This window comes from Nyctereutes procyonoides, unplaced genomic scaffold (assembly GCF_905146905.1).
Source record: "Nyctereutes procyonoides isolate TBG_1078 unplaced genomic scaffold, NYPRO_anot_genome, whole genome shotgun sequence".
NCBI classification, from domain to species: Eukaryota; Metazoa; Chordata; class Mammalia; order Carnivora; family Canidae; genus Nyctereutes; species Nyctereutes procyonoides.
In genome coordinates this window covers 9,208,147-9,280,235 of record NW_026575141.1, presented here as the reverse complement: position 1 = coordinate 9,280,235, position 72,089 = coordinate 9,208,147, and the positions used below count along the sequence as shown (strand labels likewise).

General features: G+C 39.9%; 2 protein-coding genes across 2 annotated transcripts; one reads left to right on the top strand and one right to left on the bottom strand.

The window, feature by feature from the left end:
* Nucleotides 1–21,593: 21,593 nt before the first annotated feature.
* Nucleotides 21,594–22,677, bottom strand: TMEM229A (transmembrane protein 229A). Its single transcript, XM_055307365.1, is given in 3 exon segments — nt 21,594–22,234; nt 22,237–22,470; nt 22,473–22,677. Coding segments are annotated over 3 exon segments (1,080 nt in total).
* On the top strand, nt 22,676–69,321 carry LOC129498147 (uncharacterized). Its single transcript, XM_055307364.1, is given in 6 exon segments — nt 22,676–23,046; nt 64,162–64,541; nt 65,283–65,480; nt 65,483–66,417; nt 66,721–67,131; nt 68,821–69,321. Coding segments are annotated over 5 exon segments (2,247 nt in total). The 3' UTR covers nt 67,084–67,131; nt 68,821–69,321.
* The last annotated feature ends 2,768 nt before the right edge of the window (nt 69,322–72,089 follow it).

Below are 72,089 nucleotides of genomic sequence, written 5' to 3'. Positions count from 1 at the left end.
TTGTGACATATACTTCCAAGGAGTGGCCTGCTAGTCTATGAGCAGCTATAATAGGAGGTCTGGCTTATTTACACTATGCACACATAGAATAGCTTGTGCACACACACGATGGTGGCAGGGATAATACAAGAAGGGATTGTAAGAAGGCCACGGTGCTAAGGTGGAGAGAGCATCTGGAGGCACATCTGAGGAGGCACAAAATGAGAGCAGCTTTTTTAAAGAACCTTACCTTCAGTGGTAAATCTTATTCTTCAAATCTTATTCTTCAAATTTCAATTAGCATTTTAGTTGCAATGTATTATTTTAATTGTATTAATTAATTAATTAAATTGTTTTAATGGTACTTATACTTTTAAGGTCTCCTTTTTGGTACTTGCACTAGTCATTTTCCTTTTATTGTGGTAATATTATTTTTATTTTATGATCAATTTATTTAAAAATAGAGTGAGCTTTACTGATGTTATAATCATAGATGTGCATAGGCTTAGAAAATACAGTGAAGGTGGTACGGACATGACTCCAGATTGAGAAACATTACGCTAGGCCAGTGGTTGGCAAGTTATGGACCTTGGGCCAAATGCACTCCTGCTTTTGTAAACAGCATATCATTAGGGCACAGTCCTGCCCTTCACTTACTGCCTGTAGCTGCTTCCCCTACACTGGCAGACCTGAGTAGTCGAGACAGAGACAGTATAGCCCAAAAGCCTAAAATATTTACTATCTGGACTTTGACAGAAAAATAAATTGCTGACCTTCTTACCAACCGAGCTATAGTTCTACAGCATTTTTGAAAACGTAAAGATCAGCACGGTCACCGCACAGGCACATTTAACAGCCAAGCTGTCCTGTCATTATACTCCATCCTTTTCTACATTCAAGAGTTAAGTGGGGCAGGAGCATTCCAGGACACCTAAGGCTGGAGGCGCTGGGGAGCGCCGGCTACCGGCTACCGTGAGAGTTCCTTTGTTTACTGTTGGACAGGATGGATTCTATCTTCTCCTCTAATTCTGTTTGATCAGAAACACGGTGGCATAATAAAAGCGGCAGAGGAATTACCCGGCCCTGGGGCTCCACTAAAGATCAGAGTGAAACTTGCACTTCAAAGGATCCTGGTGAAGCAGGGAAGGTCAATGGCTTTGAATTCTAAATGGGGATGAGGCAAGCGGACTAGGGACAGGGAAGGAAACTGTCATTCTTCCTTTGCAGAATGGTGTGGGGATTACCTTATGTGCTGGTCAAGGCTCTGCCGCTCTCTGGTTTCATGTTCCTTTGCAGCCTGACAAAGATACTCCTGACGAGGCCTTCCACGATCAGTACTCTTGCCAAAGAACATTTCTCCCAGTTACCTGTGTGCCCTGTGAATGGGCCATAGGCATGTCTCTGCATGACAGCTAGTTAAACATGGTGAGTTTCCAGTATTCGACATCTATTATCTTACTTCATCCTCACATCGACCCCATGAAGCAAGTTCTATTATTATCCCTGTTCTACAAAGGCAGGCACTGAGGTGGAGAGGGATTTAGCCACCTGCTCTCACACAGCTGGAACTTGGCAGAGTGGGGACTGGAACCCAGGACTTGATTCCAATTTCTCTATTCGGACCTGGAGGCCCTGATGAAGGCACAGTGGAAAGCCACAGTCCTGTGCTCAGGAGGCAGAGGTCTTTTGTGAAGTGGTGATAATTAGTGTCAATTTCTGAAGAAGTGACAGGGGTTTGGGCAGGAAGCTGGGATAAGGGAGGCTGGCCTTGGAAATGCTGAAGAAGAAATCCCTGTCCCCGCATTGGGTCTTTCTCTCTTCAGACTATGAGTGTTAGAGAGGTAGAGTTTTCGACATGAGCTCCATGTGGAAACAAGTCCTCCAACAAAGACATTTTAGGTGAACCAAAGGTGAAGGTAGCTGTTAAAAATTTTTGAATAGTGAAGTAATATATGTGCTTGAAAAAGAAAAAAAAAAAAGCCCTAAAGCTTTGTTGAGGATATATCGGAGGGAGGGAGTAGGAGACTCGAGCAGAGTCGAATACACTGTTGCAAAGGTGCGCAAAGGAGGAATAGTGTTGGTGCCAAAGCCACCATTGCTGCGGGGAGGTCAGGGAAGACGAGACTGGCTGGCCTCCTATCTGGCCACTTGGAGGTCACTGGTGACCTTACAAGAGCATTTTCCATGAGTGGTGGAAATAAAACCTTGCTGGAGTGGATTCAACAGAGAATGAGCTGTGAGAAAGCAGAGACTTCAGGGTGGATATCCACTTCACAGAGCTGTGCTGTGAAGGAAAACAGGAAATGGACAATAGGTAGAGAGCTGTGAAGTCAAGGGACGTTTTAGTCTGTTTTTGATTTTTTTTTTTTTTAGAAGAGTGGGCAGAGAAGCACAGGGAGAGAGAGAGTCATAAGCCGACTCCACGCCCAGTGCAGAGCCCAACATGGGATTTGATCCCATGACCCTGAGATCATGACCTGAGCTGAAATCAAGAGTTGGACACTCATCCAACTGAGCCCCCCAGGAGCCCCTTAAATTTGTTTTTTAAAGATGGGTGCTATTAAAGTATGTCAGCTCATGAGAATGATCTAATGGAGAGAGAAAATTTGATGATACAGGAGGTAATGGGATTACCATAGGAGCAAAATGCTGGATGTTTGTAAGAAGTGGTCAGAGGCAGTGTATCAGTACAGGAGCTGGCCTTAAATTGGAATATATGGAATATGTTTACTCTTAAAAATAGGAGAAAATCCAGAATAAAAATTGTAAATGCAGGGAGGTTGGTAGTTTGGTTGATAGCAGGGATCTCAACACTGTCTTCTGCTGACTCTATTTTCTTAGTCCTAAGAAGCAAGGTCATGATCTCATGTAAAAACAGAAGGGTATCAGAAGTGTGAGGAAAAAGGAGAAGCTATGTGTGAAATTGTGATTTATAGTAAAATACATATTTGATCTCTGTCCCTTTTCTGGAACAGAGTTCCCCAAATCCTTAGAATTTCCTAAGTGAAGAGAGCAACCAAGGTGTCTTTTGTTATGTTAATGGGGCGACTTCTGGAAATCCCGAAGGATAGGGGCTGGTTGCCAGGAGAATCCACCTTTTGGTTAGGGTTGAAGCAGAGGGGCAATCGTCAATGATGAATCAGTTGTGACTATTTAATGAAGCCTCCATAAAACCCCAAAAGAACAGGATTCAGAGAGCTTCCAGGTTGGTGAACACATTGGAGATTAGGGGAGAGTGGCATGCCTGGAAAGGGCATGGACTTTTTATATACCTGGCCCTATGCATCTTTTCCATCTGGGTGCCCCTAAAGTCTGTCCTTTTATAATACACCAGTGTTCTAGTGAGTAAAATGTTTCTCTGAGCCCTGAGAGCTGCTCTAGCAAATTAATCAAACTCAAGGAGGAAGTCATTGGAACCTATGATCCTATAGCCAGTTAGTCAGAAGTACAGGTGACAGTCTGGGCTTGTGACAGGCATCTGCAGAGGAGGTGGGGTAGGGGCAATCTTGTAGGACTGAGCCTTCAAACTGTGAGATCTAATACTCTCTTTGAGTAAATAGATCAGAATTAAATTAGATTGAATTCTCAAACCCCCGGCTGGTGTCCAAGCATTCCTTCTTGCTATAGAGAAGGCCCCCCTACCCCTCACATGTTGGAATTAAAGTCCAGATACACAAAAGACTATACAATAGTAAGACAACTTCTTGTCTAGGGAAAAGTATTTATACTACCTGCCAATGTTAGGGGGCAATTGGATTTTGAGTTCTAAACTTAAGTTCTTCTAGCTCCTTTCTCTCCATTATCAGTTGCTTGAGTGAAGGCCTGCAATAGACAGAGCAGATTTTTCCAGGTTTGGAGTTTTGGAAAGATGTACCAGAGAGAGACAGGAAAGGAAGAGAAGGTCATATTCAAGTTTTATTTTATTTATTTATTTATTTTTTTTAGTAATCTCTACCCCCAACGTGAGGCTTGAACTCAGAAACCTGAGATCAAGAGTCGCATGCTCTTCCAACTGAGTCATCCAGAGGCCCCCAAACACATTTTTATATCTTAGAAGCCTCAACAGCTTTAGACATTACGTATTTCTCTCTTAATGTACACCAGGGATTTTCAACTGGGGAGTGCGCTACCAGCTTTTAGTAGGTACAGACTAGGGATGTTGTTAAACACCCTACAATGCACAGCATGGTCTCCCACAGCAAAGACTAAGGTAGCCCCAAAAGCTAAGGTTGAGAAACCTGAGGGTAAATGTAAATATAGTGCCGTGATATTCCCTTCACTCTTTCAACTCAGAAATAGCACGATAGTTATTTACATTAATATTCAGCTTTTAAATTACTATGATTTTTTTATTGTTGAGCAAAATCATGTATTATGATTGTTTCCTTTTGATATAACTTTTGCTTCTCATGAAGGTAATAATCACTGACTCATTTTTTCCCCCGTTTACATACTTTTCTTTATAACTACCATTAAATCCTCCTACATCCTCAATTAGTCTCTCAATATAATTTCCATATTGTCAAACTTGCCAATTAGTGCAAAGTTCTTTTTCTTCCAGAGAAGCTGCTTTTCTGGAGCCTTCTGTCTTTATCTTCTTAGTAGGAAAAGGCTGCAAAAGGGGCTCAGAGAGGTTAAATGTGCCAAGGTCACACAGCTAGTCTCTGGCAGAGCTGGAACTCAAACCCAGGCAGGGTATTGTCCCTTGCATTTCTTATTGGTATCTGCATTGATTATCTGTGGGGTGCTCCTACCAGGTAGAGGACAGTGGCCCAGGCAGTGAAAGAATTCACCCAAGGCAGAACAAAAAAAAAAAAAGATATGAGCATTTTAAATACACAGTAAGGGAGCAATGGGCAGGACAGTAAAACAGAGACTGTGATGAGGAAGAGGTGTACGGGGTGTGGAGGGTGTGGAGGGTGTGAAGGGTAAGGGGCCACAGTTATAGGGCGGAGTGAGGGAGGAAGGGAGGATGGGAGCATATGCAATTTTCCCACTCTTGGTAATCTTAGAAATTGTGCCTGGTTGTAATTGGTCAGTTAGGGCCTATGGCTATTTTGAGGTGGGTTGCTTAAGGAGGCTGTTTGCATTGCCTGTTTGCTTATAGCTCTGTGGTTTTACTGTGGGCTCTTTTATCTTACTCAGATTGCTGTTGTTCAAGTTGGTAGCCTAAAAGCAGCCTCTACATTACCCATGCCAAAGTAATGGTGTATAACCAATCACCCCAAAACTCAGTGCCTCAACAAGCCATCATGTATTATATCTCATGTGTCTGGGGTTGGCTAGGCCTGGCTGGGGCAGCTCATCAGAGGCAGATGGACTCCATTTACCTCCAAGCTGGCCCAGGCATGTTCTTGTGGAAACAGCAAGAATGAGGAAAACAAACTCAATTGTGCAAGTGCTTTCTGGCCTGAATTATCACACCCTCCTAATCTCCCATTGTCAAAGCAAGTCACATGGCCAAGCCCAAAGTCAAGGGTCAGATAAGTTCAGTACACCCGTGAGGGTGTGTGTGTGGGGGAAGCAAATGTTAATTAACAATAGTTGTATCCACCACATTGACTAACTAGTAATATATGTAAATGACAAGAAACTCTAACCAAAATATCTAATGATTGGGGTGCCTGGGTGGCACGGTCAGTTGGGCACTGAACTCTTGGTTTCAGCTCAGGTTGTGATCTCATGGGTCTTTCAATCAAGCCTCACGTGGGACTCTGCCTCAGTGGGGACTCTGCTTGAGTTACTCTCTCTCCCTTTCCCTCTGCTCCTTTCTACCCTCCCCGAACTAAAATAAAATAAATAAATCTTAAAAAAAATCTGATGATTAAAATACATAAATCAGGGGGCGCCTGAGTTGCTCAGGAGGTTAAGTGTTTGCCTCCAGCTCAGTCATATTCCCAGAGTCCTGAGACAGAGCCTTGCGTTGGGCTCCCTGCTCAGGGGGAGTCTACTTCTCCCTCTGCCCCTCCTCTGCTCATTCTCTCTCTCCCTCTCTCTCAAATAAATGAATAAAATCTTTAAAAAAATACATAAGTCAGTTATTTTGAGATGTCTCAATCAGTTGCTTTTTGCTAGACACAAGAAATTTCCTTAGTTTTTACCATGAATTCTTATGGAGAACATATAAGCATTAAAATCGCATTGCAATTAAATGTATCATAATACTTAAATCTGATTTGTTTCTTATTCTCTTTTGTAATTTTTGAATAAGTTTTTGAATAGTTTTCAGTTGTGTCATATAAATGTGCATACTCATTGAAAATAAAATGTTATAAACAATGAAATTGAACCTACTTGAACTTTAGAGTATTAAAGTATCTTGCTCTTAGACTACATTAATATTTGAATGATAAAAATACACAAATCAATTTTATTCCAAATTAATATTCCTTAAGTTAAACCATATCACAAATACTCAACATATTTATAAAACATGCTACTATAAAAAAAAACAAAAAAAACATGCTACTATAATGTGCTAATGTAACCATTTCTTATGGGCCACTGAATGAAAAATACATTCAAAAAAGAAAGCAAGAACACTTTAAAGATGAAAGACTTGCAAATTTCTGTTTGAAAACGTTAAGCATATTACTTTAAGATATGCTTGTCTTCTAAAACATGTAAAAGAGTTCAACTGTATAAATCACTTAATATACTATGCAAGGTAATCAAAAGAAGCCCCAGACTAATACAAGAAAGTTATTAATATATATTTATAAGTATTATGTTTACATTTATTATTTATTAGGTAATATAATAAGTTATGTTTCTATGATGCTGTATTTGTTTTAAAGTGGATATCTTTCAGCTCTGAGATAACAAGAAAAACAAGTAGAAAAACATAGTGTTTTTATACAACCATAAATCTAGTCAGAGATATTCTACTTGTAAATCTTTCTTTCTTATTTGTATTTCTATAGCCTATGGCTAAATGGATTTTTCACTTGGTTTAGACAATGTGGAAATAGGTCAGGTAACAGGACTTTCCCTTGTTAGATCTCCCATGTACATCTGTACATAGGCTCAGAGTCAGATCATACACACACTTTCTGGAATAAAAAAATATGGATCCACTGAAGGATTCATAACCATTAGACCTGGGCTTCACCCAGAACATCTGTGCCCTCCTGGGAAAGTGTCCTTAACATAGTTCTGTTCCTAGTGCTTTCTTGCAAGCTGCAATTAGGAGGGCTGTCTTACTTCTACTAAAAATGCACACTCCAAAACGTAGCCTGCGGCAGCCTGAGGAATGATAACAGAGGATGAGAAGCAGACCGTGTACCTTGCTTGGAAGTGTGGCTTCTGCTTATTTGCTGACCCCAAGTCCTGGAACTTGCCAGCACCAGTCTTTAAATTCTGTTATTTCAGGGCACCTGGGTGGCTGAGTGGTTGAGCATATATCTGCCTTTGGCTCAGGTCATGATCCCAGGGTCCAGGGATGGAGTCTCACATCAAGCTCCCCGCAGGGAGCCTATTTCTCCCTCTGCCTATGTCTCTGCCTCTCTCTCTGTAAGTTTCTTATGAATAAATAAATAAAAACCTTAAACAAAAAAATGCCACAATTTGAAGTACCAAGCTCTTCTACAAAATAGTATATGAAAACTGGAAATTGCAGAAAGTATGTTTCTGGCACTTACATGAAAGAAACTTACAGAAATGTCCTGAGGAGAAAAATATGAGGGAGAAAAAATTATCAGGGATATTAAATAATGAATAGACAAAAATGGGGATGAAACCTTGTATTCATGGCTCTACATGAAGATAAAACTGAAATGCATCTATATATTAATATAAAGCAATAACATAACAATAAACTGTTTAATATGATGGATGATGTTGCTTTGCTAAAAGTCAACTACAGGTATTAGGTATACAGTAGAAGATGTAGCTCCTGATACTGTCCTCTAAGATTAGTTTAGACATTGAACTGTACAGAAATTGGGGTGAGGGAGGTAATGTATGAGACCCTTACAGTTGATTTCTGTTTGCTCTGGAGGCTGAGGGAATGGAAAGAAATTAACGTAAATGATAATTTCAGAGGAGATTCTGGGTTCCTGGCTGCATGTAAGGTATGTAAAAAGGAGGAATCTCAACGACTCTTAAATTTTGAGAAACTTTTTTAATACATTTAAATCCTGGGCAAAAGGAGTGCTTTTGTTGTAGAGAATCAGAGTGAGTCATGGCATAGGCTGAATGTTAGTTGATCCATTTAGGGCAACCTTTCCCAACTGTGTTTTATAAAAGGCCAAAGCACAAAACAAAACAAGTGTTCTATTGGTTCATCCTGGTGTAAAGTTGACTATCCAATTATTTATCAACATTTATCTGATTTAGTGAATGAGCCTATTCAAGAAAGTCTAGTATTGGAAAAGAAAGTATTTTTGTAGAAAGGCCATTCACTGACCTTTACCATTTTGAGAAGTTTCCATTGACCTACTTAAACTATTTGGGGGCAGCAAGTTGACCCTCGACAGATTTCTTACCATGAAATTAAACATATTATCCCCCAAAATGTGATTTGTGTGGTGAAGTTTAAAATCTGGAATTTATTTATGCTCCAGGATTTCACCCAGTTGCTCCAACAAAAAGTTTCACTCAGACTACTAGTGTTTTGGGAAGGCTGATGACTTCTAATACATGGGGTGACTCAAGGGATATATCCCTTTGCTGTACTCTGCTTTAATTGAAGAAGGAAACTACCAAACATTTAAACTGCCAAGAGTTTCCTAGGAGACCACCTTTCCTTCTGATATTGCGTCTAAATGTCTGATTTGCATACAGCTTCCAAAATAATATACAATTTTCTGGATTTAAAAAAGATATTCTTTCCTTTGGCTAAGAAAACAGAATACTTTGTTATTTATGTTTTCCATTTTATGCCATCAAAAGCAAAGCAACACACTGGCAAGCATGTCTACAGTTATTTATAGATCATCTAGAAATATTAGGAATTCATGTTTCTGAAATGAAAATAAATACCCTATAAACTTAATGGAAATGTGATTACCCAGTAAAAGTTATAATACATCGAAAATTGATTTTGTTCTCTTGAATACCACTGGGCAACTATATTAAACACTAATCTCAAGATATATTGTATGAAATGAAGTGAATTGGCTCTGAGTGTAGTTGCCCTTCAAAACCTCTGTGTCAGCCTGCAGAAAGTCCTGGAGACATAGTGTCTGTGATCAGATATTTCCAGAGAGCTAATTTTCTGGGTAACAAATAGACTCTGGAGAAAAAATAAAATAAAAATGGGGAGGGGCTCACTTAGAAATCTGTGTATAAATACTAAGAAAGGTTAAAATTAGGCATGGACAAAATAGAACTTATCTCTAGAGAGAATAAAAACCAATGATGATTGGTTTATGTAACTAGAGGATTAAGACTAACAGGATGCTCCTTCTTTTTTAGTCTTTCCCTCTTGACTAATAATACCACCCTGGACTTTCTAAGAGACTGATGTGTTGCCTAAAAAGAACGCTGAAATGGAGTCTCATTCCTGTCCCTTACTAGCTGTGTGGGAGATAGGTTTCAATCACTTCATCTGTGAACAGTAAATTAATAATGATAATAAAAAAATAACAACCACCACCACCATACAGGGTCATTGGGGGAATTAAGAAAGAATATATACTATGGACTGAATTTTATCTCCCCTCCTCCCCACCCTAATGAATATGTTGAAGCCCTAACCCCCAATGTCACTATATCTGGAGACAGGGCCTTTATGGAGGTAATGTTTAAATGTGATCATAAGGGTAAGACTCTGATCTTGATAGGATTAGTCCTTATAGGAAGAGACACCAGAGACCTTGCTCTCTCTCTGCCATATGACGACAAGTGAAAAGACAGCCATCAGCAAGCCGGGAAGAGCACTCTCACGTGAAACCCATCCTGCTGGCCTTGATCCTGGACTTCCAGCCTCCAGAACAGAGAAAATAAGTTTCTGCTGCTCACAGCACCAGTCTGCAGCCTGAGCTGAGTAATACAATAAGTTAGGGTATCAAGGGTAGGGTCCATGTTAGACTTGCTCATATTTTTTACAAGATTTTTTCCTATCCATTCATTTGAGAGAGAGCAAAGAAGAGCACAAGAAAGGGGGGAGGGTCAGAGGGAGAGGGAGACACAGACCCTGCTGAGCAGGAGTCCAATGGACTCAGGGCTCGATCCCAGGACCCAGAGATCGTGTCTGAACCAGAGGGAGATGTTTAACTGACCGAGTCACCCAGGCATTTCTAGATTTGCTCATTTTTTAATCCCAGAGCATTTTCGGTGCCTATTACATAGTAGGTGCTCAAAAAGTCTTTACTGAATAAACGAATCTATAATTGAATCCAAAATACAAAAGTTAGTCAACAGATAAGCATCTAAATTCTCTTTGAGTAGAACTGGTTTCAGACGCATTCTCTGGCTTGTTTATTAGATTGTATATGGGCAGCATGGACATTCAGTGTAGAGCCAATCCCAGGTTCTTCTTCCCTTTCTATCTGCCCCTTTACCTTTTTCCTCCATTTGACTATGTAGGTGTTCAGAGAATGCAGCTTGGGATCCAGACTGCCTGGGCCCAAGTCCTGGCTCTACCTCTTGTGGCCTTAGGCAAGATGGTTCACTACCCCATGTGCTAATAACAGCATGTGTAAAAATGGAGATAATTATAGTACCTATGAGGAGGTTGCTGTGGGAATTAAACTGATACATGTCATACTTAGAAAACAAATAGTGAGCTCTCATCACTCATAGTTATCAATTATTCTTAAACATACTTTAACCAGAGATCTAATATCTCCTTCCTTTTGTACCTTCAACCTCTATACTGGCTCCTTCCCAGCAACATTTATATATGAACAAATCTCCCAATTTAGAAGATAAAAAATTCTCCCTTGACCCTTTACCTCTCTTTGCCTACAGGCCAGTCCTTTCCCTCTATGTTTACATTTTTTTAAAGATTTATTTATTTGAGAGAGAGAGAAAGACATGTGGATGGGGTGGGGGAGGGAAGAAGGGGCAGAGGACAGGGGAGTGGGATAGACTTCCGCTCAGCAGAGTCCTATGTGATGCTCCACATGGGACTCAATCTCCCCACCCTCCCCTACCAGGAGATCATGACTTGAGCCGAAACCAGGAGCCAGAGGCTTAGTGGAAAGAGCCACCCAGGTGCCCCCACAGCCACTTTTCAGACAAGTCACATATGCCACCATCATCATTTTCCCAAGTTGCAACCCTCAGTATCTTTCAGTTTCACATCTCAGATCCCTGCCTACGCTTCCTCTTCCTGAATATCTTGGAATACAATGGTCATTGATTCTGTTCTTAATTTGCTTTAATTTCAAGCTGAATTTAATGATATTGAACACATCCTCCTTCTCTCTCTTCTGTTGTCTGCCAAACCACATTCTCTGGACCACCTGCTTATCTGACCATTTATCCCTGCATCTCTTGCAGACTTCCTCTTATCACTTGCTTTGGGAGGTCCTCAAGGCTCTGAGTCTACAGTCACTCCTCAGCCAACTGCATCTGCTTCTCTCCTTCTCCTTGCACAACCATCTAATCACACACACGCTGTCTGCTGGGTCTCTTACGTGTCTCTCAGATGTATTATGCCAGTCCATCTCCACCATCAATCCTGGCCCAGTCCAGCATCCATCTCTCACTTTTTTTATTTATAGATTTATTTATTCATTCATTCATTCATTCATTCACTCATGAGAGACATACAGAAAGAGGCAGAGACACAGGCAGAGGGTGAAACAGGCTCCCTGCAGCAAACCCAATGTGGGACTTGATCCAGGGACCCGGGATCACAACCTGAGCCAAAGGCAGATGCTCAACACGACCACCAGGTGCCCCTCTCACTTTTTTGTATAATAGCCCCGTAGCTGGCTTTTTCTATTTCTCATCTTGTCCTCTCTCAGTTTCCTTTCAAAAATGCAAAGAGGATCAGTCCTTTGTCTGTTCGAACTCTCTAAGTAACTTGTCAACACCCTTAGGAAATGGTTCTCCTACTCTAATGTGCCAGGAAGGCTTCAGGACCTGCCTTTTGCCTACCTTTCTTTCTTTTTTTTTTTTTTAAAGGAAGATCTTTATTTTTTCTTTTAATTTTTATTTATTTATGATAGTCACAGAGAGAGAGAGAGAGAGAGAGGCGCAGAGACACAGGCAGAGGGAGAAGCAGGCTCCATGCACCGGGAGCCCGACGTGGGATTCGATCCCGGGTCTCCAGGATCGCACCCTGGGCCAAAGGCAGGCGCCAAACCGCTGCGCCACCCAGGGATCCCTTGCCTACCTTTCTAGCTCAGCTCTCATTCACCCTTCTATACTACTCTCTCTTAATCTACACTCCATGGGTTTGGAGTTACTCAGTGTCTGATACTCACTCTTGCCAGGACCTTTAGCATCCTGGACCCTCTTTGTAGAATTTTGCCACCATGTTCTTCAGTCTAGGTGGCAGCCTGTTATTTCTCCTCCAATAACATCTTTCTCTGACATAAAATTTTGTTTTAAAATCTGTATCTTTGCTCCATGAGAAGAAGAATTATCTATGTCTCCTTTGGCTTTTAACACACAATACACATTTAAGTATTTGTTGAACAGGTGAGTGAATAAACCCTCCTCAATTTTCCTTATGCTCATTTTTAATCCTTTGGTTCAAATGCTTTGCTCCGTATGATGGTAAATTTTATGTCTTAACTGGACGGAGCCAAGGATGCCTGAATATTTCATCAAATATTCTGAATATTTCAGTGAAGATATTTCTGGCTGACTTTAATATATATATATATGTATATATATATGTAGTATATTTAGTATATAAACATATATATTTAAAGATTTTATTTTATTCATGAGAGACTCACAGAGAGACAAAGACATAGGCAGAGGGAGAAGCTCCCCACTGCAGGGAGCCTGATGCAGAACTCGACTCCAGGATCCCGGGATCATGAACTGAGCAGATGCTCAGCGACTGAGCCACCCAAGTGCCCCAAGTTTAATATTTAAATCAATAGATGAGGTAAAACAGATTGTCCTTCCTAATGTGGGTGGGCCTCATCCAATCGCTGAAGTCCTGAATAGAACAAAAAGACTGACCATCTCTGAATAAAAGGAAATTCTTCCTGCCTTATTGCCTTCTAGCTGGGACATTGGTATTTTCTTGCCTTCAGACTCCAATTGAAGCATCAGCTCTTCCTGTCTTGAGACTGCCAGTCTTGAATTGAAGGTACACTATTGTTTCTCATGGTTCTTAGGTCTTTGGGCTCAGACTAGAACTTGCAGCATTGGCCCTCCTGGGTCTCCAGCTTGTAGACTCACCCCACAGGTCTCAGGACTTGTCAGCTTCCATAATTGTGTGAGCCAATTCCTTATAATGAGGCTCTCTCTTTGCATATCTCTATCTATCTCTGTATCTATCTATCTATCTATCTATCTATCTATCTATCTATCTATCTATCACAATATCTGTCTACCTATACATATATATCTCCTATTGGTTCTGTTTCTCTGAAGAATACTGACTAATACAATCTGTCAATAATATTTGGAGTTGGAAATATAGCAAGAAGTTATCAGATACATAGATAATAAACATAAATGTTTACCACCTGTCACTAGCAGCAATTTTCTAAATATAACTAATTTTGAATTTTGTTTTTCTTTTTTATTCAAAAATTGCCAAAATCCAGAAGGTCATCAGCAAAAAAACCAACAAAAATCAAGACAGGCATCAGTAAGCTGCAAACTAAACAAGACAGTCTTTAAGGAAGTGTCATGTAGTAATACCTATACCACCACTAGTTCATGTACATGTCAGTTTTTTAAAATTCATATTTCCAAAATAACATTTCAAAGGGTACTTAGGTTCTATAAATAGCTTACAAATTTTAATCTATAATGCAGCTAAGATCTCTTATAGAGTTCTGCACCTGACAAAAGAAGTTGCTGAACAGATGAGGGAAGGAGAAGAGAGATTAAGCAAATTCCACCTTTATTCTAGGCACGTGGTGAGTCTCGTGTATGTTCCATAAATTAATGTCCTGTGTGGCCATGTGGCCATGTGGCTATGTGGCACATTCCTAATTCCTGCTTCCACCATTGAATTGTCTGACATGAAAGCTCAGATAAGTTCATCATCAACAACAAAATTTGAGTACCTGCTCTGTGCTAGGTTCTTTCCTAACTGTGGAGAAAACATAAAGAATGACAAATGCTCATTCTCAAAATGAGAGTAGGAAAATCAGAGGAAAGAAGGAAATGAAGAGTGAATTCAATGGTAGATTCTCTGTTCTTCACTCAATTTGTCTTCATTTCTCTATCATTCACCTTCAAGCTAACTCATGGAGTATGGGAATAGCACAGATCCATGCCAATTATTTTTATACTAATGTGCATATACACAAATTGATCATGGGCTTAACAGCAGTTTACAAGAAACTTGGAGTATTTGGAGAAATAAAAATTCAATTGAAACCACTGAAGTGGGGGAACCTGGGTTGCACAGTCAGTTGAACATCAGTCAGGCTCTTGGTTTCAGTTTAGGTGGTGATCTCAGAATCTTGAGATCACAAGCCTGGCTCCATGCTCAGTGCAGAGTCTGCTTAGGACTCTCTCTTCCTCTCCCTCTGCCCCTCTCCTACCCCCAAGCTTGCTCCCTCTCTCAAATAAATAAATCTCCTTAAAAAAGAAAAGAAAAGAAAAGAAAAGAAACAATCAAGTGGTCAAAGCTGCTAAAAAAGCTAATAGTGCTTAATGTTGTTCCCATTTGCAGAAATAAAGTGCCCTGATTGAAGTAGATAACAATTTTCTAATTATACACTTTATTATCTATTGCTGAAAGATCTTGGATATTTCACCTGAAGTAAGACAATTAAGACACACTTGGAAACTTTCTTCAAACCTTTGGTCCTCTTTCTATGGGTGAAAACTTGGAAAAATGTGTGAAAATTACAGATATCCCTTACTGTTAAGAACTTTCTAGCAACTAAAACAATAGAACAAAGAAATGGCTTGGCCTGCGAGAGCTGAGTAAGTATCATAATCTCATTGGATGTGATCAAGAAGAGAGTGGACGACACCTGTAAAAGATGATCTAGAAGGAATTATTCTACTATCTGGAAGTTAAATTAGATGACCTTTAGTTCTCTCCTCAAATTCTGAAGCTCCATGGCTTTATTTATTTTTATTTCCCTAAGATTTTAATATTTTTTAAGTAATCTCTACACCCAATGTGGGGTTCGAACTTACAACCCCAGATCAAGAGTCACATGCCCTACCAACTAAGCCAGCCAGGTGCCCCCGAAATACCATAATTTTAGATTTTAGTAAGTCGTGGACTGTTTACTTGTACATTTGTAGACACTTCAAAAGCACATTATTAAAACTTTTATAGTATGTCCAATCACATCATTACACATGCAAAAGAAAAAACCTCTCAGAAAATTTGCTGAATAAATATTAACATAATAAAGTACACATTTTGATAACTCACCAAACTAAGGGTATACAGTATTTCATGAACTCAACATCTTCTTTTAATTCAAAACTTACATGATATAAAGACTTAGAAAAACATTCATAATCTGAATTATATTTTACATAGAAAGATAATCCATGGGCTCTCTAAAGCCACTGAATACTATCCTTTTCATTATATCTCCTACTAATGCCTTTATTATTCTTTTGTTTCTGTTTTGTTTGTTGAAAATGTCCTCATTACAAGTAAGAACAATGATAAATTTTGTTAAATATTTGCTTTTGAGTACTTAGGATCTGAGTACTTGCTCTGATGTACTCCAGGGAATTTTCTTATTTATTTTATCTTCCTGTCCATTCATTGTTTCTAATAAAAGGTTAAGACTAAAATGGTTCTCCTTCAGAAATGTACAAGAGCATATTTAATTTTACTTTGGTATCTTAAAGTTAGTGGGTAATCAAAATGAGATGATGTAAACTTTCTGCATATTCTTCTCAATACCATTTTTCTCCAACAACAACTACCTTTCAAATATTTAAAGTTCTGAATCTGATATCCTGTGAAACAAGTCTTATTTTCATCATGGATGTTAATAATACGTTAATAAAGTATCTCAGATATAACATAAATGTCTGTTGGAATCCCATCAAAAGTGGAGCTAGCTTTCCTATAATATATAATTCTCTTTTTCCGATTGGCATCTTTCATCCTTCCTGGCTAGCTACTTGCTTCTGTGACACCTGTGGCCTCTCAATTCCTTTCTTAATGCAGCTGTTGAGGTCTGCCAGAGGAAACTATCAGGAAAGTCCCCCAGTTGACATTCTGTAGGTAGCCCTAAGCAGCAACCAAAGGCTTTTCCTGGGTCCAGCCACATTGAGACTCCAGCAACCCAAGCAGGGTCCCTACTATTTAACCTTCAACTCCTACATCTACAGCCAATGTTTCTTTTTTCCTCTTTCTCTGAAGTCATGTCAATTACTCTCAAAGTTCTCAAAGCCTTGCTGCTTACACTCAGTGAATAAAGGCATAGTTTGGAAAGATGTAAGACCATGCTTATCATGATAAAAGAATGAAACACTGATTTTTTTAATGACAAGAAAAGAGTGTCTTATAAAACGTTTCATTGCGATACACAAGCAACGTATTAAGCAATACATTAGCAATGTGCAATACACGAGATCTGTTAGCTCCTGAAAGCCTTGAAAAGCCTTTTCCTTCACTGATAGAGAGTGGGTTTTATCAGCTCAGCTGTTGACAGCTTTCCCCTCATTCAGTCTTTGCATGAAAAACATAATTAATACTGCCTTGAATAGTCCAAGCTGAGTTGAGAAACCATCTGTCAGAGATGTCATGTCAGTAATTCCTGCCTGGGATGGAACTGGATGTTAACCAGTTTAACCAGCTTTCTTTCAAACCTTGACTCTCCTTAATCATGGTAAAAATTCATTTTTTCCAAATGGGAAAGTTGGTCCATGTGATGTTTGGATTCTAATGGAATCATTAAAAGATGAAAATCAAGTCTTTCTGTATGTCAAAGACCAGTCCTCATCCCACCTTTCTTCTTCTTTCATTCTTTCTTTCTTCTTTCTTTCTTCTTTCTTCTTCTTCCTTCTTTCTTCTCTTCTCAAGGGCTACCTAAAAATAGACCATTTCTGCAAAGAGAATTTAAAAATTAAGGGGAAAAGTCTCTCAATTTATGTTCTCTTTATATTAAGAGAAAAAGTCTCTAGGGAAAAATTCGCTACATTCATCCCAGTTTAATTTACAATTGGGTTGCTAGTGTCTAGAAGCCACTGCCTCTGTGATGGTTTCATACCTCAATGTTAAAAATCAGAATGAGGCCAATTCTAGTGAATAGAAGTCCACACAAACAATTGCTGTTTTTGTTGGTTCCTCTGGTACCAAGTCTAAGAATAGAAAGAAAAAAAAAAAACCTGGCAACACAACAACATCATCTTTTACAGCCATCTTTCTCTTCAGCATAAACTGAGGCATGTGTTTGATGGAGGGAGGGAAAGAGTGTTTCTTTTATTTCCCCTCAGTAAAGGAGCTTAGTTCCATTAAACAATGTTGGAAAACATATTGGAGATAGTATATTTAAAATTAATTTAAAATGTAAAGTGTTTTTAATGCCTTTTAATATAAATAAAAATTGATTTTATTAAAATGCTTTCAGATATTACAATACAATGATTTATTTATCACTCCAAGTCTGTAGCATGACTATAACTTCCTTTCCAAGTATATTGATTTTTAAATGTATTATGGAAGTGGAAAAAGAACCAAAACAGTCTACCAAAATTCTTCACCATCCCTCTTAAATAGAACCAGGTCCATTATGTCAATGGAGTCTATTTCAAAACAGTATGGGAAAATTATTTTTTCAAAAGGATAGGATTAACCAGTTAGAAACATTTCTTAAATAACAAAGGACATGTCATACTTTTCTAAGTTGTGTTTTGCTGAGTCGAAACATGAAATGTCAAATATTGATAAAATATTCAAAGTTAAGTACACTGAAATGTCTGAAATATTGATATGGATTATAAACCTTTTGGAGTCTTTGCAGAACCTAAAAATGTCATGTTAACATGAGAAACTTAAAAGATCATATTTCTCTGTAGATACAGTGCCCAGATAGAATTGATTTAAAATTTAAAGCACCTTTAGAAGAAAATTTCAGTGTTGCTGAAGTTAAACATGGAGCAAAAATCATACTTGTTACTTTTCTTCCATGTTTTCTGTTCAGGACTCCTTAGACTTTAAGGTATTTAATCCAACTCAGAATAAATATTGGTGCAAAAAATTTAATTTTAACTTTTGGGGCATTTAGCTCTCACAATGATGATCCTTCCAAATGCTATGTTAAATATGTAGCAATAATTATGTATTTTTCCTAGCTTGTGATATAAGGTATCATGCCTCTTGGTGTATTATTCTTCGATCAAGATTGCCTGACTTCAGATGAAGAACTCCACTTCAGAGATCTGCTTAAATATAAGACTATAACCTGAGGAATTAGTACTAGGCTGATTTTCAGTTATGTATCCTGGTATTAATAAATCCTTGCTATTTCCCATGGAATAGAGTGTTTTTGTTACTAGTGCCTGGTTTTTAGACATCTACACTTGCATTTGTGATAGTGAAAGGGAAGAGCAATACAAACTGTAAGGTGAAATCCGTAGAAGATCCGTAAAGAAATCATTGTGGTCAGTAGACAGAGGCATGACAGTGTTGCTGTTAAGAACAGACCCTGGAGTACAAAGTACTTGGATTCAAGTGTAAATATTCAATAGCTGTATGACTTGAGCAGTTACTTAACCTCTTCCGGCTTCAGTTTCATTGTCTTGGTTGTAAAAGGAGGGTTGCTAGAGGTTTAAGTAAAATCTGTGGGTTTGTATCTGTATGTATATGCATACATATGTATATATATCCACAATTAAGAGATATAGATCATATTTTATATGCATTACTTTGTATATGGATATATATTAAGATTATATATATCTACTTAAGATGTATAAATGATACTCATTTAAAATATATACATGGATATATACATATATTCACTTCAGCCTTCAAATAGAGGCTCATTTTTTGGCAGGTGGTGTTCCTTAAATATTAACTATTATATTGGCTTGTCACTTCTATATCTGAACATATAATGAACATCTGAACATCAAATGAATGAGTTAACAAAATTGATTGATCTGATGATTCTTGTTTTTTCTTTCAAGTTTCAGTTATAGCAAAATGTCAATCAAGAAATTGAGTAAACACATAACAAGAAGTCTTATAGCAAGGTGCTGAGTTCATAGACAGGATAATCACTTCCGGAATACATACGAATGAAGTCTTTGTAGAACTAGAAGAGGCGCTGTTAATGGACTTCTGTTTTAGAGATGATGGATTGATGTTCATTCTGATGAATATCCAGCCTGATGAGGACCCTCCTAGCAACTGCCTCTCATTGCCTAGTACTAAAAAAGTAGCTTTCCGAGGTAAGTATAACTTCCTATAAACCAAAACACTAATACCTGAGCTTCATAAGGACAGATTTTGTTTGTGTTGGGTCATTGCTGTATCTGCAGAATTTAGGCAAACGCCTTGCAAATAATGGGTGCACAGTAATTATTTCTTGAATGAACTGAATGGATGGAAAACTTGGTCTTTTCTTTAAAATAGGATTAACATTAAAAGCAAAACAAACAAACAAAAAGTAACAGGCTTTCCTACTTCCTGACAGATTTCTGAACCTAGGAACGCTGGTAAGCAGGTAAGCAGGGATGAGGAGCAGCACATGAAGGATGTAAGTGCAAACATGTACATTTAGCAAGTATCCTAGAAGTCAAGGATTTGGTTAAGCATTCACAGGAATGTGTGGTGTGGTGCCACACTTAACTCAGATTCCTGTGCAATGGGTCACATTCATATTACAAATATTTGCTTAGCATCTGACTAACTTTAGTGCCTATACTTATACTTTTCTCTGGCCAGGGTTTTCAGAAATCCTTTACCTATGACCAAGTTTCATGAAGTGACACTTTAACTTTCTGCAAACATTTGGTTTGCTACTCAGCTTTGACTAGCTAAAATAATCAGTTTGACATGATCCATTCCACAGGTGGGGTTGATTATATTGCATTATTTATAATTTAGCTCACAACCTCAGATAGTGGATTCAAATAACATTCTCAAAATTATTCCCAACAATCATCTAAATACATATTCGTTTTTACTGCCATAGCAAATATTTTTTGAAACCAGAAAGAAGTCCCCTTTCATAGCATAGACAAGCTAATAATTTGAAGCGGAAACTATTCATTTGTACAAACTGTAAGTTTTCCTCATAATTTTCGTAAGGAAAACTGAGAAAGCGTTAGTCATCCTTGGCTGAGCTGTACTCAATTCTACATCTTTTCTAAATATAATAAAACAACAAACAACCTTAAAGTACATTATTATTGATTAGACATGATTTCTTAAAGCGGTTTTTATCATCTCATTTAACTTTGGAGCTTCCAGATAATAATGAGTCACCAAAAAGCTATCATTGATTTATACTGCACATTAGCACATCAGGTTTGGCCCAAGAACTCTGTGGGTCCAGAAGGAAAAAGAAAGACGATTACGAGTGAGCCGTGGCAGAAATACTCTGAAAACGCCTATCTGTATTCACGGTAAGCAATTAGGTCTAATGCGAGTATAATGAACATTCAGGTTCATTTTATTCCAAGGAACTGTTTCTGTTCTTGAAGCTGCGTGTAGAAAGAGTCCTTAGGGTTAGAATACTATTGTGGGTGATAAAACTTTGCTTGGCCTTTGGGCATATAAGGTAAACATTTCACAGCAAAAATTTACAGCTATAGATAACACAGCATGTGATCAACGTTAACATACTTGGCGTTTAAGGCTAATCCACATTGGAAAAACAATCATCTCCAGGATGAAGATCAAATATCTTAACACAGTGTCACCTGTCTGAGTTGCTAGAAAATATTTATTTAAAAATCGATCCATAGGATGTGTTTTCACATTTGTCAGTTTCTTTCCACTTGCGTGCTAGAGGGAGGCACTTTAAGAGTCATTAACTGTCATTCTAGGAGTAAAAGACACCGAGTTTCAGCAGTGATTGGTAAATACGGCAGGGAATTAAAATGAAATTGGATTAAAAAGAAAGTAAAAAAAAAATGACTGAATTAGAAAATTTCACCAAATCTTGTAAAGATCACTAATTTCTGATTTGAATAACTTCATTCTTAAAAAAAAAAAAAAAAAAAAGAAGACTAGTAGTTATCACCCACCCATGCCCAAATAAGTGAATATACTACAGCTTCTGATGTTAAGGTATCATGGTTCTGCTGTTTGGGCTTGTAAGGGTTTTAAATATTGACAAGTACTCTGAGTTATGTTTTGAGTAAAATTTCAACATGTTGTATTATGCATAGGTTCCAAAGTGTCAGAAAAACCGAAAAGTCGAATAAAACATATTAGAAGAGCTTAGGAAAACGTATAAAAATTAAAAGGCCAAAAAAAAAAAACCACTCTGTTTTAAACGTGTAAAAAAAATAAATCGAATTGGTTCGTGGGACTCGAATGACTTTTACTTTTTCTTTTTCTTTTTTTTTTTCTTTTCTTTCTTTTAGATAGTCGGTATGTACTGAACCCGCCACAACACGTTGAAAAGTAGGTCCTGGTACACACTAAGGAATATCCAACCAGGTAAATACATGAGGGTGATGAGGCCCATGAAATTGAGCGGGTAGTGAGAATAGTCCCAGGAGCAAGCGCCGCACGTGCGGAGGCCCAGGCCCCAGCTCAGCTCCCACGCGTAGATGAAGGTCACGTACACGCGCACCCGCCTCCAGGCGCTCCAGCCGCGGCTCCGGCGCAGGTGGAAGTAGAGTCTCTCCACCGCGAGGCTGCAGCTGCCGTACATAAAGAAGGACCAGAGCGACGTGTGGCCGCTGGCCGGCCCGTGCGCCTGCCCCAGCAAGTTGAAGAAGAAGGTGAAGAAGATCTCATCCAGGAAGCCGTGCATCCCGAAGAAGAGGAGAGCGGAGCGGGTCCGGCAGCCCGCGAGCGGGGGCCCCGCCGACGCCCCCGTGCCTCGCGGCGGCCGTCGCCGGCCACCTGCGCCCGGGGCGGCGGGGGGCGCGCGCGGCCAGGGCTGGGGCCGCAGCTCGGGCGGCCGCCGGTACCGCAGGCGCAGGAAGCGCGTCAGGAACACTTGGCCGTGGTAGAGCGCCAGCACGTACTGCAGCGCCCAGCGCAGCGGCCCGGCACCGCCGCGCCCGGCCCCGCCGCGCCCGCGCGCCGCGCAGGCGCCAGGGTCTGCAGCGCCACGTGGGCCGACGGGTAGACCAGGAAGTTGAAGACGAAGGCGCTGGGGCAGCGCGGCCGCTGCAGGTAGACCTTCTCCAGGGCGAAGTGGGTGAGCGAGTGCAGCAGGCAGCGGTAGGGCGAGGAGAACCCCAGCATCCGGAGGTCCGGGCTGCGAGCGAAGCGCCGGGCCGAGACGCCAGCACGTCCAGGGTGATCCCGTGCATCCCGTAGAAGTAGAGCCGCATCCAGGCCGGCAGCGCGGCGCCGGCGGCCGAAGCTTCAGCAGTGGACAGCGGCTCCGGGCGGCTGGCGGCAGCCTCGCGCCCCGCCCGCCCGGCCCCCGGGCGCCGCGCCGCGCCGCTCCTCGCGCCCGCCCTCCGCGCCCGCATCGCTGCCGCCATGGGCTCAGCAGCTGCCGGGCGTGGAGCTGCGGGCCGGGCCGCCGAGGCCCCCGGGGGCGCGCAGGGAGCTCCGTCCCGCCGCGGCCCGATGGCAGCCGGAGCCCTAGTGTCCGGGAGGCGCGCGGCCGCCCAGCTCGCGGAGCCCCCCCCCGCGGAGCCCCCCCCCCCCCCCCGCGCAGCGCCCCCCGGCCCGGGTGGGTGCAGCCGGCCGGCGCCCGCGCTCCCTCCGCGCGGCCTAAGGAGGAGCGGAGGCGAGGACCGCTGCGAGCCCCGTCGCCGCCGCCGCGGGCTCCCGAAGCGGAAAGCGAGCAGTGACGCCCTTCCCCGCCTCCCGTGCTCCCCTCCGCTCGCCCTCTCCCGCCTTCGCCGGCCCCTCCCGCTCCCGCTCCCGCTCCCGCTCCCCTCCCGCTCCCCCTCCCGCTCCCGCTCCGCCCTCCGCGCCGAGGCCCGCGGGGTCCCGGCCTCGAAGCCCGGCCGCGCCTCTCGCCCTCCTCCTGGGACGGCGCTGGCGGGGGCGGCGGGAGCGGAGAAACCCCCACCCGGGGTGACCCCACCCGGGTGGCCCTCCCGGGGGCGCGGAACCAGGGCCGGCCGCTGGCGAGGCGCAGGGCCTCGTGCCGCACACCGGAGGCCGGGCCTGGGCGCAGGCTGCGGGGCGAGTGTTCAATGTTCTGCTTCGAAGCCGGCTGTGTCCCGGGCACAAAGAATAAACCCGAGACTCGGTGCCCGCACGCCCCAGCATCCGAAACGTCGCCTGGTTCACTTTGTCACTCTCTCTCCCCGACAAGCCTGTTTTCCTGTTAGTCTGCTGGGGGCCAAGACAGAGATTCAAAGCTCCCCAACCCCCCCCCCCCCCCCCGAATTATGAAATGATCTGAGGCCAGTTGGGTTGGACGTTGCTCTGGCTGCCGCGGAGGCTCTTGTCAACAATAGCACCCCTGAGGGATCCCCGGGTGGCTCAGCGGTCTGGCGCCTGCCTTCAGCCCAGGGCGTGATCCCGGGGTCCCGGGATCGAGTCCTGCGTCGGGCTCCCCGCAGGGAGCCTGCTTCTCCTCTGTCTGTCTCTGCCTCTTACACCCCAGTGCTGCTTTTTCTCCTTGCAGAACTAGATCATCCCAGAGATGAAGACTGAGAGTGAGATTTTTTAATTAATTAATTATATTAATTAAGGTAGAATTATGGAATCTAGAACTTTGGTGTGTTGAGGGCTGCGCTTTTTTTTTTTTAAGATTTTATTTATTCATGAGAGACAGGGGGCAGAGACATAGGCAGAGGGAGAAGCAGGCTCCCCACAGGAAGCCCGACGGGGACTCGATCACCAGTCTCAGGACCCTGGGATCACAACCTGAGCCAAAGGCGGATGCTCAACCACTGAGCCGCCCAGGCGGCCCTGGGGGCTGTGCTTTATAATCCAATTTTGAATCAGGCCTTAAAATTGAAAAAAAAAACTTGGAGGTAGATGATACCTTAAGGTATATTTTACCTTAAGGGATTTATACTCCCCTACCCGCTTCATCTGTAGGCAGAAACTAGATAGATAAAAGTTCTAATCTGAAAGGAGATGGGATGTTTCTTGGATGGAAGGTTTTCTGGGGATTCTTTTTTTCCTCCCGGAGAAATAAATATTCTGAGGCCAATGCCCCTATTTTTAAAAGCAATCTCCACCACACTCCCTCCCTTTACTTATTTCAACCCCCTATGTTAAAGTCTATAGTTGCTAAATTGTCTGTGACTTAGGTATGAGACAAAAGTATGATGAGAAGAAAAATAGTTAAAGTAATATCACTTGTGTAAGGGCAAAGTAATGACTTATTCTTTTTAGTTTTGTTAGCTTGTGGTTTATTGGCAGACTTCCTTTGGTAACTGTTAGTGGGTGGAAATGGTCGTGCCAGGGACAAAAGCCTCAGGTAACAGGCCTGTCAGACCAGCTGCAAAAGAGGAGAGGGTTAGTTGCCCAAATGCCTGAGCAAGTACAATGAAGAGAAATAATAATGTTAAAAAAAAAAAACTAAGTTCAACTGAGTAAATGTGAAGATCTAATCGACTTTAATCAATGATTCATGAATTGGGCTGCATCCCATTTAACAAACAGAAATGAGCTCCAAGGAGCTATACAAAATGAAGACTTCTATAGGCAGAAACAAGGCAAGACATGGAAAGTTATTAGTAAAAGCAAAGAAAGAATTGTTTCAGGCAAGGTCATCTTCCTTTGGGTTGGGGGGTCTGTTGTGCAGACCACCACACTAGTACTGATCAGGAAATTCCAGACGGTGATTAAAAGTCACATTTCTGTAACTAAGTCCTGGTTTGCTCTCTTAGGGCAACCGACTCCATAGTGAGTCTGTTATTATTATTTTTTAAAACACTGTAAACATTTTCATGAGCACTTACTATATACAAGATGCTAAATACACTGGGAAAATAAAGAGTTTTAAGATGCACTGTTTAAGAAGTGAATACTCTAGTTGATGGGATAATAACCTACCATATCTGTGTAAAGCCTACCTATGATTATTACTGGTAATAATTATGACCAGCTAGCTCCCCTTGATCAATAATTTTGCTTTCCACAGTCCAAAAGCAGATGATCTTCCTTCTGGTGTATCATCAGAAGGTCAGTAGCAGCCTAACACTATGCCGTTCACCTCACTTTGTCTCATCATGTGGGCATTTTATCATCTCACATCATCATAAGAAGGATGAGTATAGTACAATAAGATACTTTGAGGGAGAGAAATCACATTCACATTACTTTTATTGAAGTCTAATGTTATAATTGTTTAATTTTATTATTGTTGCTGTTAATCTCCCACTGTGCCTAATTTAGAAATTGAACTTTGATATTGGTAAGTACGTACAGGAAAAAAACACAATACGTATAGTATATATACTCAACACTGGTGGTTTCAGGCATCCGCTGGGGGTCTTGGAACATATCCCCTGTGGCTAAGGAGGGGAACTACTATACATACCAATGAACATATTTGAGTTATTATTTTACTAAATAAACTCAACCCCGGACCCAATTTATCGATACCAAAAAACAAATGCGCTTGTTCTCCAAAATTGCTATCCAAGCAAGGGAAAGCACTTCATGGTAGTATAAATATAGCCATTCAAACATGCATATATTAATTCACTATATTAAACCTGAATTGTTTTCTAACAGTATACTAAACTTCCAGGGTCTAAGTCTCTTCTAAGTCTCTATTATTATGAACTTTCTTTTTTTAAAAAAAGATTTTATTTATTTATTCATGACAGACACACAGAGAGAGAGAGAGAGGCAGAGACACAGGCAGAGGGAGAAGCAGGCTCCATGCAGGGAGCCTGACGTGGGATTCGATCCCAGGTCTCCAGTATCAGGCCCTGGGCTGAAGGCGGCGCTAAACAGCTGAGCCACTGGAGCGGCCCTATTATAAACTTTCTTAAAGATGCAAGGAAAACCTTGAAAGGTCTAATTTGATAGTTCAGACTAGTTCATCTCAGGGAATGTAGGAAAATCTTTTGGATTAAACACAAAAACTAGTATCTTCTATTTCTGTATTTTTAGCCTCCACACTTAACAAAATTTCAATTTTGTGTACCATACATGTCATATGAATTATATGGTATAATAAGACATGTATAAAATTTATGCATGTATAGTACATGCATGTTCTAAACACGCTAATTTTTTTAAAATTAGGGAATATATAATAAAAGGCTTGTGTCTCACCACTGTTGTCAATGTATTGCTCTGCTAAGTGGGGAGTGGGTTAGATTACTAAAAATCTCAATGTTCTAGGTCCTTTTTTTGAATCTGTTTCTCATTTCTTCCGGGAGAAATAATGCAAAATAGCAATTAACAGTTATAAGTCCATAGCAGAAAAAGCAGCTATTACCTGTTATTCTATATTTCTTTTTATATTTTTGTTGTGGCCTCGCCTTAGTTACGCCACTTCAAAATGTATGAAACGCTAACCTTTTTAAAAAGTAGACCAAAAGGATAAAAGGAAAAGTTTTTAAAAAAGACATGAAACAAAGGGCAAGGAAACTATTCATTATATAACTTGCTATTATTAATTATTTTCACTCATTGCCTCATTTTAAAAAAAGTGAGTATCTTCTACCATTCTGAAAAGTTAGCCCACCAATGATACCAATCTTTGTTTCTGCTTTATCTTCACATTGTTCTTTTGTTTTAAACACTTCATTGCTGGGTTTCCAAATGGAAAACTGCAGCACGGCTTTGCTGATCCATGATGATTTTATAATTTACAATGGTTGCATCAGAATCTCCATGATCATAAAATGCTTAAAAGCATTTCTGTGTTGGTCTTGACTACTACAAACATTAGGTTGCAAAGATCCACCTGTAGCGGCAGCAACTTGTTGGGAGTTGGTGGGCATAAGGGTGAGGGAAATTTAAAAATAGGAAACAGGAATCTGCAATAAAATAACATGAGTTGAGACTCCTTAGGTTAGAAAGTAGCCATTCAAAGGATGTTTTGAAGCATTGTTCTTCCATGGAAAACACAGTCTTCTTTGTCCTCCGAAGCTGTGAAGCTGTCTCAGTAACCACCTGTAGAGATGTAACAATTCTGGACTGGCCAGGTTGAGCTGTGTAGTTAGTGTGAGCAGGGAGAGATCTGCTAATTAGGAGGAGGGTCCTCTGGAGGATTATGATAATCTTCAGTGAATTGTTGTCTAGTGAATATGGGGTCATGGTTGTAGTCTTTTAGATGTGCGGAATGCCCGAGACCTTTCATTGCACACCAGAAGAACAAAGGAAAGTGAGGGGAGAGTACAGCATTTAGAAGAAAGCTTAAGGGAATTTCACTAGGGTAAAGCATGAACGTAATGACAGAAGAAAACGGTAAAAGGCAGCAGCCACATTAACACTAGATATAAAAGCCTTTCTTATTATAGATCAAATTATACCCATACACACCCCTCCTATATACTATAATCATCAAACTAAGGAGAACACCCGCTCCAAGAAGGCTTGCATTGCTGAATGCTAGCTCCCTACAAATACCACCAAAATAACCTGTTGCTAAGGCAAAACTGAGTTTGTTGCTTATCATGGTTAAGTAAGCTTTCTTCCTTGACAAAGTTTTAATAGCATCTTGGAGCGGGAAGGACAATGTTGGACTATTTAAGTGGTTTTTGGGTTTGAGTTTAAAATGGGTCTTTCAATACTAGGGCTTGATTAGAATTAGCTAATGATTATGATAAAATAGTTTTGGCTTGGTGGACATAAGATGAGTGTTTTGAGGTGAGTGTTTCAAAAAGTATTGAGAATCAATAAACTTTTATCTCTCTGCTCCAGAGCTTCCTAGAATAAAAAAGTTGTGTTGATGAAGACAGTAGAAGTCATGTTAATGAAGACAGCCAAACAATAATGTCATGGCCATGTAGACAATAAGCTTTAGAGATGTCTGATCTTGGGTTCACACAATCGAATAGTGAGGACCAGTTTGGAATCTGAGGAGAATAATTTGAGTAAGGACAGGTAAAGGTAACAAAGAAGCAAGGCTGACATGAGCATTGAGTTTAGCTAAAATGATGCTCATCCTTTGTGTGGAGGGCAGGGGAAGGGAGAGAGAGATTGATTGACAGTTCCATAAAAACAGCCATGTAAAATATTTGTCTGCATATGTCTACAGTTTCATTTACTTTACCTATACTTTTCTTTTTTCTTTTTTTAAAAATATTTTATTTATTTATTTGACAGAGAATAAAAGAGACAGTGAGAGCACAAGCGGGGGTTGGGAATGGTGGGTAGCAGGAGAGAGAGAGAGAAGCAGGGTCCGCATGGAGCAGGGAGCCTGATGTGGAGCTCCATCCCAGGGTCCCTGAGCTGGAGGCAGACACTTAACTGACTGAGCCACCGAGGTGCCCTAAGGAACAGACTTTGAATAAATTCTTTAAATTCACAACACTTAAAGAAAAGCCAAGAGAGCAACAAGCTGTTTTGGAAAATCTTGCTTAAAAATTTCACTTTGAGCAATATTCAAATCAGAAACTCTCCCTTTGTGTAATTTCTGTCTGCCTGCCTGCCAGTGACTCACCTTCAATGAGCAAGGAGAGGATTTCCCCTCCGTAGTTAATTCCATTATGTTTTCAGAGGAAGGAGTTTATTTTGAATAAAACTACTTGGGTACATTGGTTGAGGTTTATGGGTGAGAGAGGTCATCACTGTCAATGGATACTACTTAATGAGCACCTACGTGTCCGCTGTGCACTTCACATAGATTATCAGTAATTCCTACAACTGCTCTATTATTTTTTTTGAACAGATATTGAAACTGGGGCTCAGAAAAGTTACTTGCTCAAGGTCTTAGCTAATAAGTCCAATGCCAACAATGAAGTCATTTCCACCTGACATCGCAGCTCATTTGTCACACACTGTGTTCTCTCTTATGTTCTTGTATTAAAGCCACCTTGAATGAGTTGAAGTTGCAGAGTTAATAAAAAAGATCAATTCTGTTTATAGTTCTAATGGGCATTCCTTTAAGAATCCCTAACCCCTCCCCAACTACTCCATCCCTTTGGCTATCATTTTAATCATTAACCTATGCAATCTTTCACATCCTTTTGTTGTTACTGTTCAGTACACTTATTTATTGTGCCCCACTTTCCCCCTTCTGGGTTTCATGACAAATTAGTAATGGCTCTTTATTTGTACAAATGGGGCTGTCTGGAAGGGGTTGCTGTTTGGTGTGGAATAGAAGATAGAGCTCAGATAATAGGAAAATAAGTATGGAGTGCAAATGTATTCCTGTGCGCTGTTGGGACATGTCTCTAGATATTGAAGTTCAGCAAAATCATACCCTGCTATTCCAGTTAACACATCTATTTGTGGCTGCCATAACCTAAAAACCTAGGCATGCTTCCGTGCAGAGACTTAACCGATAGATTTGCATGTGTTCATCTAGTTACCCAAGTCCACTCGCTTTTTTTTTTAAGATTTTATTTATTCATGAGAGACACACAGAGAGAGACAGAGACAGAGACACAGGGAGAGGGAAAAGCAGGCTCCACGGAGGGAGCCCGACGTGGGACTCGATCCCGGGTCCCCAGGATCACACCCCAGGCGGAAGGTGGCGCTAAACCTCTGAGCCCCCCGGGCTGCCACCCAAGTCCACTTGTATCTGGTCTCCAAAACCTAAGTGCATATTATATTTCAGCATCTTCTGTATGAATCATACATGGCATTTTCATTCTAGAATGTACATGGGGCATTTCTCTCTTTCTGGGGTAGTAAAGGTAATATATTTTATAGTTTAACACCTAGTTATGGTACTTCTTAATTTTTTTCAGTCATTATCTCATTTTGTCCTCAATCTTGTGACAAACAGAGCTATTTTTCTAATTCATACTTAACAGGTAAAACGAAAATGCAACTTGCCAAAACTCACACGCTGTTAATGACAGAGTTGTTTCTCATTTAAAATCCAAAAATTCCTTCTTCCAGACTACACTCCCTATCTTACAAAATGTCTCCAGCCCACTGGAGGGTTCTAAGCGCCCACCCTGGCTGTGTGAAACAAGCTCACTGATCAGGGCTCAGAAGAGAGGAGTTATTTTCACTTGAATTCCAGAAGGAAGTGAAGGAGGCCTGAGTCAGTCCTGTTGGCCAATAGCCTGGATTTCTTAGGCCCTCTGTGGAGGATGCAGTTTCTAGAACTCACTATACTCATTGGCTTCCTTAGCTAAGTTGCTGGTTCTATTTCCTGCCACCTGGTGATTACCTAGTGGTTTTCTTCCTTTAACTGTAGTTATTTGGCCTGACCTGTGTGACTGTTTCTTCTGAGAATGGTCGTGTTGGTGACATTGCTTTCCTCTGAGATTACGACTGCCACAACTCTTGCTTTAGAGAATACATATTTCTTATATTTATATCCTATATAAATTTTATTTATAATAACTAAATATAAATGTATGTTTAAATATATTTTTCTTCAACACACAGTTACGGAACACTTATGTGCAATATTTTGTGCTATATCTTAGACATAAAAAATGAATATAACAAAGTCTACTCCTCTTGAAGTTTCAAGTATAGCTTACTACAAAAGATATGCTTGTCTATTGAATGAATTGGAAATAAATATATGTAGAAAGTAAAAGAAGTACACATCCCCCGTGATACCGCCACCCATAGTTAACCACTGTTAATATTTTGGTATGTAGGCTTTCAACAATATTATAGTATCACCAAAAAGAAGATTATATTATGCATTCCTTTTATAATTTATAATTGCTCTTGTCACTTATTGGTGATTAGGGAGCATCATTTCATTTGATAATCTGCTACATCATGGGTATGACGACAATAGATTCCTTTGTAGAGATATCTACTATGAACTACTATGAACTACTATGAACTAGTCATGATAATAACCAGAGCGAAAAACTAACTGAGCTCCAAACAAGTTTTTCTTCCATCTCTTCATCCTTTCCTCTTGCTAAGGAAGTCTAGGGAGGAGAACACTTCTTTCTTTCTTACTACCAGTCTGCCTAAATCCTATCCTGAACCTCTTTCCTAGCAATCTTTTTGTAGAAAATTATGGTGCTGAAGGGCAGAAAGGAAGAAGAAAGGGGAAACATATGCGAATGCAGAGAGCAGTTGTGACTGTGTCTGGCCTTCCAACTATTCCTTACTCTCACATACATGGCAGACATAATTATTGCTGCATGTTTTCCCATTAAGTCCAGAGTTTGCCTTGGAATCTCATTCAACAGAGTGATACAAGAAGATATCATCAATCAACAGAAGTTGGCAAGAAAATGAATCATACATGGCATTCTCATTCTAGAATGTACATGGGGCATTTATCTCTTTCTGGGGTAAATTAGATATATGATAATTTGCATTTATATACATATGTTCTCATGTTTGGGGTAATTGTTTATTCTTTAAAAGTTCTCTTCCTGGTAAGCAAATCCTCACAGTAGGATTTTTTGAGATCACAAGCTTTCCTAGAACATTTAAAAAACTATTTAATTTATTTATTTCAGACAGAGAGAGTATGAACAGGAAGGGAGTGCAGAGGGAGAAGGTAGAGGGAGAAGCAGGCTCCCTGCTCAGCAGAGATCCCAGTGTAGGGCTCCATCTCAGGACCCTGGGATCATGACCTGAGCTGAAAGCAGACTCTTACTGGACTGAGTCACCCGGGTGTTCCCTTTCCTAGTACATTAAATGTGTTATTGTTTGAGTTACACATGACTATTTTTAAATATTACATGACATGAGGTGAGTTCTTTTTTGTGTTTAAGGCTAAAAAAAACAAACAAACAAACAAAAAAAAAAAACATTGTTTGGAGCCAGAATAAACAATTTGCAAATAAATGGGTTAGAATTTGTATGATACTCTTAAACTGAGTTTCAACAAAACTATTAGAATATTAGGTATTTATTTTATAGTAAGGATCTAGGCTCAGTCAATACTGTTATATATACACACTTTTTTTTTTTTTTTGCCTTTGCATAGTACTTATAGTCTACAAAGTGCTCTCATGCTTGTTTTCTCATTGGTTCCCTGAAATAATGTGTGATAGGCAAGAAGTACCATTTATTGCTAGGGAAATTCCAAAATAATAAATTGTATTTCAAAATAGGTTAAAATAACTCTTGGAGAGGCAGAGCCCAAGCCTAGATGATTTTTTAATCTAGCTTTTATTTAATTTAAAAACAATTCACATTGTATGTGAACTATTCTTAGATAAAAAAGAACTACTACTTTCCTATGGTCAATATCTATAAGATACAGAAAGTTATGCAGAGAAAATTTCCCTCTGACATTTGTCCTCCACCCACCCATTTTCCTTTTGGGGCAATATCATTAGGTTAGTATTAGTTAGTTGGCTGTCTATGCAGAGATATTCTATGCATATACTAGTGAATAGAAGCCTCCTCTACCATTTTTTTATGCTGATGCTAATATACTATACATTTTATTCTGTACCTTATTTTTTTCACCTATTAACTCTGCACATAAATCATTCCAGATCTATGCATAAAGAATTCATCTTCAATTTTTATTTGAAACAACTAAGTAGTGCATTGATTGAGTGATTCACTATTGATCAAACCAGGCCCTTACCAGTGAGCATTTAAATAGTTTAAAATCTTTCATCATGGTAAAAATGTTACAATATATACAAACATACATGGCCAACAGACTTCATGAAAGTTGCTCAACATCATTCATCTGGGAAATGCAAATCAAAACCATAATGAGATATCACCTTACACGTATCAGAATGGCTAAAATAAAAAAGGCAAGAAAACAAGTGTTGACAAGGATGTGGATAAAAAGGAACACTTGTATATTGTTGGTGGGAATATAAACTAGGACAGCCACTGTGGAAAATAGTACAGAGCTTCCTCAAAAAATTAAGATGGAAATATCATATGATCCAATAATTCCACTATTAGATATTTACCCCAAAGAAAATGTAAACACTAATTTGAAAAGATATATATGCATCGCTACGTTTCCTGCAGCAATATTTACAATAGTCAAGATATGGAAGCAACCCAAGTGTCCATCAATAGGACACTTGTCAAAAGATAAGAAAGAAGGAATATATGAGACACACACACACACATACACAGAGGAATATTATGCAGCCATAAAAAGGATGAGATCATGCCTTCAGAGACAAGAGGGATGGACCTAGCAGGTATTATGCTGAGTGAAATAAGGTAGACTGATAAAGACAAATACCATGATTTCACTCACATGTGGAATCTAAAAGAAAACTACAAAAAAGAATAAACAAACAAAAAAATGCAGAATCGGGACTATAAATACAAAGAACAAACTGATGGTTGACAGAGAGGAGGCAGGGGCGAGGTGCAGGGAGTGGGAGATACAGGTTTGCAGTTAGGGAATGAATAAGTCATAGAAATAAAAGGCACAGCATAAGGAATATAGTCCATGATACTGCAATAGCCTTGTGTGGTGACAGATGGTAGCTGTACTTGTGGTGAACATAGCATAATGTATAAACATTTTTAATCACTATGTTGTACACTTGAAACTAATGTGACAATGTGTGTCAGCTATACTCAGGTTTTTAAAATGCTACATTATAAAGGCCTTGAACACAAGTCATTTCAAGATGTGGGAGTAGATGACTTAAGGATGTAGGCGCAAAGCTTTTGGGTGAGAGGATGTATACCTTTGTAATTCTGATAGATATTGCCAAATTGATCTCCTAAGAAATTGGATCAATTTTCACTCCTGCCAGCAATTATGAAACGGGTCTATTTCACACAGTCTTGTGAATAATGTTTTATTACATTTTTTGATGCTTCAATTTGAGAGATGAAAAGTATTTCATTGGTAGTTTTAATTTCTAATTGTCATATTTTGAGTACAGTGGAGCATTATGTCAAATATAGAAGAACTATTTGTCTTTCTTCTGTAAACTATCTTTTCATGTCCCTTTTCATTGGGGTGATAGGTCTTCTTTTAAATTTATTAGCAGCAGTTTTCATATATTAGAGAAATCCGTTCTTTGTGTGATGCACATGACTTTTGGATCTAAATTTCATGTTCTTATCATTATACTAAAATAATAAAAAATCATACTAAAATAATAAAAAATCATTTTTAATGATAGTATCTCCAGAAGTTGCAAATCTTTCACATTATCTATCTATTTGCATGTAATGATACTCCTTTTGTTTCTTTCCTGTAAGACTATTTCATCTCTGTAATTAATTTACAGTGTTGATGAATTTCAACTTCCAATTTTCCATATTTCTGAGCATCTTTAGACAACCTTCTGAGATTCTAATCTTACCTCGGAGTACTCCTTCTTAGCAAAAGGAATGTTTCTTTTCTGAATTTTTTTACCCAAATATCTGGAAACAAATTAACTTCTAGACTTTTAAATTTTAGAATTTCACAGTGGCATAGATCTTTCTTTTGAATCTAAGCTATTTGGGCACCTGGATTTTTCTGGGGGTGTGTGACAGCAAGTTGTATTTCTTGAGCTTATTCCTCCTCATGACAATGTCCTAACCCATGGAAATTGTCCTGCTCTAAATTTACCTCTCGAGCATGGCATACCTCTCCCTATTTGCTGACCCCCGGGTCTGTCCCAGAAAGAAACTATTGCTCCACTTTTTCCCATGCCTTCCTGTCTACAGATGACTTTTAGTGGATTATGGTTAGCCAAATACAAATCCTGAAAACATAAAGAACAGATTGTAATTGACAAACTCTTTGTTTTCAAGTTATTTATGTGGCTTTTCAGCAATGACACAAAGCTCTCTTTGTCTCCAAAAAACAGAAAGAACTTCTTAACTCACCAAGTATTTAAATCTACTCAATATGGTGGGTGGGCTAATGCATGAATCCTGGCCTGGCACAAAGGAAGTGCTGTGAAAAACCCATTCTCAAGCCATATATGCTGCTCAGTTTGCCACCATGAAGGGTACTTAGGTAAAAGATTGAGAAGGATTAAAGAATGCTTAAAGATTTACAGTGGGAATAATTCAAGTAGTTAGAAAATTAAATCTATAAATAAAAGCATAAGGACCTGTGGTTTTCTAGCCTACAAAAGAGAAGTCTCCAGAGTCCTTTAATAATGTGTTTCTGGGTCATAAAATAAACATGGAAAGAATGGTGCTTACATAGTCATCTGGGGACAAGGGAAAATGAGCACATGAATGAGGAGGAAGAGTATAAGTTAGAAACCAGATAACACTTTGAAAATGCTCCTCATTTAAAAAATAAGGATGTGTTCTTTTCTCTACATATACTATAGTTTAATAAAAAGTTAAAAAATGAAACGACTGATTTTTATCTGGGTGGGATGCCTTTGGATAGATCAAAGAGTAGATGGTTTCCTAAAGCTTAGTGATAATGAGTATGGCCTCTGCCATTGGATTTCTTGGATTAAATTCTAGCTCTACTTTCTCCTGTTTGGATGACCTTGGACAAATCTCTCTCTTCATTTCTCTTAGGCTCATCCCTCCCTTCTTTTTTTTTTTTTTTAAGATTTTATTCATCTATTTATGAGACACACACACACACACACAGAGAGAGAGAGAGAGAGGCAGAGACATAGGCAAAGGGAGAACCAGGTTCCCTGCTGGGAGCCCCATCTAGGACTCAATCCCAGGACCCCAGGATCATGACCTGAGCCAAAGGCAGATGCCTAACCACTGAGCCACCCAGTCACCCCTCATTCCTCACTTCTAAATTAGGTATAATGATAGTGTTGTTATGAGGATTATATGAGATGATCTACATGACCTAGTTATGATTTGCTTTTGTTTTAAAAAGCAGAACATCCAAATATTAGTAGTCTAAACAAGAGACAAATTACTTTTGCCTTACGAATAATTCTCACTAGGTGCCTAGGGCTCTGATGTGGTGCTCCTGGTATGCAGGTACTAGTTTGTGTGGTTGCTGTACTATGGATGACTTCCATATCTAAGTATCTGTCTATCCTAGCCATGTCATTGTCTGCATTCTTGCATTAAGAAGGATAAGGAAAGGCTTTTTTGAGAACGCTTCCACTTCAGGCCATTGGTCAGAATTTAGTTGCATAATGACACCTAGCCAAGGAAGATTAGGACACACGGTCTCTTTCCAAGTAGCTATGTACTTAGCCACAAATCATGGGTTCTCTTAATATCGATAAAGGGGAATATAGTTATTGAGGGAGCACATATATTTAGAAATAGCAGCTTCTGCTACAGAGTACAAAATGCTTAGTGTAGAGTCTAGCAATAAATAAAAACTCTTATGGTTGTAATCTTTGCAAACTCAGATTCATATACCCAGTATCACATCAGCTATTTACACCTGTGTATTAAGCACCATCTCAACATTTCTAAAACTGAAGTTGTTTTATCGCTTGTTATTCCCTCTCTTCCACTGTTTCTCCTCTCAGAGGATATGGGATGCCTTGCCTAGTCCTGGCTAATGGCTTCACCACTTATCTACCTTGGAGTCTTTCTCTACTCCCCTTTTGCTTCACTCATTAAATCTAATCAGTTTTGGGGACCTATCCACTCTCCTTGGAGATGTCCCTCAGATACAGTTTCTTTTTTCTACCCTCATTATTCACTACTTTACCTTCACAACTCTTTAGAATGGCTTTGAGGGCCCTTCCTAGTCTGACTCTAATTTATTATTCAACCCAACACGCTTTGTACACTTTGTGTTAAAAAAAAAGCAAATATTTGTATTTTTCTTGTTTTAGGCAAATTTTAAACACAATGTTTCTTTAATATAGGATTTATTTTTTAACAAAGATTGTGATAAAAAAATTTGCATAAGCATTTAGTTTTAAATACTGCAGTCAATGTAACATCAGAAGGACTTTTCCTAATGGGGCATCTCTAATGTGTGTCTCAACAAGTAAAACAGTTACCCAGAAAAAAAACAAAAAGCAAAAAACCCAAAACCATGTATATTCTTTTCATTTATTTTCACTTCATGTACATCTTCTCTCTAAAACCTATAGACTCTCAGGAAAGTGAGAACATTTCAGAGATACCTGCTTCTGCTCCAACTTCTCCCATACTTTGTAAAAGATTTGCACATGATCCAGAAATGAATTAACCTCTTATAATAAAAATAAACTTGCTTTGTAAGCAATTAATCCCTAGCTATTTGGTCATTGTAAGTCTTTAATCACTTTCCTTTCTGGTCTGTTAAATGTTCAGGCTCTTATCCTTCACTGTGATCCAAATTTATACAAGACTTTGAATCCAGAGTTTGAAATCTGAATTATCATGTCTATTTTCTTTATTAACCCAAAATTCTTTAAAACAAAGTGAAAAGGCATTTCCATCAACCTAAGTAAGGGAACTTATGCAGACTCCAGCTATATATATATCTAACTAGGCGAGGATAAGAGTTAGGAAATGTTACTTGTTATAAGTTTAGACTCTGGAGTTGGAAGGTTGTGATTCTAGCTCCATCACCCCAGTCATGTGACCTTTGGCAAGTTCCTTAGCACCTTGGTGCCTTTCTTAAAAAAGGGTTAGATTAGTGCTGTCCTGCTCTTGGAGTTTTTGTCTTTGTTTTAAAGAGTAAGTGAGTTAATATATGCCAAGCTCTTCGACCAATGCCTGGTTCATAGGAGATACCAATAAATGGTAGGGTCTCAGGTGCTTAATCCTTGAGTTCTATTGTAGGTTGCCAGATGAAATACAGAATATTCACAAAACACTATCAAGTAATAATATTATTGCTCCTTATATTGCAGATAGGGAAATAGGCTTGGAATGGTTAGACATTTTCCTGCCTGTTTCTCAATGCTGAACTCTTTCTACATTATCAGACAGTTGGAAATAAGGCTTGAATTTAATTTGAAATTCCAATGGCTATGTTTTTCTCAGGGGACTAAAAGAAAAAAAAATGTCAGCTAGTGTTGAAATTTGTATCTGTCAAATTCACAAATGCTTCAACTTACTCAGGTTCCCTCCTTTCCTTCCCTCAGAATAGGCACAACCAAACTCCTATAATCCTAATCGAACTAATACTGAATTATTTCCTTTCTGAATTATAGCCAATCTTCTCCCTGATAATAATAACTTAAAAAGTTTCATTCTCTGATTTCTCATTCTTTATTTTTATGCAATACAATGTGGTTGTCATTATTGAGAATCCAGGTCTACCAATAATACAAAAATTACATTTATTGTGTACCTATTATGTGTCAAAATGTGCTAAATGACTCACATAATTTCATTTAACCCACTCAACAAACAAGTAATCATTGCCCCAGGGGGGGCATTTGACAATGTCTGGAAAAATTTTGATTGTTACAAGGGGTGGAGGATGTACTCACATCTAACGAATAGAGAGACCAGGGCTGCTGAAAAACATGAGGACAGCTCCTTACAACAAAGAGCTTTCTGATTCAAAATGTCAGTAGTGCAGAGGTGAGGTAGGCAGTATAAAGCATTACAACCTCTGTATTTATAGTTGGAGAAAGCTCAGAGAGGTTAAATAACTTGCTCAAGGTTATGTAGACTGTAAATGAGAGAGCCAGGTCTGGAATTTAGATATATTTAGCTCAAAGTCCATGTTTTCCCCATAAAGAGGCAAAGAGAATTTCTGTTTAGAGAAAGTGAAGATTAGTACATGTATAATGACAACCATAAAATTACTTTAAGGTATAATTAAATGAAAATACATGATTGTTAAGTGGAGTGTTTAGCAAAAGCTTCTGACCTTGCTGTGACACCTGAAGTTATGTCTAGAAGACTCGATACAGAGAAATAAAACTAATCGTGTCAGAAAAAACAGAATCATTTTTTCTTTCACTTAATCACTTTCTTTTTGTTTCTGAAAATGTGGTTTCTGGATGTTGAAGCTCTTGAAAAAAGACATGGGCAATCAGATGAAATTATTCAGGTTTCTAGGAAAGAAGATCATCAAAAAATGTTCCATCATGGCTTCACTGAAAATAGACACATTATAATGGATCCAAAATTGATACCAAGGAAGATTTGATACTATGGTGGTAAACTGCCTGAAATACTAAACAAAAAAGCCAGTATCTATAAAATAGGAAAAGCAAAGGGTCTGCTTTGCTGCCCTTTAAAATGGAAAACCTGATCATAATAGCTGAAAGGAAAATAATAGTCTAAGATGGGAAAACATCAAAAGGAGTTTATTCTGGTCAGATGTAAGTCCATGTATTAGTCTTCTATTGTTGCTGTAACAAATGACCACAAACATGGTAAAATAAAATAAAAATCTTTGGCAGGTTAGAAGCATGACATGGATCTTGCTGAAATAAAATTGAGGGGTCAACAGGACTGTATTCCTTTCTGGAGTCTCCGGGGGTGAATCAATGTCTTTGCCTTTACAGTTTCCAGAGACTGCCTACATTTTTGGCATCTTCTTCCATTTCTAAAGCCAGCAAAATTACACCTCTCCACCTACTCTCCTCACATCTAGTCACATCTCCTCTGACTCCCTTCTGCTTTCCTCTTCTACTTTTTTTAAAATTGTATTTATTTATTCATGAGAGAGAGAAAGAGAGAGAGAGAGAGACAAGCAGAAGGAGAAGCAGGCTCTGTGCAGGGAGCCCAACGTGGGACTCGATCCTGGGTCTCCAGGATCACACCCCAGGCTGAAGACAGTACTAAACAGCTGAGCCACCGGGGCTGCCCTCCTCTTCTACTTTTAAGGACCTTGTGATTATGTCAGGCCCACCTAGATGAGTTATGATAATCTCCCCATCTCAGGATCCTGAACCTTAATCATATCTGCAAAGTCCCTTCCTGCCACATAAGATAACATATTCACAAGATGTGGTCCTCATTGTGGGCATCATTCTGCTGACCACAGTCCATGTAGTTAATATTATAAAACATTAGACAAAGAATTTTAATTGGAGCTCTGGTAGTACATTTAAACATTACTTCAGATTAATATATGTACATGGTTAAAGTTGTACTAAGGGTTTACCCTGCCACCTAAGTCCTTCTTTAGAAGTCGCTACTTTTACAACTTCATTTTTTTTTGTTATTCTGGTGGTTAACTCCATGTCTCCAATAAATCATGTATAATGCGATTTCTTGACTTATCAACTTTGACACTTCCTAGTGTCATCCTGCTATGAGTCATGAGGGTTTACCTCACACAACTCTCACACCTGTCACCACTCCTCATGGAACTTCCCAAGGAAGGGGGTATGGAGATAAATCTATCAGTGCTTTCAGACCAAAAAGTTCTTTTTCATTCTCTCTCACTTGATTAATGGTTTGGCTGGGTAGAGAATGCTAAGTTGGAGAAAAGCTTCCCACAGAACCTTAAAAATATTGCTGTACTATGTGGTGTCGCTAATAAAACAAAAAGGAATTAAAGCTTTTTTTTTTTAAGATTTTATTTATTTATTCATGATAGCCCACAGAGAGAGGCAGAGACACAGGCAGAGGGAGAAGCAGGCTCCCTGAGGGGAGCCCGATGTGGGACTTGATCCCAGGACCTCAGAATGAGCCAAAGGCAGACACTCAACCACCGAGCGACCCAGGCATCCCAGGAATCAATGCTTCTGATTCTAATTTCTGTGTACACAAATGTCTTTCCCAGCCCTCTGTGGAAGCTTTTTAATAACTTTTGACTTTTGGAGTTTTGAAGTTTTATAATAATGTGCCCAAGTGTGGTTCTTTTTAAATTCATACCATTGATTGCAAGTAGACCCTACCAGATTGGAGACAGGTCCTCCTTTTATCTCTGGAGAATTATCTTATTTTAATTCTTTGATAAATTGCTCTCATCTCTTTAGAATTATTAATAATTAGACTTTATATTGATTCTCAATTTTGTTGATCTTTTCTTTAGTATTTTCTGTGTAAGGACACTAAAGTTTTACTTAAGGCTCTCTTCTGCTGTTTCCTGGATATTCTTTTTGTTTAGGGGAAATTTTTGCTATTTATCTTGGTCTTTCTGTTACACTGAAACCTTCCCTCAGTTTTCTGGTGGTCATTTGTTGCCCATTTCTATTTAAAACTGAGGGAATTAAAAGGTTATGGTGTGTTCTGTATGTGAAGAGGTTTGGTGGCTAGAAGCTTTGCATTATAGTTAGAGGGAAGTGAGCCAGCTGCCTTTTCTTTTAGCTAATATTAGAAGGAGAGGGGCTTTGGCGGTGAAATGCCGAACTACAAAGTCATTCTGTGTGAGAAGACAGGTGTCTAGGTCTTATACAGGTCTTCATTTAATCTCATTTTCATGTCCACTTTCTCCTGACCTTTCTTCTACCTATAGTCTCTATTCTGAAGCATCTTGATTTCTGCTGGACAAGGTGTTTCCCATATCTGCTGAAGCCTCCTTCTCTCTTATTTTGGGCTAGAGCTTTAGCACAAGAGGTAATTCTTTCTCAATTTCCATATACCAAAAATATTTTAAAGTACTTGTTTTTGGATACTCCCATTATTTTCTGTTAGTTATTGTGTTTTTATAATTTTAGATACTCCTTATTATAATCTTATGGGGTATACAGAAGAAGAAAAGTTGAAAATAGGCTGAATCTACCATTTTGTACCGAAATGTAACATAAAATGTTTGGTTGAGGTTGGTGGGGAAAAGCATAGGTCCAGTTAGTAAAAAATTGTTAATGATTCTTGATTTTATGTGGAATGGAAAAAAGGGATGAGGTTACATAGAAATAGCATCCTAAGTGATTTGAGACATAAAATTTATGAGTGTTTTTCAGTCCTGCTATTCCTCTCATTTCCATTCATAGAGAACTTTTCAAACACATCTAAAAATATAAATTCTCCTTTGATGTGAATTCTTTTGCTTCTTAAGGACTTTTATTTTTCTATAGATACTTCTCAGAGTGTTGTGCAATAATCTCCAATCAGGTGTCTCAGTTACAGCTTGATTAGGGAAGGAGTACCTCTATGAGTGATATGAAATAGATTTATTGTAGGGATTAGATCGTACAAAGTGTACAAGAACCTGGAGGCACAGAAATCTTAAAAGTGATGTTGGAAGATCAGAGAAAAGTTGCTAATCATCATGAAGGGAAACTGGAGAAATAATATCTTTAAGTCTCATCTGCATATGATGGTGGGCTTGCAGTTAGTGTAGGTTAGCAGGACACATAGGAAAGGAAAATGCAAGCTGAGATCCATAGGGACAGAGTGGAACCTGAGGAAACAAACTGGAACTCATGTGGCCAGAGGGAACTTGTTTGATGCTCACAACATCTGGATGACCTGAGATTAAAGCTGGTGCCTTTTACATGTTATTGCATGTACACCTAGACTAGGACTCAGAAAATCCAAAGGAGGAGATCTGGTCAGAGCTGGAATCGCTGTTGATAGGCAGCTGCTCTTTGTCAGGTGGGCAAGCAGGTCAGAGACAAGGTGTATGAACTATAGCAGTGCCTGGGGCACAATCTTAATACAGTCTACCATGATTTATCAATTAGACATATCAGGCTTGATGTTTCTGTTGGATGTCTGTGTGGACATGTTGGGAGAAAGTCAGAGTTTGTGGTCAGAGAGATTAACACTAGAATCTTAAGGTTTTTTAAAAAGAAGATTTCCATGGTTGATAAGATTTAGAAAAAAGAAAATTAAGATGACTAGATTTTAGGGGACCAAGGAACTATGAACTTAAGACTTTAGGCTATTGGAGAAGTCATCCAAAAGGACATGGAAGTAGTACACTATGATGATAAATATTTCGAAAAACTTGTGCCAAACCCATCTAAGTTAAATATTGACCAATGGCAATAGATGGCTGAGAATAGGAGCTGGCTAACATGTCTCAAAGGAGGAGAGGTTTGTTAGCTTTTATTAGAGGAAGATAAAGAAGAAATGATTTAAAACTAACATGAGGTGCTAAAGAATGCCACTTCTTCTCTAGTAGATAGCCTATTATGTTTTTCTTTGATGATATGAACTTCATGTGATATTGGAGGAGCTATCTATTTTGGTGTTCAGCTTCACAAATTAGCGGACTTATGTCCCAGGCTGAACCAATAGAAAGTTATGGAAAGTGTTTCCATAGAAAGTAACTGGATCAAAGAATAGCTTTATTACCCAAGCTATTCAACTACAGTACTCCTGAATTGTAGATGTACTCTTCAAGAAGAGGGTAAAGATGATGTGACCTTGTTATCAGCAGCCATCTTGCCCACTGCCTAGAAGATGGCCATAGAATCTTGAGAAAACTATTTTGAGCAGAGACAAGTAGACATAATGGCTGAAAGTTGGAATAATATTTCTGATATTTGTTTGCAACTTTGAGAATACCTCTCTTCAGTTATATAGGTCCATAATTTTTTAAGCTTATGCTAGACATTAGTCTGAGTCTCTATTACTACTAACCAAAAGACTATTAACTATTAACTAATATACTCCTTCCTATACCCCATCACCATGACCTTGGACTGTGTGAGTTATAAGGGAACAAAGAGCCTTCATTATAGGTTTGGAGAGAGGAAAGATTCTCCAGGGAAAGTGAGGTTTCAGTTAAGACTAAGAGTACAGAATGCTTGTTTACAGTGGGATTGAATTTTGAAGGCCATGATGAAAAGGGTTCGAAGAGTGGGAAGTCTGAGAAAGAGGGTGACAGGAGAGAAAGTACTGAAGAAAGGGGGACTTAATATCAATGGAAGCTCTTTGAAACAATTAACATGCTAATATACTAACACATAAAATCATATTGCCATGGCTTTTGTGACTGTATATGTAGTAAAAATATAGATCAGATTTTGTTTAAAATGCCATTTATACGAGCTATCTAAAGTAGTCAAATTCATAGGAATAGAAAGTAGGAAGGTGGCTGCCAGAACCTTAGGGAGAAAGAGATGGGGAGCTGCTATTTAATGGGTTACAGAATTTCAGTTTTGCAAGATGAAAAGGTTGTGGAGATCTGTTGTACAACACTGTAAATATACTTAATACTGCAAACTGCACACTTTAAAACAACGAAGATGGTAAATTTTATGTTACTTTAAAAAAAAACCCACAAGTTAAAAAAGAATTAATTAATTAGTTCAGCTAATATAACTTACAAGACACTGTGAAAAGTTATGAAACTGAAGTGGACCTGGAAATAAATAAAGGAATCAATCTTATATTTTAAAAAATGTCAGAGGAAGCTACATTTTCAGAGCAAGCATAGTGTTGACTAAATACTGAGCTGTAGGTAGAGTTTCTGCCTCAGAAAACTAAAATTTAAATTTGAGATGGAGACAGATCAAAGGTCAGGAAGGATATTGGAAAGAAAATATCACAGATAATAGCTAACCGATACCTTAGTGACATAATATGGAACAGACAATTGGAAACAAAGAAGTTGGATTCACTCTGGAATGTCAATGAAGAAAAAAGGAATGAATGGTCGAGTGGAAAAACAAATAAACAAACAAAACTCAACTCCTGGCAAGAAAATACTACATAGTGTAATTGTTTTTAGGAGAGAGGCCCATAGGAACTCTGAAATTTGGGGGTTGATACGCTGGGTATGACGAGGATCTGATTGCTAATCTTCCTCAGAGTCAGAGAATATATGTATTTTGCTTAAGCCATTAAAACAAAGTTCAAGGTATTTCCAAGTTGTTTGAGCTGGATCTTATCTTAGAGGTCTAGCTCTGTTTTACAAATAAAATTGTAGAAAACCTCAGTTTGCTATGATCTGATTTTGATTTTGTTCAGGTTCACAAAACTAACAAATGGCATAGTTTAATTCCGAGTCTCTGGAGGTTATTCCTGGTACTTTCCCCAAATGTGAGTCTGGCTATCTGCCCCGCTGTATGACTGGAAATCAGTCTTAATGGGACCACTGGACTCGTCAGCAGTGGCAGCAGCCGCTAAGGCTTGGCCCTTGCATGGTCCTTGTTATCAAAAATTGCCAGTAAAAGTACATGTAGGTTATTAAAGCTTTAAGAACCCCAGGACAAAATTAAGTAATTATCTTTTTTATTTTCATATATCCATGGATTAGAAGGTGGCATATTATAAAGGAAATGGCACTATCCAAAATGATGAGTGTGGAATATCACTTCAAGAATTTAACTCAGAGGGCAGCCCAGGTGGCTCAGCAGTTTAGCGCCACCTTCCACCCAGGACGTGATCCTGGAGACCCAGGATCGAATCCCACGTTGGGCTCCCTGCATGGAGCCTGCTTCTCCCTCTGCCTGTGTCTCTGCCTCTCTCTCTCTCTCTCTTTCTGTGTGTGTGTGTCTCTAATGAATGAATAAATAAAATCTTGAAAAAAAAAAGAATTTAACTCAGAGATCCTCAAAAATGTGTGTCCCAAATTCACCTAGCTCTAAATATCTTCTTACCCTATATGTTGTTTCAACTTTTGGAAAATACACCAGATATTACTGAACTGCCAGATTAGAAGCAGGCATAAGACAAGTTGAATGACAGTAGAGTCTTCCAACTTGATGTTCACTTTCTTTTTACAAATGGGAAACCAAAGAATCTTCCCCAACATCTTGTCTTCTCTTGTCTTTCTTGACTCCTCTACCTTCTCCTAAGAATCCAAGGTGCTCAAGTTTTAGTTGAAGAAGCAAAACCATTCCATTGTCTCTGAATTAACCTAATAGATAGGATGACCTTGTAATTTATTGCTTAAACTGGGACATTTTGAGGGACATGGGGGCCCTATTGAAATTAGATTGTGATGACTAGCATAAATAGGGGTTGTCCAGGACAAATGGAATATACGGTCACTGTATTTATGCAACAAGATGAGGTTTTAGTCTATTCCTGAGAGCATCTTTTCAGATCAAACTTAACCATCTGTAAGCATATGAAACAAAATATAATGATGTTCAGAATTCTCAAAGCTAGAATACTCAAATATTTGGCACTGGGTCTGTGAACTGAGTTGTGAATTTTTCAGTACCACCATTGCTTCAAAGAGAGCTAGATGAAATTAAAATGAAGATGATTAGTTAAGGTTTTTCAATGTTTGTTTCTGATAAGCATTCACATGTTTGCTTATTAAATATTGTTACTATAGTTTTTTAAAGATGTATTTATTTGAGAGAGAGCATGGTTGAGGTGGGAAGGGTAGAGGCAGAGGGAGACTTAGACAGACTCTGTGCTGAGTGCAGAGCCTGAAGCAGGGCTAGATCTCATGACCTTGAGACCATGATCTGAACTGAAACCAAGAGTCAGATGCTCAACTAACTATGCCACCCAGGCACCCTTGTTACTGTATTTCTGTACAGCAAATAGGGAAATAATATTTAGAAACATGGTTAAGCATAAGTAAGCAAGTAATATTTCTGATTAGATATGGATTCATATCAGAAAAACTACAAATGATTACTGAAACTGATGCTTATTATATTTACCTAAAAATTCAGATATTCAAGTATATTAAAAATAAGATTATTCAAATATTATTCAAAATTAGACTACATCAGAATTATCCTTGGGAGTGATAATTTAGAATTTATCTTTTACTTATGAACCTACAGATGGAATAATATAGGTTCTGTTGATAATTCCTAAATTTAAATCTTGTTGAACAGGGAACCAAATATTTTCAAGTTTCTGTAGTATATTTTCAGTCCACTACGGAGCAAGGAATATTATAATTTAACCTTCAGTGCTTCATGTGACATTTTCATTTAAAGCATCTTTGATTGGTATGTGGAGAAGGAAGCCTTACCAAGTTAAGAAAAAATGCCATTTACTTTTGATTTTATTTTATTTTGTAGGTGTACCAAAAAATTTTTAAAGTCTTTTATATTTAGTATAAAATTACAGCAACACCTTGCCAGTAACCAAAACCTTCTGAGCCAGAGCTCTGAATTGTAATTAGGTGAAAAACTCTTTTAAGTTCTCTAGACAATTTTTACAAAATCTCTGCACCAAATCCATGTCCTTTACAGTTACTGATTCTACAAAACTGAGCTTATCGACTTTTCATCTTATGTGTGTGTATAAGAGAGTATTAAAAACTTTGTCTATTTTCTCTGTGAATAGAATATTGAGAACAAAAAACTCAAAGGAAGGCAAGAAGAGTTGATAAAAAAGGAGACAGATTTAATATGCATACATTCTTAATGAGATCTAGAGTTAATTAAGACTCCAAATCAGCAAGAAAAATTTAAATGATATCCATGAACTACTGCTTAATAAGGATAAGATGTAATTTCTTTTAGAAAGAATTCCGTTAAAAAAATCAGTATACATGCTTTAACAAGTTGTTGGTATGTAAAGTGGAAGGCTTTATTTTTTTGGTAAAATTCACTGTCTTCATTCTTCTATACAGCTATCTATATAAATGAAATGGTTTTATAATATAGTATAAAATTACACATATTATATGATATATGAATATATAAAAATCTATCTTGGTATAATTTCCCCCCAGAACAAATCCTTTGGACTTGAATACCTGAGACTGTGAATCTGATGAGTGAGAATATGGGGGAAAAAAAAACAATAATCCTGGTTCTCTTAGCCCCCGGTTATAGGACTGTTTTCAGCTACTGCTTATTTGAAGTGATATGTCATATCATTCTCTACTATAGGACTTTAGAAATGCTGATTCAATGTCATGTCCAAGTACATTTCCTTGGGAAGTTGATGAGGGTGAGCTGGGGAACAGGTGTAGTCATGTAGACAGAGTGGTAGACTAGCTTACAAGGTATTTAGGAGACTGATGATTCATCTAGGTTTCAGTTATTAAGAAATACAATACATTCTCCAGAAACAAAGAAAATAAGGAAACTGTTTCATGAGAAGTAACATATTCCTATACTATCCTTCCTGCTTGCCCTTCTCATCAGTGTATTATTAAAATTAAGTTGTTAAATACATTCATCTTTGGGACCATGAAGAGAAGAAGACAATACTATAATAACTTCATCCTGGGGCTAACATTGCCAGGATTCTTTACTCCACACCAAACACATTCCTATTGACAAATTTCTTTTCCCATTCAAATTATGAATGAATCATTGAGTTGTTGGTATAACCTCTGAATCATTTTGCTAGTGTGAAAATATGCTGTTCAGAGTTGTTTACATTCTTTCCTTCCATTTCTTTTGGAGATATAAGCAAGTTGGATCAGGCTAGGGGAATCTGTGGCCAGAAATCCCTTTCTCTGTGCTGAAGCTAAGTGCCTTTTACCAGGATCACTCCTTGACAATACTGCTATTGAGATTTTATCAACAGATCCACTTGGCCAGGTGCTTGTGGCTAATGAATACCATTTGCATATAAGATGGGATATTTTACCTTCTTTCTGGTATGTCAAGCCCTGGGGATCTGTGTGTAACGTAAGCACCAGGCTTTAGTCTCTGGTGAGGAGATCATGGTAATTCATTGACCTACCAAAGTTCTTAGCACTTCTTTTAGATCTTAAGTCACAGTGTTAATGTTACCTGGTGAAAAACAGGGAGATTCTTACCATCACTTTCCTTGTATCTTCAGGACACATAAAAAGAGAGGAGTAGGAGGGGAGAGGTGGGGGTGGAAAGAGGTTGAAATGACACAAAACAACACATTCTTCTCTCATCTGAATCTTAATATGGTGGAGGTGGAGTGATCTTAGAGACTGGTTGGAAGTGTTTTCAAATACCAAAGTCACAACTTAAGTCTTTCAAAAAATAAAGTACTGCTTTGCAGATTTATTTGTTTGTTTTTGGTAAGGCAGAGGGTATTACTGCTAATAATAACTTCTCACTTTCATTTCATTACCAGTCTTCAGTGGGGAAAGAAAGGCACATATAGTTAGTCTGTTGGGAATTTCATATGCCTGGTCTTACCCATGCCACAGCCCATAAGTGACTTACTGTTTCATAATTCTGTCTGAGATGCTCTTCACCCCTTGCCTGCCTGGAAAAAGAAAGCTGCTTATTCTTCAAAGCAAAGCTCCAACATCACTTCCTTTCTACCAGCAGCTCACCTCCCCCAGCCTAGCAGAACTTCGCTCTCCCTTCTCAGCTCTTTATGGCACCAGATGCTGCCAGTATGATGCTTATCACCTTATGCTTCAGTTGGTTATATGCAAATCTCTCCCTCCTACAAGAGAATGAGCTCTTCAAAGGCAAAAACTGTTTTCTTTGCTGATGTATCTCCAGAGCCTCACAAACTATTATCTAGTGCCTGGTAATGCCCAATAGATGCTAGTGTGACAACCAGTACTGGTGCCTGGTCTGATATTCTTAACTCTACACCAGGTTATTTCTGAAATAGAAACCAACTAACCAATCCACAAAACAAAAACATAATTGCTGGCTTTATTACTTTTCTAATCTGTATTCTTTACTTGAGCATGGTTTTGTGAGTGGGTTTATAGAAAGGGGTTGGGGCAAGACAGGGTAGAACATGTTTCTGAATTTATTTTCTGAGTGACTGCTTCTTAGACTTCGGTATGAGTCACTTAAGCCACAGAAATCTACATCGTGAATACATTATGAAACTTTTAAAAGCTAAAAAATATAGGAGTTTCAGATGAAAGGTGTGAACTGTTGGGAAGTTAACAAGTGGAATGAATAATAAACATTGAAGATATTGTACTTTTTTCAAAACCCTGACTAAAAGGATCCAAAGGAACTTCTCTCTGTCCTTGTATAAAGCCATCTTTCTGTTTCTTCTCCTTTTCCTCCCACCTTCCTTCTCCTTCTGCTTTTCTTTTTCCCCATCCTTCATCTTGTCTCTGTTTTATATGCTCTCTTTCTCTCCTTTTTTTGTTCCTAGAAGTTTATTTTTAAGAAGCTGGCAATGGTGATTGCAAGTTGGCAAATCAAATGAGAGGAAGATTATGGAGAAATCAGTGCAATCTAAACTATGACTATATGAGGAAAATATTTCTTACTTGGTTTTATTTTCTGTGTTTCAAAATGCATTTCTTTGTTTTTGTCTAGGTGATATTGTCACATAGACCCAAATCCAAAACCAGAGAAGGGAATATAGAGAAAAATCTTCCTCCCACATCTACCCTTTAGCTATTCAGTTTCCTCTGGTCAGAAAGGCAAGATCAAGTTTCCTCTGTGTCTTTCCAAAAATATTTTCTGCCTATACATATAAACACTCACTCATACACTAACACACATATATTCTTTTTCTCTTATTTTACATGCATGGAAGCACATATTTTGCACCTTAATTTTTCTGCATGTTAGTTATTTTTCTTTGATGGCTGTAAGGCATTCCATCATGTGAATATATTCTAATACATTTAGCTAGTTACTTATTTTAAGATTTTATTTATTTATTTATTTGAGAGAGAGAGAGAGAGAGCACGAGTGTGGAGCCCAATGTAGGGCTTGATCCCATGACCCCCAGATTATGACCTGAGCCGAAACCAAGAGTTGGACACTTAACACACTGAGCCACCTAGGTGCCCCCAGCTAATTACTTATTGATGGACATTTAGGTTATTTCTAATACCATGTTGTTACAAGTTATGCTAAATAAATTACCTTGTCCATATGCTATTTCACACATGTTCAGGTATTTCCATATTCAAAGATAAAGAACTTTTGATCAAAAGGAACATATGTTAATAATTTTCATAGATGCCAAAGTGCCCTCTGTTCTCCCTATCTTACAGTAGATTTTTAGACTTTTTGATAACTCCTACTCTGACTCATGGGGCTTCTATAAAGCATATTTTTTTTATTAAATATTCCATTACCTAATTCTTAAGATAAAAAGCACTTGCTTTTAATGCTTTTATAATGTTTAAATTTTAATAAAGTAATCAAATGAAAGAACTGAATCTGTATTGGAGACCGTGTCCAAAGAACTCGTTGAAAAGTAAAAAAGATAGGATTCAACCAGTTATTTTGTTTACATAATCTTGAACCATTAATGTGAGGCTTTTGTTTTACTGACTTGGCAAACTTAACTGATCATTTAGGCTTAGACTGAAGTTCTTAATTTCACAGCAGTCAAATAAAATATATCATTTTATATCTATTTATTTTCACAGTTAATTTCTATTTAATTCAATAAACATTATCTAAAATGTGTTAGACAAGATTGGGAGATTCAAGACAAATATGACGGTCTGACAATTCAGGGGTTCACAGTCTAACAAGTGACATTGAAATAAATTTCTAAAACTTACTGTAGTCAGAAAATACTGAAAGCACTTGCTTGTAATTTTAAAAATGGCTATTAAGGAAACCACTGTTATAAGGAGGTGAAAAAAGACCTCAACCAGAAAATCATCTCCATTTCAATTGACCAATTGATAATTATTCATGATTCTCTTCCTGGTGCTGAGGCAAATTGCATCACCTCTTGCCACAGAGCAACATGAAATAAAAGCTATAAAATGCTTCACCCCTTTTGACCTGGTAATTGCTATAATTAGGCAATTTTCTTATAGTTTGGAAATAGTTGGTCAATCTAGCCTGGTCAATGCAATTATCTACTTTTAAAGGACAAAACAACCAATTGAAAGATCAATGTTTTCAATTTTCATGGGGTAGCCTTGCACTGACCCTGCACCATCCTATCCTTGAGTTAATATTTATTGTATGATTAGATTATAAACAGAATCATGAACACTTGAAATTTACATATTGCACAACAGAAATTGTATGATGTTGGTCTACTTAATGAAGTTTTTTTTTTTTTTTTTTTTTTTACTTAATGAAGTTTTTGTGAAATTCCCGTTTCTTGATTAAGCAACATTAGATCTTATGCAATGAACAATTTGTTCCATCTTGCTTGGTAACAGTTTTGTCCCATGATTATGTTTTAAGTAGAAATTACAATCAGTTTAATTATTGTTGTCTGCCATTGTTAATGTTGTGCAACTTTGATCTTAGTACTGTGATCTAATAGGGCCAGTTCAGCCTTATTTCAAAACTCATGCATTGAACAAATACTAATTAGCACTTATTATATACCAAAATGATACCTGGATATTAAGATAATAGCTGGGTTTTAGGATGTAGAATTTTTGGCATGAGTGAGAAGACAAAATAAACAGCTGGATGAATAAGATAATTATTTTTTTTAATTTTTTTTAAATTTTTATTTATTTATGATAGTTACACACACACACACACACACACAAACACACACACACACACACAGAGGCAGAGACACAGGCAGAGGGAGAAGCAGGCTCCATGCACCGGGAGCCCGATGTGGGATTCGATCCTGGATCTCCAGGATCGCGCCCTGGGCCAAAGGCAGGCGCCAAACCGCCGCGCCACCCAGGGATCCCTGAATAAGATAATTATAAATTTGGATAACTATTTTGAAGCCAACAGCTAAGAGATGAGAGAGAAAGTACCCGAAGTAACCAGTAACAGTCAGAGAAGGCCTCTGAGGAGTTCACAGTTGACCATGGACCACGAGTTCGAGAATGAATGGGTTCTACAATTATTGGGAAAAGTAGTGAAGGCAGAGATAATAAATGTTAAGCCAAGAAAAAGAGCTTGACCTTTTCTGGGAGAAAGATGACAGTACATGACTTTTCTGCAAACACTCAACTAGTTAGTGCTAGAAGTCATAGGGCTCACTTTGTGTAACATCATCAAACATATCTGATAGAAGGTAGAAGAGATTCATCATTCACCCCTTCATTTATTTAATATGTTCCACTGGAAATACAAAAATCAAAACAGCAAAACCACTGCCTTGACATCCGATATTTTCAGGAGTTAAATTACCTTTTAATAAGTTTATATTCTTACCGTTTTCTTCATATTGAAATATTCACTTTTTGAAGTATAGAGCACAAGATGAAATCTTTAAGTTTTGCATAATATTACTCCTGGGTACAAAGAAGATTCCAATTGCCAATAGCTCATAAACTCTGACTTTTTAAAAGATTAATATGAAAAAAATTTAAAGATTAATAGGTAAATTGGACATCACTCTACAAATTATGCTTTTCTTAGCCCCAGCTGAACCAGAGGTGGACATCTCATTCATCCATGATGAATGGAGCCTAAACTGAAAGATTCAGTAGAGGGGGTGACAGCCTTTGCATGCCAAAGCCACAAACCACGTAAAATTTAGGTAGAACCGTATAAAGCACAAAAAGCCAGTTTGAAGAAAGTGGCAAGAAAATATGGCAAAAATGCAAAGACACAGCACTAAGACCATGTGCCTCATTGAGAAATAGAGTTGTGTGCTTCCAGATTTTCCAAACTTCATGTGTAGGATTGCTGTAAGATTGACAGAAGAGGGACTCCTGCCATGGACCCTTTAAAGCATGTGGGGTCCACATATTACAAACTCACACAAGGAAAATTACTTCACTAGAGAACTCAAGGGCACTTCTAAAATTCAGTAGCCAATACTCCACATTGGCACAGCAAGACCCTAAATTCTGAACATTCATTTTTGTGACTAACACAACTAATGCTTCAGTCCTAATAGAAATGCTTCTCTATCTTCTGCCCTATGGCTTTGAAAACAAAAGCAGTGGTACCAGTTGTTGTGTCTCTTTGATGTCAGAGACAGGCATTTCTTCAAAATGCAGGGCATCCTGGGGCAGGTAGAGGCTTTTGAGTAAGAGAAAAGACTGGCTTACTTGTCAAATGTTTGTCTAAACCAGCATGAGTGCAATAGGATTGTCGCACAAGAAACTGTCATTTACAATACTGCAGGATGTATATTTTTTTGGTTTTTTCAAATGTTCCAATTTGTGACTCCAGAGGAATTCACAAATTAGCATAGAATTTAGAATAGTTGTACATGGTGGAAAAGGATCATTTAATAATATTAAACAATTCATATCATTTATAAATGTATATAAATGTGAGTTGTAACATACATAATACTAATTTTTTCATATAACTGAGATGTTCTAGATACTGTAAAAAGAGTTGATGAAATATAAATTTCACGGATAGATATGAAATTAGTATATTTTGTAGTATTTTTTGTGGAGTAATAATTTTCATATGCAATCTTAAATTTTAAGTTATGGGATATAGAATCCTTGATTCACTTCTGAGTTATTGACACTTCCTGTTGCCACTGCCTCATAAGAACAATGGTTGTCCAAGTTGAAACAAACAAATATATTATTTAAGAACTACAGTGACTCAAGAGTGGTTTGTTAAGCATTACCATCGATAAAACATATATTAAGTGAATATTTAATAATAATAAAAAACAAAACTGCTGATTATGTTGTCATAATTGTCAACATTATGACAATATAATCAGCAATTTTGCTGGAACAAAAGCAAGAATTAATTTTTTAGAATAAATGTTATTTATTGCTTATATACATTTTAGTAGTCATCCAAACATCTGCTGACTAGCAATAAACCCAGATATGTATAATAATAATTAAATTCATTTATAAGTGATATCTTGCTAACTTTCAGTCATAATAGACCATAGGTTTACATTTAAAAAGTTATCAGGCTTGTCGAGTAGAAAGAGCAAATATATCTTACTTAACAAATATATTAGTATTTTGACTTACCACTTTTAAATATTTGCTCATATGGTGTATAAGTCTTCATTGTACTCTTGTGCCATGTGCTACAGATATCAGGGGCGGGCCTGCTTCTGATCAACTTTTACTTTTTTCTGGTTGAGATTCCTGTTGTGTCATTTCTATGAGACTCTTTTGTATCCTTTTAACAACACTGCAAGTTTTTGACTTGGGCTAGTTTGAGTAGGTTTCAGTTTTTTGCACGAGAGTTCTATCTAAGGCAATCACAGAGGCCCATTTCATTTCTCATGGAGGTTAAAAATAAATTGGTTCTCATATGAATAAAAATCATAATCTGATCTCTATTTAATTGGATCTTATCAAATTATGATCTTTATCTTGAGCCTTTTTAAGAAATCAGGACTTTTGAAAAAGACCAATGATCCTGCCAAATTCATTAGTACATGTACTTCAGTTTCTCTAGATATTTGGATTGATTTTAAGTGTACTATAGAAATGAAACAGGCAAAAAAAATAACAATTTTATTTTTAATTAAGCTCCATTATTTTATTTTTTATTTTCTTAAAGATTTTATTTATTTATTCATGAGAGACAGACAGAGAGAGAGGCAGAGACATAGGCAGAGGGAGAAGCAGGCTCCATGCAGGGAGCCCGATGTGGGACCTGATCCTGGAACTCCAGGATCCTGACCTGAGCCCAAGGCAGATGCTCAACCGCTGAGCTACCCAGGCACCCCAAGTTTAATAGAGAAAACAGCTTGATGCATTATAAAATATATTAAAGACCAAAGTGACATTAATGGTATTTGACTTCAGACAGAAAACTAAACAATAATAGAGAAGAACTTTGTGTAAAATATAAACACTATTCAAAAAGAAACCTAAAAAAAAAAAAAGAAATCTAACTCTGTTTTATTTTGTTTTGTTTGTTTGTTTTAATTTAAGCACAAATTTCAAAGTGAAAATCCAAGAGAAACATTTCCTCTATTTATTTTCCTGGTTAAAACCAAATTGTTCACTGTTTGAAAAATGTTCTCTAATTTAGAGTCAGAGAATTCTTAGATCTGAAAAGATCTTTATACAGTTCTCTAAGTCCACCCTGAGCTTAGAGTGCTATACTGATTTGACCAATGTTACCCAGACCATAAAGGGAAACTTAAAATATGTTTGTATTTGGATTATTGAGTATACTCTTTGTACTTTGGTTAAATTAAAAAAAAGTGATTATTAGAGAGAAGAAAGAGGGTTAATGACCAATTTTAGAATCCATTTCTGATCTTGTTACTCATGAGGGCACTGCTGTGATATTGAGAAGGTAAAGTTTAAAGAAAGGAAAGATACCTGGCATTAAATTTAGGTTTAAATATATTTTGATTCCACCTAGTTCTGTGCATTCATTCAGATGTGATGCTGATATTCAGATCCTGTCATTTGGTGCCTGAATGCATGGAGAGCTAACCTTGGTATGAAAAGGGGTAGAATTGTTGACGTTCTATGAAGCTTTATTTTTTGTAGAGTCACTATTTCAACTCCTTTCTTTTCCCTTCCTCCTCAATGGAGTTAACCATTTTAATGAACTATTTTATTACTTCCTTCCTTCTAAGGTGAATCCTTGCTCTTATATTTTGAAACCCCTCCATGTGTAACTTTTCAGGGACCTCTCTTTTTACACACTTTCTGCTTATCTCTCTCTAGAAGGTCTTTCCCATCAATATTTAAATGTCTTTATATTTCTCCCATCATTAAACGTAAGCAAGCAATCAACCTCCTCTATCTCACCAAATGGATATTCCTTTCCCTCCAATTCCCTTCCCTTCTTCTCAGGGCCATGCTAACCACTTTACTCATGCCCCATTCATTCCTTAATGAATTTCATCTCAGCTTGACACTCCCTGACTCACCTAACTCTTACTCCTTATTCCAAATTCCTTCACAGAAATTGCTCTCTAATGAATTACCACTGGCTGCCTACCTGCTAAATGCCAAGGATATTTTTCAGTCCTTACCTGTCTTTGGTCTCTAGTGTTTCCTAGAGTGTTACATCTAGGAAAAATCTTCTATGTCATCTCCTCTAGCCCCCTCCAATCAATCATACAAAAACTGGAGATGTGAGTCAAGGCATCCTCCTTCCCCATCACTCTCAGCAGTGCTTCTATAGTGAAGGGAAAGAAATGAAATGTCATGTTGCCAAAAGACTTCACTATTCATCTGCCCATCTCTCTACCAGGAGAAATAAGTGAAAATTCATGATAGTGAAAGTGAAATGCTTTCAACAGGAGGTCAGGGAGAAAATGGCTTTGGTCTGCCTGTCTAATGAGTCTCATTTATGAACTTTATAGGAGCTAGTTTTTTTTTAAAAGTGTGTAATTCTGTAATTTTGAAATTAATTTATTTTTACAAAGAAGAATAGATATTAAAGAACCAAGAAAGATTTGACATGAGTAAAATCCGTTTCTTAGTACCAATGAATGTCTAAAGTTGGCAATGCTGATATGTCTGCATGTATGAATTGTAATTACTTACACAGTCAAGAAGTAAAAAATGCCTCTTGTTGCAGATGTGATCTATCAGCCAGCTAGATAGCTTTCTGCTGGAAGAAGGAGCTGTCTTGTCTGCTTCCTTCCTCTCTCCTCACAAAGATGCTATTTTTAAACTTTTACTCTGGCCAGCCTGGATCTCCTCCTGTTCCAACTCAAGTACTTTTAATTTTCACTCATCTGGTGTTTCTCAGCTTCAGGAATTAGGTCAGCATTTAAATATAGAGCAACTCCTTATTTAAAAAGTTGGGAAGCTTTGGAATCATGTCAAGCCTTATCTCCATGAAGCATTCTGACTAGTTGTTACTAGCACTATTTGATTAATGTTATTTGAAATGTCCTTAGCACTTGTGTAATCGTTTTGTACCACAGGTCAGATGTCTGTTCGTATGTTGTCTTGGAGCTCTTTTGTAGTTTTTTTTTTTTTTTTCTCTTTTTTTCATATGTTTCCTTGCCCACTCAGCTGGTCATTCCCAGAATGAATTTGGAGTCTATCCAAATAGATGAACTAATACGGGCAATTTACTTATCTTTCCTAAATCTTATCTCCTCATATCTCCAATGGGAGTACTATTACCTGCTTCACAGAATTGTTGTGAAGATTGCATGTTCCTAGTGTGCTTGGCACATGGCAGGAATCTAACACATATTGATTTATTATCATCCTCATTTTTTTCTCTTCTCTCTCTTTCTTCTTTGCAACACCTCTTGCCAAATCACCTGTTAAAAGATGCTTTTTTTTACATTCTCATTAAGCAAATGGGTATTACCATGGGCAAATGAAAGTGGGGACTTATTTTGCATGGTTAACACCGAACACTATATGTGTAACTTGGGATGCCTTATTCTTTATTGTTCAGCTGACTAGGTATATTATGAAACCTTTTCAAATAATACAATAAATTATTAATCCAAATTATAGAGTGGTAGACTGGAGCCCTGGATTCATGCCCAGAGAATGGCTCTGCCACATTATAGGCATATGGTCACCTGGCTGGGACGATGACTTTTTGTACATGTGCCAACTAAAATTTTACAATGTCTGTTGACATTCTGTCCTTCCTTTGTTTCTCTATTATTGGATGACTTTACTGCTCTTTCTTTGTGTGTGTGTGTGTGTGTGTGTGTGTGTGTGTATGTATATATTCTATCCTAGCCAAGTAAAACATTGCTGAGAAAATAAGCAAGATAAAGGAGCAGGTGTACTTTGTTAGATGATTTTGTTAATGTTAAAGCTGAATCCCTCTATGTGCTGTCCATGAATAGAGATTCACAACCTTTTAGTGAGGGCCAGTTTTGTTTCCACTGATGTTTACAGAATATCAAATAATCATCAAGGCAGAATCTGTGCATATGTGGAATGTGTGGATTCTCAGGGGTTCAGGAAGATACTGTCTGTCCTCCCATGCAATAAATATCTGCCACTCAGCTGCCAGAAGGCTGCCTTCCTTATATATCTGGTTTAGAATCCCTGGTACTGAAATCCTCTGTAGATTGCTAGTGATAAGTAATATGTATTTATAATAATGTGTATTTATCAGCCCTATAAATATATCACATGGCTAGTGATCTAATTTCTGGACAAAAGATTAGAAGGATGAATGAATCTTCTCAAATATGCCCATACATTAAAATTTTTGGTTAAAATCGATGCTACTGGGCAGCCCGGGTGGCTCAGCAGTTTAGCGCCGCCTTCTGCCAGGGCCTGATCTTGGAGATCCGGGATCGAGTCCCACATCAGGCTCCCTGCATGGAGCCTGCTTCCCCTCTGCCTGTGTCTCTGCCTCTCTCTCTCTCTCTCTGTCTCTCATGAATAAATAAATAAAATCTTTTTTAAAAAAATGATGCTACTTTCTTAAAAATACTTTTCTACTTAATAAAGTATATAATGTGGTCTAAATTATAAGAGCATATATTTTGACTACTGAAGTTAATTCAGTCATTTTCAGACGAACTGGAAAAATAAAAGGAGTCTATAAACATTTTTTTGTTTTCTCAAATAAACCCTAATGCCAGTTGCTTACCATGTAGTTCACCACTTTATGAAGGCCACACTGAAGCAGATACATGGGGGGAATTTTATTTTTTAAGTCTCTTTCTGGACACATTTACCTGGTTAATGGAACAGACAAGTGAGCTGCTACTTTGGACTCCTTAGGGGGATCAGATAAAAGGAATGATGAGCTTCAGCAGAGAAGGAATGAGCAGGGTCACAGCAGGAAAGGTTTTGTGAGGGCCTGGAAGAGGCAACTGAAACAAGGAATGACAAACAAGATTGGCTTTGCTCAGGCACAGTTATATGAGGGGACTGGTCCCTGCATCCGAGGAGCCCATCTCCTGGAAACTGGCATATGGTGGTGTAATAGTAGAATGGAAAGGAAACTTATCCAAAAAGCAGGAATTATGGCTTGATCTGGGCTTTGCTTTAATCAGCTCTGATTTTGGGTAAGCCATTATTTTGGATAAGGACTCTATCCTCAGTTACAGCATAATGGACTCAGACCACTTAGGCCAACCTTTGTACTCTTAACATTCTGTGATTCTAAGATTAGCTAATTCTTATACCTATCCTTTATATAATACAATCATTTCCCAAATCCCTATGTAGAGCTGAGGAAATATCCACAGTTATTTTTTGAAGATTGATGAACTTTGCTTTCAATTTCTGATTTTGTATTTCCAAGCTGACTAGTAGCTGTCAACTAACTTGTATATATTTCTGCACTGATGAGACATGATATGAGGGCATTAAATATGATTTATAAATATTTTCAGAAACATACTACAGAACCCTAAAATACCTCTAGTCTGATAAATAGAAAATGCATATAGGTCACTGTTAACAATGATAAATTCTGACCTCAATTCTTGAAAAAAAAAAAGATTGCTAAGTCATTCTTACTATATACTATATTATACTTTCTTTTAACCTTTTAACTCTTGTTTTGCCAAAGTGCTGATAGAATAATATGGTTATACTATAACAAAATTTTGAAACAAACTTTTTTTCTTGTCTTATGGTTATTATGCTGCTTGTTTCTTCTGTTTCTTTGGTTTTATTAAATAACTATTGCTCATCTTAAGAATTCATATGCAAATGGAAGATCCTTAAAGCATCAAGAGATAAGAAATCCATAACTTTTATGGGGAGAAGTATCAGAATAACAGCAGACCTCTCCACAGAGACCTGGCAGGCCAGAAAGGGTTGGCAGGATATATTCAGGGTCCTAAATGAGAAGAACATGCAGCCAAGAATACTTTATCCAGCAAGGATCTCATTCAGAATAGAAGGAGAGATAAAGAGCTTCCAAAATAGGCAGAAACTGAAAGAGTATGTGACCACCAAACTGGCTCTGCAAGAAATATTAAGGGAGACCCTGTAAAAGAAAGAGGAAGTCCAAGGAAACAATCCACAAAAACAGGGACTGAATAGGTATTATGATGACATTAAATTCATATCTTTCAATAGTAACTCTGAACATGAATGGGCTTAATGACCCCATCAAAAGGCGCAGGGTTTCAGACTGGATAAAAAAGCATGACCCATCTATTTGCTGTTTACAAGAGACACATTTTAGACATAAGGACACATACAGTCTGAAAATAAAAGGTTGGAGAACCATTTACCATTCAAATGGTCCTAAAAGAAAGCAGGGGTAGCCATCCTCTTATCAGATAAACTAAAGTTTATCCCAAAGACTGTAGTAAGAGATGAAGAGGGACACTATATCATACTTAAAGCATCTATCCAACAAGAGGACATAACAATCATGAATATTTATGCCCCGAATGTGAGAGCCACCAAGTATATCAATCAATTAATAAACAAAGTTAAGACATACTTAGATAAAAATACACTTAATATTGGTGACTTGAATATAGTGCTTTCTACAATTGATAGGTCTTCTAAGCACAACATCTCCAAAGAAACAAGAGCTTTAAATGACACACTGGGCCAGATGGATTTCATAGATATTTACAGAACTTTACAACAAAACACAACTAAATACACATTCTTCTCAAGTGCACATGGAACTTTCTCCAGAATAGACCACAAACTGAGTCACAAATCAGGTCTAAACTGATACCAAAAGATTGGGATTGTCCCCTGCATATTTTCAGACCATAATGCTTTGAAACTAGAACTAAATCACAAGAAGAAGTTTGGAAGGATTTCAAACACGTGGAGGTTAAGGACCATCCTGCTAAAAGATGAAAGGGTCAACCAGGAAATTAGGGAAGAATTAAAAAGATTCATGGAAACTAATGAGAATGAAGATACAACTGTTCAAAATCTTTGGGATACAGAAAGCAGTCCTGAGGGGGAAATACATTGCAATACAAGCACCCATCCCAAAACTGGAAAGAACCCAAATACAAAAGCTAACCTTGCACCTAAAGGAGCTGGAGAAAAAACAGCAAATAGATCCTACACCCAGCAGAAGAAGAGAATTAATAAAGATTCGAGCAGAACTCAATGAAATAGAGACCAGAAAAACTGTGGAACAGATCAACAAAACCAGGAGTTGGTTCTTTGAAAGAATTAATAAGATAGATAAACCATTAGCCAGCCTTATTAAAAAGAAGAGAGAAAAGACTCAAATTAATAAAATCATGAATGAGAAAGGAGAGATCACCACCAATACCAAGGAAATACAAACGATTTTAAAAACATTATGAGCAGCTTTACGCCAATAAATTAGGCAATCTAGAAGAAATGGACACATTTCTGAAAAACCACAAACTACCAAAACTGGAACAGGAAGAAATAGAAAACCTGAACAGGCCAATAACTGAAGAAACCTCCCCCCTTGTAAGTAGGGCCAGCCCTAACCCAGAGGCAGCCCATCCAGGCGCCTTCCTGAAATTTTAGCAACTAAAAGCATTCTGTTCACAGTAAGAAAACCATTTCCCCGCACACCCTGATTGGAATGTCCCTGAATAGGTTCATGTTGACCCTCTGTGAAATCAACCTGGATGCCATGCGACTCCCGCGGTTCTTTGTCTTTAGGCGGTTTCTTTCCTTTTGCCTTTAAAAGATCCCTGTAATTGCTAATCGGGGCTCTTTTCCTCCTCGGAGGCGGAGAGCCCGTTTGCGCAAATGTTCAATAAACCCTCTTGCTAATTGCATCTGCCTGTCTGGGGTCTGAGTCTCTGGGGCGTCCACCGGGCCACGTTGGCACATGTGAGCCAGGGTCCAACATTTGGGGGCTCGTCCGGGATCTGAGACGCCCCAGACTCAATCCTAAGACCGGTAGGAGGTAAGACCGAGCTCGCTAAATGTCATATCTGTCTCGTCCGTTTGTCTGACTGGCCGGGTCTGTTTTGTGCCGGGTCTGTATTGTGCCTGCAGGACGCTGTACTCTGTATTCTGTGTTTGGACCAGCGGGGGAGGCAGACGTGCCCGAGACCCCTGGTCCCCCTCCGGAGTCGGACTCCGGAGTGGTCTGGAAGAGGAACGGAGCCCCGGCACTCCCTCCTCTTCGGGGAAGGTCGTTGTTCGCGACCGCTCCCATCTGAATCTGCCGCGCCAGTCCTGTCGTTCGTGTGCGTCTGTTCGTTCCGTGTTTCTCTTCCTTTCCTGTCCTCCTCCTCACCGCTCACCCCTTCTCTACACCCATGGGGCAGACTGTAACCACCCCTTTAAGCCTCACTCTAGATCACTGGAAAGAAGTCGCCGGCCGGGCACACAATCTTTCGGTCGAAGTCAGAAGACGAAGATGGGTCACCTTCTGCTCCTCAGAGTGGCCGGCTTTCAACGCCGGGGGGCCCAGGAACGGAGCTTTTAATATTGACATTATCTTGCAGGTGAAGGCCCTGGTCTTCCAGCCAGGACCCAATGGACACCTCGATCAGCCGACCTGGGATGACCGCCAACAGCTCCTGCAGACTCCCCTCACCACGGAGGAGAGACAGCGCGTCTACCTCGAAGCTCGGAAAAACGTCCCGGGGGCGGATGGGAGGCCGACCCAGCTGCCTAATGAGATTGAGGATGTTTTCCCCTTGGTTCGCCCGACCTGGGACTACGACACTGTTGCTGGTAGGGAGCGGCTCTGTCTCTATCGCCAGGTACTCCTAGCGGGTCTCAAAGGGGCAGGGCGTCGCCCCACCAATTTGGCAAGGGTACGTGCTATAGTGCAGGGAAAAGAGGAGACACCGGCAGGTTTTCTGCAGAGGTTAATAGAAGGCTATACTGGCCACCGTAGTACAGGGCTCAGGGCAGAGTAAGTCAGGACAGAGTAGGGACCTGGGAGACAAAAGAGGACCACGGGTTAAACGAGACCAGTGTGCCTACTGCAAGGAAAAAGGACATTGGGTTAAAGATTGCCCAAGGAAGGGCCAAACGCAGGGACCTAAAAAGAAGCCCATTCCTGTTTTGTCCCTAGAAGATAAAGATTAGGGGTGTCAGGGCCAGGACCCCCCCCCAGCCTCGGATAACCCTTAAAGTGGGGGGGCAGACGGTGACCTTCCTGGTCGATACGGGGGCTCAACATTCAGTTTTAACTGAGGCAAAAGGACCCTTGAGCTCTAAAACGTCTTGGGTTCAAGGGGAAACTGGAAGCAAGTTATATCGATGGACAACCGATCGGAAGGTCCACCTGAGCACTGGGCAAGTAACGCATTCCTTCTTACTGGTCCCAGACTGCCCTTACCCTCTCCTAGGCAGAGACCTTCTTTCAAAAGTAGGGGCCCAGATACATTTTCAGCAAAATGGGGCCACTATTACTGGCTCGGGAGGGCAGCCCCTCCAGGTACTGACCTTGCGCCTAGAGGATGAACACCGGCTGCACGAGGACTCTCCACCGTCCGTGCAGCCCCTAGATTCTGAATGGCTCACTAACTACCCTCAGGCCTGGGTGGAAACGGCCAGAATGGGACTAGCTGTAAACCAGCCACCCATAATTGTAAACTTAAAACCCTCGGCCACCCCCATATCGATCCGGCAATATTCAATGAGCAAAGAGGCCAAAGAAGGCATTCGGCCCCATATACAGAGACTATTACAATTGGGCATTTTAATACCTTGCCAGTCGCCCTGGAATACTCCTCTATTACCCGTAAAAAAAACCCGGCACAGGAGATTACCGGCCGGTACAAGATTTACGAGAGGTTAACTGGAGGACAGAGGACATACATCCCACGGTGCCAAATCCCTACAACTTGCTCAGCACCTTACCCCCAAGCCATGTCTGGTATACGGTGTTAGATCTAAAAGATGCATTCTTCTGCCTGAGGTTAAGCTCTCAAAGCCAGCCTATTTTTGCTTTTGAATGGAAAGATCCTGAGACGGGATTCTCAGGACAACTCACTTGGACAAGGCTGCCGCAGGGATTCAAAAACTCCCCCACTTTGTTGGATGAGGCCTTGCATCAGGATTTGGCAGATTTCAGAGTTGGCCATCCGGACCTCGTCCTTCTGCAGTACGTGGATGATTTGCTCCTGGCGGCTAGGACAGAACAGGATTGTGTAAAAGGTACGGGGGCCCTGCTTGAGAGACTGGGAGAACTGGGGTATAGGGCCTCCGCCAAAAAGGCCCAAATAGGCCAGAGACAAGTGACCTATCTGGGATATCTCCTGGAAGGAGGCCAGAGGTGGCTGACGGAGAGCCGCAAAAAGGCTGTAGCCCTGATCCCAGCACCCACTAATGCCAAAGGACTACGAGAGTTCCTCGGCAGTGCTGGGTTCTGCCGCCTCTGGATACCCGGGTTTGCGGAGATGGCGGCTCCCCTATATCCTCTCACGAAATCCAACACCCCCTACCACTGGGGAAAGGAGCAGCAATTGGCTTTTGACAAAATAAAAAGGGCCTTATTGACCACCCCTGCCCTGAGCCTCCCAGATGTAACCAAGCCTTTTACACTATATGTTGATGAACATAATGGAATAGCCAAAGGGGTCCTAACTCAAAAACTGGGACCCTGGAAAAGGCCCATGGCATACTTTTCAAAAAAATTAGACAGCGTGGCTGCAGGATGGCCCCCATGTCTCCGAATAATAGCGGCTGTGGCAGTCCTGGTAAAAGACTCAGACAAGTTGACTTTCGGCCAACCCCTCACTGTGGTGGCCCCCCACGCCATAGAGACAGTCATCCGCCAGCCCCCTGATCGATGGCTCTCAAACGCCCGGGTCACCCATTATCAGGCCATGTTACTGAATTCTGAGCGGATACGGTTTGGAATGGCTACATCTCTAAACCCGGTCACCTTGCTTCCAGAAACCGAGTCCCCCTCCCTAGTAATGCATGATTGCCACCAGATCCTAGCTGAAGTCCATGGCACCAGAGGGGACTTGACGGACCAGCCTTTGCCGGATGCTGAAGCAACCTGGTACACCGATGGGAGTAGCTTTCTACGAAATGGTGAGCGTAAAGCCGGGGCAGCCGTGGTAGATGGGAAAGCTGTCATTTGGGCCAGTGCCTTAGACCTGGGACTTCAGCTCAAAGGGCAGAGCTTATAGCCCTAACTCAGGCCCTAAGAAAGGCTAAGGACAAAAAGGTCAACATTTATACTGACAGCAGATATGCTTTTGCAACTGCCCATGTTCATGGAGAAATATACCGTAGAAGGGGTCTCCTAACCTCAGCAGGTAAAAACATCAAAAACAGAGAAGAAATACAAGATCTTCTCCATTCCCTCTTTCTGCCGAGAAAACTGAGTATAATTCACTGTCCTGGGCATCAGCGAGGCAATGACCCAGTAGCAGAGGGGAACAGGATGGCCGATGAGACAGCACGGGCCGCTGCACTAGGCCCACAGGCCCTCTCCCTACAAGTACCAGAGGCTGTCCGGACACCGGGGCAACTCTCTCTCGAGTACTCAGACAGCGACCTAGATATCCTCCAGCAAATAGGGGCAAAATATGACGAGCAAATGAAGGTCTGGAAACACCAAGGGAAGACGGTCCTGCCCCAGAAAAGGGCCAAAGAACTGGTGACTCACCTCCACCGATGGACTCACCTCGGACACAAAAAATTAAAAGCACTCCTCCGGAGAGAAGGTCAGACCTATTACATTCCCAAACTCCCCTCCCTGATCCAACAGGTAACCGACGCTTGTGTACCTTGTGCTAAGGTAAATACCAAACACCTCAAGAGGCCTGAGGGAACCAGGATGAGGGGAGAAAGACCCGGAACTAATTGGGAAGTAGACTTCACCGAAATCAAGCCAGGTAAATATGGTAACAAGTACCTCCTAGTGTTTATAGATACCTTTTCAGGCTGGACAGAAGCTTTCCCCACCAAGCGAGAAACCGCCCAGGTGGTTGTCAAGAAAATCCTGGAAGAAATTTTCCCCGGGTTTGGACTGCCCAAGGTAATAGGGTCGGACAACGGCCCCGCCTTCGTCTCCCAGGTAAGTCAGTTGGTGGCCAGATTACTGGGGATAAATTGGAAATTACATTGTGCATACAGACCCCAGAGCTCAGGTCAGGTAGAAAGAATGAATAGAACAATTAAAGAGACCCTAACTAAATTGACATTGGAGACTGGCACTAGAGACTGGGTCCAACTCCTCCCTATGGTTCTGTTCCGAGTCCGGACCACTCCCGCGCACCATGGTCTAACTCCTTACGAGATTCTCTATGGAGGTCCCCCACCAGTAACGGACTTACTAGATTCTGCTCTTGACCCTCTTGCTAACACTCCCGGTTTACAGGACAGGCTAAAGGCGCTCCAGATTATCCAGCACCAGATCTGGAAACCCCTTGCGGCTGTCTACCGCCCCGGAGACACAACCGGCCCACACCGGTTCCAGATCGGGGACTCCGTCTACGTCAGGAGACATCAGTCCAGGACGCTTGAGCCCCGCTGGAAGGGCCCATATACTGTCCTACTGACCACCCCAACCGCCTTAAAGGTAGACGGCATTGCTGCTTGGGTCCACGCCTCACACGTCCAGCGCGCCCCATCAACGAGCACCGCTGACGCCAGCCAGGACGGACCGGACGAGCCGCTCCAATGGAAGCTCCACCGCACCCAAAACCCGCTCAAGATAAGACTTTCAAAAATTGTTCAATGACAGTTGTTATATTCCTACCTCTCCTAGCGCTCTTCACCTCCGCCAAAGGTGACCCTCATGCCCTCAAAAGGTTAACCTGGCAGGTACTAACGTCTGGGGGTGACGAGGTCTGGTCTATAACTAAGACCGCCCCCGTGGGAACCTGGTGGCCTGACCTATATCCTGACCTATGCAAGCTAACCATAGGGGCCCCTAGCCCATGGGACCTAGAGGGATACTTCGACACCTCTAGAGCCCCTAACCAAGAAAGCCCTCCAGGGCGACTGGGATTAGACCCATGGGGAGGATGTGGCACGCCTGACAGAAGGGCCATGCTAAGCACTCTTCCCTTTTATGTCTGTCCCGGGCACCACAGAGATCGCAGGCTAAATCCCACCTGTGGAGGAGGGGAATGTTTCTATTGTAAAAATTGGGGGTGCGAAACTACTGGGGATACAGAATGGAGGCCCTCCTCCTCCTGGGATTATATCACTGTCAAGGCTAACTATACTCACCCGACATTTAGCAAATGGAAAACCCTTAATTATGGGCCCTGCCAAGGGTGGTGTCATCCCCTACGGATATCCTTCACGGAGCCCGGAAAAAGGGCTACTCACTGGGCCAATGGATATACGTGGGGACTCAGGTTATACAAAGAAAGAACAGATGATGGTTTTATATTCAGAATTAAACTAAAAATAGAATCCCCAGACCCCGTGGCGATCGGGCCTAACGCGGTCCTCGGGGAACAAAGAGCTGCCCGGCCCTAGCCGCAGGGAGTGCCGCACCCACTAACTTCGCGGTCACTCCAACCCCTCGGTCGTCACCCGAGACCGGACAACGACTGTTTAATCTTATCATAGGGGCATTCCTGGCCCTTAATCGAACCAGCCCCGATGTAACTAAATCCTGCTGGCTCTGCCTTGCTTCCCCCCCCCCCCTTATTATGAGGAAATTGCTACTTCAGGGACCTATAATCACATCACTAGCACTCAGGGATGCACACCCGACTCCCAACCACAACTCACCCTTACAGAAGTTACAGGACAGGGAACCTGCATAGGAACACCCCCCCCCCCGGGGCTACCAGAGACTCTGCAACACTACTACCTCGATTTTGGGGACTGATTCTTACCTGGAGCCCCAGCCGGGAACTTGGTGGGCATGCAACAAAGGCCTCACCCCCTATGTGTGTCGGCTAAGGTTCTAAATAGCTCAAACGACTTCTGTGTCATGGTGCAGATCATACCCAGGGTGTTCTATCACCTGCTGAAACTCTAGAAAATCAGTATGATAAACATCCCACCCGTTTTCGGCGCGAACCTGTCTCCCTAACCTTAGCCGTTATGTTGGGACTAGGGGTCGCTGCTGGGGTGGGTAGTGGCGCAGCTGCTCCGATCCAGGGCTCACGACGTTATCTAGAACTCCAAACAGCTGTAGATGAGGATCCACGGACACTAGCGCAGTCCGTTTCTAAGCTAGAACAGTCCCTCCCCTCACTTTCAGAAGTAGCACTTCAAAACAGGAGAGGCTTGGATTGACTAGTCCTGAAAGAGGGAGGACTGTGTGCGGCCCTGGGAGAGGAATGCGGTTTCTATGCAGACCATTCTGGAGTCATCCGAGACTCCATGGCCAAACTCAGGGAAAGGTTAAATAAAAGACAAAGGGACCGGGAGGCCCAGCAGGGCTGGTTTGAAAGCTGGTTTAATCAGTCTCCCTGGTTGACCACCCTAATCTCTACCATTCTGGGCCCTCTAGTTATCCTGCTCCTGCTGCTAACTTTCGGCCCCTGCGTCCTCTACCGGCTGCTCCAGTTCATCCGAGAAAGATTGTCTATTACCCAAGCTCTGGTATTAACTCAGCAATGTCGGGCCCTCCAAACTGAAGAAATAAATGTTCCCTAAGATTTTAAGGTTAAAATCAGCCCAAACAAGAGGAGGGAATGAAGAAACCTCCCCCCTTGTAAGTAGGGCCAGCCCTAACCCAGAGGCAGCCCATCCAGGCGCCTTCCTGAAATTTTAGCAACAAAAAGCATTCTGTTCACAATAAGAAAACCATTTCCCCCCACACCCTGATTGGAATGTCCCTGAATAGGTTCATGTTGACCCTCCCCGAAATCGACCTGGACGCTATGCGACTCCCGTGGTTCTTTTGCCTTTAGGCGGTTTCTTTCCTTTTGCCTTTAAAAGATCCCTGTAATTGCTAATCGGGGCTCTTTTCCTCCTCGGAGGCGGAGAGCCCGTTTGCGCAAACGTTCAATAAACCCTCTTGCTAATTGCATCTGCCTGTCTGGGGTCTGAGTCTCTGGGGGGTCCACCGGGCCACGTTGGCACCCGTGAGCCAGGGTCCAACATAACCAGGGAGGAAATTGAAGCAGTCACCAAAAACCTCCCAAGACAAAAGTCCAGGGCCAGATGGCTTCCCAGGAGAATTCTATCAAACGTTTAAAGAAGAAACCATACCTATTTTACTAAAGCTGTTCGGAAAGATAGAAAGAGATGGAATAGTTCTAAAGTCATTCTATGAGGCCAGCATCACCTTAATTCCGAAACCAGACAAAGACCCCACCAAAAAGGAGAATTACAGACCAATATCCCTGATGAGCACAGATGCAAAAATTCTCAACAAGATACTAGCCAGTAGGATCCAATAGTACATTAAGAAGATTATTCACCATGACCAAGTGGGATTTATCCCTGGGATGCAAGGCTGGTTCAACACTCATAAAGCAATCAATGTGACTGATCATATCAGCAAGAGAAAAAAACAAGAACCATATGATCCTTTCAATAGATGCAGAGAAAGCATTTGACAAAATACAACATCCATTCCTGATCAAAACTCTTGAGAGTGTAGGGAGAGAGGGAACATTCCTCAATATCTTAAAAGCCATCTATGAAAAGCCCACAGCAAATATCATTCTCAATGGGGAAACACTGAGCCTTTCCCTTAAGATCAGAAACAAGACAGGGATGTCCACTCTCACCACTGCTATTCAACCTAGTACTAGAAGTCTTAGCCTCAGCAATCAGGAAACAAAAAGAAATGAAAGGCATTCAAATTGGCAAAGATGAAGTCAAACTCTCCCTCTACGCAGATGACATGATACTGTACATAGAAAACCCAAAAGATTCCACCCCAAGATTGCTAGAACTCATACAGCAATTTGGCAGTGTGGCAGGATACAAAATCGATGCCCAGAAATCAGTGGCATGTCTATACACTAGCAATGAGTCTGAAGAAAGAGAAAGAGAAATTAAGGAGTCAATCCCATTTACAATTGCACCCAAAAGCATAAGATACCTAGGAATAAACCTAACCAAAGAGGTAAAGGTGCTATACCCTAAAAACTACAGAACACTTCTGAAAGAAATTGAGGAGGACACAAAGAGATGGAAAAATATTCCATGCTCATGGATTGGAAGAATTAATATTGTGAAAATCTCCATGCTACCCAGGGCAATTTAGTGCAATCCCAATCAAAATACCATGGACTTTCTTCAGAAAGTTGGAACAAATTATCTTAAGATTTGTGTGGAATCAGAAAAGACCCCGAATAGCCAGGGGAATATTATAAAAAAAGAAAACCATAGTTGGGGGCATCACAATGCCAGATTTCAGGTTGCACTACAAAGCTGTGGTTATCAAGACAGTGTGGTACTGGCCCAAAAACAGACACATAGATCAATGGAACAGAATAGAGAATCCAGAAGTGGACCCTCAACTTTATGGTCAACTAAGATTTGACAAAGCAGGAAAGACTATCCACTGGAAAAAAGACAGTCTCTTCAGTAAATGGTGCTGGGAAAATTGGACATCCACATGCAGAAGAATGAAACTAGACCACTCTCTTGCACCATACACAAAGATAAACTCAAAATGGATGAAAGATCTAAATGTGAGACAAGATTCCATCAAAATCCTAGAGGAGAACACAGGCAACACCATTTTTGAACTTGGCCACAGCAACTTCTTGCAAGATACATCCATGAAGGCAAGAGGAACAAAAGCAAAAATAAATTATTGGGACTTCATCAAGATAAGAAGCTTCTGCACAGCAAAAGCAATAGTCAACAAAACTAAAAGACAACCTACAGAATGGGAGAAGATATTTGTAAATGACCTATCAGATAAAGGGCTAGTATCCAAGATCTATAAAGAACTTATCTAACTCAACACCCAAGAAACAAACAATCCAATCATGAAATAGGCAAAAGACAAGAACAGAAATCTCACAGAGGAAGACAGACATGGCCAACAAGCACATGAGAATATGCTCTGCATCACTTGCCATCAGGGAAATACAAATCAAAACCACGATGAGATACCACCTCACACCAGTGAGAATGGGGAAAATGAACAAGACAGGAAACCACAAATGTTGGAGAGGATGCGGAGAAAAGGGAACCCTCTTGCACTGTTGGTGGGAATGTGAACTGGTGCAGCCACTCTGGAAAACTGTGTGGAAGTTCCCCAAAGAGTTAAAAGTAGACCTGCCCTATGACCCAGCAATTGCACTGCTGGGGATTTACCCCAAAGATACAGATGCGGTGAAACACCTGAACACCTGCACCCCGATGTTTCTAGCAATGTCCACAATAGCCAAAGTGTGGAAGGAGCCTCAGTGTCCATTGAAAGATGAATGGATAAAGAAGATGTGGTTTATGTATACAATGGAATATTACTCAGCCATTAGAAACAACAAATACCCACTATTTGCTTCCATGTGGAGGGACCTGGAGGGTATTACACTAAGTGAAATAAGTCAATCGGAAAAGGACAAACATTATATGTTCTCATTCATTTGGGGAATATAAAAATTAGTAAAAGGGAATAAAGGGAAAAGAGAGAAAATGAGTGAAAATATCAGTGAGGGTAACAAAACATGAAAAACACCTAACTCTGGGAAATGAACAAGGGGTAGTGGAAGGGGAAGTGGGAGGGGGATTAGGGTGACTGCGTGATGGGCAATGGGGGGGGCACTTGGCGGGATGAGCACTGGGTGTTATACTATATGTTGGCAAATT